This window comes from Chiloscyllium plagiosum, unplaced genomic scaffold, assembly GCF_037043375.1.
Source record: "Chiloscyllium plagiosum isolate Xiang-an unplaced genomic scaffold, Cpla_swu_hap1 HiC_scaffold_48, whole genome shotgun sequence".
In the NCBI taxonomy this organism is placed as follows: Eukaryota; Metazoa; Chordata; class Chondrichthyes; order Orectolobiformes; family Hemiscylliidae; genus Chiloscyllium; species Chiloscyllium plagiosum.
In genome coordinates this window covers 25,682,537-25,754,625 of record NW_028270186.1, presented here as the reverse complement: position 1 = coordinate 25,754,625, position 72,089 = coordinate 25,682,537, and the positions used below count along the sequence as shown (strand labels likewise).

Genomic DNA, 72,089 nt, shown 5'->3' with positions numbered 1-72,089 from the left:
GAGAAAGAGAGAAAGTGGGAGAGTGAGAGAGGGCAAGAGTGGCAGAGGGGGACGAGAGAGCGAGAGAGGGAGAGAGATCGAGACAGGGCGAGAGAGGGAGAGAGGGCGAAAGTGGGCGAGAGGGCGAAAGAGGGAGAAATGGCAGGAGCGGGAGAGCGGGAGAGAGGGAGAGAGAACGAAAGTGGGAGAGAGGGTGAGAGAGAGTGACAGAGGGCAAGAGAGGGAGAGAGGGTGAGAGAGGGCGGAGGGCGAGAGAGAGAGGGCGAAAGAGAGGGAGAGAGGGCGAGAGAGGGAGTGAGGGTGAGAGAGGGCGAGAGAGGCAGAGAGGGCGAGAGAGGGAGAGTGGGAAAGAGAGGGCGAGAGACGGCGAGAGAGGATGAGAGGGCGAGAGAGGGAGAGAGGGCGAGAGAGTGATAGTGAGTGCGATAGGGCGAGAGAGGGCAAGAGGGCGAGAGAGGTAGAGAGGGCGAGAGAGGAAGAGAGGGCGAGAAGGAGAGAGAACGAGAGAGAGTTAAAGAGGGTGAGAGAGATAGAGAGAAGGTGAGAGAGGGCGTGAGGGTGAGAGATAGCGAGAGGGCGAGGGTGGTTGAGACGGCGAGAAAGTCAGTGAGAGGTCGAGAGGGAGAGAGGGGGAGAGAGCGAGAGTGGGAGAAAGTGCGAGAGAGGGCGAGAGAGGAAGAGAGAGCGAAAAGGCGAGACAGGGCAAGAGAGAGAGAGAAAGTGGGGGAGAGAGAGGGCAAGAGAGGCAGAGGGGGCGAGAGAGAGAGAGAGGGCGAGAAGGAGAGAGGAAGAGAGAGAGAGTTAATGAGGGTGAGAGAGAGAGAGAGAAAAGGCGAGAGAGGGAGAGGGTGTAAGAGAAAACAAGATGGCGAGGGTGGTTGAGACGGCGAGAGAGGCAGTGAGAGGGCGAGAGGGAGAGAGGGCGAGAGAGCGAGAGTGGGCGAGCGTACGAGAGAGGGCGAGAGAGGGAGAGAGCGCGAAAAGGCGAGACAGGGCAAGAGAGAGAGAGAGAGAAAGTGGGGGAAAGAGAGAGGGCAAGAGAGGCAGAGGGGGTGAGAGAGGGCAAGAGGGCGAGAGAGGTAGAGAGTGCAAATGAGGAAGAGAGGGCAAGAAGGAGAGAGGACGAGAGAGAGTTAAAGAGGGCGAGAGAGATAGAGAGAAGGTGAGAGAGGGCGTGAGGGTGAGAGATAGCGAGAGGGCGAGGGTGGTTGAGACGGCGAGAGAGTCAGTGAGAGGGCGAGAGGGAGAGAGGGAGAGCGAGCGAGAATGGGCGAGAGTGCGAGAGACGGCGAGAGAGGGAGAGAGGGCGAGACAGGGCGAGAGAGGGAGAGAGGGCGAGACAGGGCGAGAGAGGGAGAGAGGGCGAAAGTGGGTGAGAGGGCGAAAGAGAGAGAGAGTGTGAGAGCGGACGAGAGAGGAAGAGAGGGCGAGAGGGCGAGAGAAGGAGAGAGGGCGAGAGAGGAAGAGAAGGCGAGAGAGGGAGAGAGGGCTAAAGAGAGGGAAAGAGGGCGAGAGAGGGAGTGAGGGTGAGAGAGGGCGAGAGATGCAGAGAGGGCGAGAGAGATAGAGAGAAGGTGAGAGAGGGCGTGAGGGTGAGAGATAGCGAGAGGGCGAAGATGGTTTAGACGGCGAGAGAGTCAGTGAGAGGGCGAGAGGGAGAGAGGGCGAGAGAGGGAGAGAGGGCGAAAGGGCGAGACAGGGCGAGAGAGAGAAAGAGAGATTCGTACCAGTCGCCCAAGGGAGCGGACCAAACCAGGGCACGAGACCGCTCCTCAATGGGGAACGGGATGCGTCTTCCCAGTGACCAAGGCCAGCCACTCCCACCGGCAATGGAAGAAAATTCCGGACAGCCCCCAATTGTGAGAAACATAGCTCACTCACTTCAATAATTTCAGTCCGAGACAAAATCTGAATCAGTAGTGTCATTTATTTCACACTTGCAAGTGGGTGTGATGTCCAGTGCCTTTCAGGCAGAGGACATACACAACCCAAATTCAATTCATACAAAATAATATATAATTTGGTTTCTTTTGTTTTTCATTGCTCTTCCCCTGTTTACATCCTCCACTTCCCTAAGACTGGCCCCATTACTCCTGTTTATCTCTTGCCTTATCCGGTCTTATCTGTGACAAAATGCTTTCTTCTGGCCTCACAAGGCTGTTTGACCCCATCCCGCTCTAGGTCATTGTTAGGCATATTCTTTCTTCATCATTATCTACTCCCTCCATTTGTACCTTTCCCTGATCCTTATGACCCTTTTAATTGGGATTTGTTCCTGTGTCTCTGTAAAAGTGGGAAACATATGTTTATACCTACTGTTTGTACAGGCGTATCTAGCTTAACTTCATCCCCTTACAACATCTTATCTATTTGCCCGTAATATCTACCATTGTTTTGCTGTCACGTTTCATTCTGGCATACACTTTTAGCAAATACAAAAACAATTATATATTTCCTCCACATCGTTTCCTTTCTTGTTGACTCAGCTCTTAGCTAAAACAATTACACATTGGTGTGAGTTCATTTACCTTGTATCAGAAATTATAATTGCAGAATTGTAGAAGTAACATTAATTTACCTATATCACACAGACACTCAGTCGCAGCAGTATGCACCATAGACAAGATGCACTGGAGAAATTCCCCAAGGAAAAGAGTTATATGGATATTTGTAATACTTAGGAACTCTGACTGTTTTCAGGCTGAAGTTTATCCTTGTATAGATTTTACACATTAATCCTCCCTCCCCACCACGAACAGCCTGATTTCAGTGCTGTAAAACTCTACAGTAACATGGCTCCCTGAGTGCACAGACAACCCCTCTCCATCCATTTCATTCACAATAAGGTCAATAACAGGACGGATTCAAACACAATACAAACTGTGATGAACGCTGCATGTAGGGAGGCATGTTACTGTAGAGTGTTTACAGCACGGAGATCAGGCTGTTCGGCCCATCATTCACACACCAGTCTAACCGTCTGGACTCCCTCTCTAAACCTCTCCAATTACCCAGATCCCACATCCCTGTCTGATTGAAAGTTCTCTGTGTGGAGTTTGCACATTCTCCCCGGGTCTGTGTGGGTTTCCTCTGGGTGCTCCGGTTTCCTCCCACAGTCCTGAGATGTGCAGGTTTGGGTGGGTTGGCCATGCTAAATTATCCATAGTGTCCAGGGATGTGTTGGTGAGGTGGATTAGCCATGGGTTATAGCGATAGGGTAGCGGGGGTGAGTCTTGGTGACACTGTAGGGAGTCTATGATTCCATGCTCCTTCCCATCTGTCTCTATGGATGAGGGAGACTATCACCTGACCCAATATCCCCTTCGGTGGCTCAACATTTGCTTTGTTTCCAACAAAGAACTGCAGATGCTACAGATCTGAGAGACAGCACAGAAATTGCTGGGGAAACTCAGCAGGTCTGGCAGCATCTGTGGGGAGGGAATCTTTCAGATCCAGTGATTGTTCTTCAGAACTGAAGGCTTCTGATTCTGGTGCTGTCAGACCTGCTGAGCTTCCCCAGCAATTTCTTGTTTGGATTTCAGCCCCAATCCAGTTGGTGATGATCACGGCCTTGTCAAGTGTGTTTGGGAATGGGGAGGGAGTTGCTAGCAGGGTGATGGTGGGATAGTGGGGAGCATAGCTGCCTTCCCAGCAGTTAACCCAGGTTCGATTCCCGGCCAACGCAGTGTTGTGGGTTCGTTTTGTGTTAAACTGGATCTGTCAGATTGCTCCTTGCTTTTCCTAGCGATGGTTTCTGTGAATTGCAGTGTGGAACCGGGCAGCATTGCTCGACATCTCGGAAGCTTTCCCCTCTGCTGCTTCCCATTTCTTATTGAAATATTGGTTGCAGCACAAGGATGGGTTTAGTTTGTTTGAAAAGTGAGAGACTGCTCCCGTCAGGAACCTGAAATAATTACAGAATCCGCTGGAAACACTGAACAGTTCCAACAGCTTCTGTAGTGGTGGGGAGGGAGGATTAATGTGTCAAATCTATACAAGGATAAAATAAACTCCAGCTTAAAAACAGTCAGGGTTCCTAAGTTTTACAAACATCCGTATAACATTTTTCTGAGCCATCAATTCACCTTAAACCCTTCCAATGTGGAATAGCATCTTTCTGATTCTCACTTTGAGAGATGTCCCTCAGTGAGCTCCTCCACCATTCTTTCCATTTCACTGGGGACCCACTATCCGCAGTCTCCAATCAAATGACCTGAACTCCGACACACAGAGATCTTAAAGAGTGACACAATGCAGATAGGAAGTTGATTTCATTTCTGTTTCTGAGTCCAATCTTCACTCAGTGAGACAGAGTCAGGTATTCAAGGCTCCAACAAGAGCTGGATTCTGCTTCTGGTGATTGTCTTCATTCAGTGAGAAGGAGGGCCGTGGGCCGGAAGGAGCTCATCATTGTGCTTCGGGTTGGCTGCTCAGTCTGCAGCATTGCAGGCCGTGGGAGCAGGGCAGTGGGAAAGGTACCTCGTGTGGACTGCAATAGGACTTTCCACACATTGTTCCAGGCCAGTTACAGAGCTCCAGGAATTCTGAATGAGGATCTGAAAAATGCATTGATTGAAGGAGGAGCATCAGGAAAACAAGATAAAGCTGATGAGATCAGCAGGATTTCTCGGTCTAACTCTGTACCAGTCATTATGATCTGCTTCAAAAATATACAATCTGGAACTCAACCCACTCAGAGCAATATAAGCTCAGAAACAAATTATTCAGTCCAACACATCCATGCCAAACTGATTTTTTTTTATTTCAAAAATATACTTTATTCATAAATATTTTGATCTATACAACTGGACATGTCATACATATGTACACATTCCATTTCTTTGCGTGTCGAAACAGAGTAATCATTCTTATTTACAGGTTGGTGCGATTACATTGAGCTGAGGCGTCAACAGAGCCCAAATGACTGCGTGGGCTCCCTGTTCTTCTTAGGCAGGCAGATGTTACACAGTGGTCTTTCCCCACTGCGCCTTGGCGGCACCTGCCCCAAGCTTCAGCGCATCCCTCAACACGTCGTCCTGGACCTTGGAATGTGCCAGTCTGCAACACTCAGTCGGGGTCAACTCCTTCAGCTGGAAGATCAGCAGGTTTCGGACCACACAGAGAGCGTCCTTCACCGAGTTGATTATCCTCCAGGCACAGTTGATGGTCGTCTCGGTGTGCGTCCCGGGGAACAGACCGTAGAGCACGGAGTCCCGCATCACGGTGCTGCTCGGGACGAACCTCGACAAACACCACTGCATTCCTCTCCAGACTTCCTCTGCATAGGCACATTCCTGAAGGAGGTGTGTGACAGTCTCGTCCCCCCCGCAGCCGCTTCGAGGGCAGCGTGCGGTGAGGCTGAGAGTCCGGGCGTGCATAAAGGATCTCACAGGCAGAGCCCTTCTCACCACCAGCCAAGCCATGTCTTGGTGCTTGTTGGAAAGTTCTGGCGATGAGGCATTCTGCCAAATGACTTTGACAGTCTGCTCAGGGAACCACTCGATAGGATCCGCCCTCTCTTTTTCCCGAAGGGTCTCAAGGACACTACGTGCTGACCTCTTCCTGATGGACTTGTGGTCAAAGGTGTTTTTATTTATAAACTTCTCCACGAAGGACAGGTGATATGGAACGGTCCAACTACTCGGAGCGTTCCGCGGCAGCGAGGCCAGGCCCATCCTTCGCAACACCGGGGACAGGTAGAACCTCAGTACGCAGTGACACTTGGTGTTTGCGTACCAGGGATCCACGCACAGCTTGATGCAGCCACACACAAAGGTGGCCATCAGGGTGAGAGTGGCATTGGGTGTATTTTTCCCCCGTTGCCCAGATCTTTGTACAGCCAGTCCCTTTGGACCCGGTCCATCTTTGACCTCTATATAAACTGGAAGATGGCCCGGGTGACTACAGCGGCACAGGTTCTGGGAATAGGCCAGACCTGTGCCACATATAACAGCAATGACAGTGCCTCACACCTGATGACCAGGTTTTTTACCGCGATGGAGAGCGACCATAGTGTCCATCTGCCCAGTTTCTGCCTCACTTTGCTGATACGCTCCTCCCAAGACTTGGCGCACGCCCCAGGCCCCCCCCCCCGAACCAAATACCCAGCACCTTCAGGTGGTCGGTCCTGACGGTGAAGGGGATCGAGGATTGGTCGGCCCAGTTCCCGAAGAGCATGGCCTCGCTCTTGCCTCGGTTTACCTTGGCCCCCAAGGCCCGTTCGAACTGGTCACATATGCGCATGGGTCTGCGCACGGACAGCGGATCCGAGCAGAAAACGGCGACATCATCCATGTACAGGGAGGCCTTAACCTGCAGGCCCCCACTGCCAGGAACAGTCACCCCTCTCAGGCTCGCATCCTTCCTGATGGACTCGCCAAATGGCTCCATGCAGCACATAAACAAGGCAAGAGAGAGAGGGCAGCCCTGCCTGACTCCAGATCTGACTGGGAAGCTATCTGATTCCCACCCATTGATTGAGACTGCACTGACAATGTTGGTGTAGAGCAGTCTGATCCAATTGCAGATTCCCTCCCCAAAGCCCATTTGGGAGAGAACATCTCTCATATACCTGTGTGATATCCTGTCAAAGGCTTTCTCCTGGTCCTGGCTGATCAGGCAGGTGTCCAACCCTCTGTCCTGCACGTAGGCGATTGTATCCCTGAGGAGTGAGAGACTCTCAGCGATCTTCCTGCCCGGCACAGCACAGGTTTGGTCAGGGTGAATCACCGACCCCAGAGCAGACCTGACCCGGTTGGCGATTACCTTTGACAGAATATTTTAATCCGCATTCAACAGTGAGATTGGTCTCCAATTTTTGAGTTCCTCCCTCTCCCCCTTCCGCTTGTAGATGAGGGTGATGATGCCTTTCCTCGTGGATTCACTCATGGTACCTGCCCGAAGCATACTGACATACACCTCCAGCAGGTCCTGGCCAATCAAGTCCCACAGAGCAGAATACAGCTCGACCGGTAAGCCATCACTTCCGGGAGTTTTATTCTTTTCGAAGGACTCGGGGGCCTTGGTCAGCTCGTCCAGAGATAGCGGCTGGTCCAGCCTCTCCCGTGTTCTGTCGTCTAAGACCTCCGTGATAGAGGACAGGAACGACTGGGAGGCCGCGCTGTCGGTCGGCTTCGCGTCATACAGACTGGCATAGAAGGATTTACTGATCCTCATGATGTCAGCCTGAGATGAAGTTACCGAGCCATCTTCTTCCTTCAGGCTGCTGAGCACGGAGCTCTCTTTGTGCACCTTCTGGAAGAAGAAACGTGAGCACGTCTCGTCCTGCTCCACCGAGCGGACCCTGGACCGGAAGATTATCTTGGAGGCCTCCAAAGCAAAGAGCGAGGCTTGCTGGGCCTTCACCTCCTTGAGGTCCTCTGTGACATCGACCCCCATCGTCTGCAGCAGGAGCAGGTTCTGCATACTTTCCTGGAGCTGGGACAGTTTTCCCCGCCTCTTTCTCGCCTCCTGAACACCTTTGAGGATGAAGAACCTCTTGATGTTCCCTTTTACTGTTTCCCACCAGTCCGCTGGGGACTCAAAGAGGGGCTTCACGGTTCTCCAACCTGTGTAGTCCCTCTTGCGCTCCTCAATGTTTCCCGGGTCAACAGCTTTGTGTTCAGTTTCCACACTGCCTGACCAGCCCGCTGGTCGTCCTGTAGGTGATAGTCGGCCAGCAGGAGGCAGTGGTCAGAGAAGAACACTGGCTTGACGTCGGTGGATCTGACCGAGAGCGTTCGGGACACAAACAGGTAATCTATCCTTGAGCGGATAGACCCGTCTGCCCGTGACCAGGTGTATCTACGCTGCGCTCCGTCTGCAGGGGCGCTGAAGACGTCATGCAGCTTGGCATCTTTTACCGTGTCCATCAGGGCTCTGGACGTGGTGTCCAGTTTACTGTTTCCCCCCGCCGGATCGTCCATCTGCATCAATGATACAGTTGAAGTCTCCGGCCAGAATGACCGGCCTGGACGTAGCCAGCAACAGTGGAAGCGTGCTGCAGGACGGCCAACCGTTCCCTCTTACCCACTGGGGCGTACACATTAATCAGTCTCAGGGGAGCATTCCTCTACATGACGTCGGCGATGAGGAGGCGCCCGCCCACCACCTCCTTAACCTCGGAGATGGTGAAGTTGCCTCCTCTCAACAGGATACCCAGGCCGGAGGCGCGGCTATCGTTGCCCCCCGACAAAACTGACGGCCCATGGGCCCACAAGCTCGACCATCTCCTGTAGCTGCTGAGGTGCGGTATCCCATACTCCTGCAGGAACAGGACGTCGGCTTTAACGTTGGCCAGGAAGGCCATCATAGAAACACATCGTGTAGCCGATTTGATGCTACGCACATTGATGCTGGCAATTTTTAACCTCATTTTAACAGTTTACAAGGTTGACACTGTCCATTTGCTGCTGGTCTTGCCCCTCTGGGGTAGCTGTGTGCATCCCCATGGTGACGGCAAACTGCTGGACCCTCCCAGGGCTGAGGTAGCTGTCCGGCTCCACGCTGGAGCCATTTCCCCGCTCTGGTGTCTTCGGGTCGGGCCCAGGGTCCGTATAGTTCAGTTCTCCATCTGACAGCGGGGCTGTCACAGAACCGCTGCTCCCAGTTACCTGGAGCTGTGGGCCGGTGGGTACCTCTTGGTTCTCATCGGGTGGGGGGAGGGCTTTACCCGTCCCCTTAGAGGGATCGTCTTTTCCTGCTTGGGTGGTGCTGCCCTCCTTTTTCCCCGCGGCGCTCTGTCTCTTCCTCTGGTGACGACCCTCCTTGCGCCCGTCCTCACCGTCGGAAGAGCTGCCTGTATTCTCGCCGTGTAGGTGTCACTTCCCCCCTCGCTGGGTGGCTTTGGGAGGTTTCATCTTCCTGCTTTTCACGGTAATCCAATCCTCTGCCTCCTTTGATCCCTTCCCTTCCATTTCCTCCGTCTGTCCTGAAGGAGCTTGGATCGGCTGTTGCACCTCCCCGCTGTCTGCCGTCTGCTCCGCTACAGCCCGCCCTTCCTTCTGGTTGCCTCCAGACACCGTTCCCGTGCTGTTTTGTGGTACCTTGCTGATCTTTGGCGGTCCACGACTCGTGTTGCCACCTCCGGCCATCTGTGCGTAGGTGGCGGCCCCTCATCTTGGGCAGGCCTTGTACATGTGGCCCGCCTCTCCGCACAGATTACAGTTCTTGGCCTCCTTACATTCCTTGGTCGGGTGGTCTTCCTGCTTGCAGTTTCGGCAGACGGTCACCTTGCAATCCGCTGCCATGTGGCCTGACCTCCCGCAGGTTCGGCACACTTTTGGCTGCCCTGCGTATGTCAGGTAACGTCTGCTTCCTCCGATGGCAAAGCTGGAGGGTGGGTGAAGGATGTTCCCACTGGCATCGACCCTCAGGGTTACCCTGACCTGTCGTTTGCTGGTCCAGATCCCGAAAGGATCGACCACATCGGTACTCTCTCCCTCGACCTGGACGTATCTCCTCAAGAAGATCAGGACATCTGCTGCTGGGACGTGAGGGTTGTACATCTGGATTGTTACAACCCGACTCCTCTGCGCAGGAAGCACACACAATGGGACCACCGACAAGATGGAGAACAGAGGTTCCCCTTCCTTCTCCTTGAAGACCTTCAGGAGCTGCTCGCAATTCTTCACGCTCCTGAAGGTCACATCGAAATAGCCTGCCCCAGGGAAATCCTGCAGGCAGTACACGTCCGCTGCTTCGAACCCGCAGCACGCCAGCAAAATCTTCTTCACAAACACTCTCCGATCGACCGGTGTGTGCTCCTCCACCTTCTTCACAGTCACCCTAACTGTGTTGCGAATGCCCTGGCCAGGGCTGCGAGCGGCTGCTGAGGCCATAGCTCTGAGGTTGGCTGGTACCTGAATTGGCATTAGGCCGAAGCCAGCATAAAGATCCACCAAGAGCAGGTCAGCACAACCAAACGATCCTCCAACGTCCAATCACGATCCAGCGATGGTATCCAGCAGCTCCGACGACTCGCAACACGATCCCCGTGGTTTCTCCCCCGCCAGCACACTTCCGCTGTGTCGAACCGACAGCCCTCGAGCAGAATCTCTTCCTCCGGTCCTCAGGAACTACCCATATTCCGAGCCAAAAGGCCGAGAAGCGAACGTCCACTGCTTCAAACCCACAGCACTCCAGCAAAATCAGTCGCTGGTAGATAGGACAGTGAAGAAGGCATTTGGTATGCTTCCCTTTATTGTTCAGAGCATTGGGTAAAGGAGCTGGACAGGACATTGGTTAGGTCACTTTTGGAATATTGTGTGCAGTTCTGGTCTCCCTCCTATCAGAGGGAGGCACAGAAACTTGAAAGGTTTGAGAATTGATTTTCAAGGGGTTGCAGGACTTGAGTTGCAGGGAGAGGCATAATAGGCTGAGGTCATTTTCCCTGGAGTGTCATAGGCTAAGGTGTGATGTTATAGAGGTTTATAAAATCGTGAGGGACATGGATAGCATAAATAGACAAAGGTTGGTGGAGCCCAGAACTAGAGGATATAGGTTTAGTGTGGGGGGGGGGGGGGGGGGGGGGGGGAGGGGCGGGGGGGCGGGAGGCGGGTGGGAAATTCAAAAAGAGCCTAAAGGGCAACTAAAATTGTAACATTTAAAAGCATTTGAATAGGAAGGGTTCAGAGGGATGTTGGCCATGTGCTGGCAAATGGGAATAGATAAGGTTAGAATATCTGGTTGGCATAGATGGGTTGGACCGAAGATCTGTTTCTGTGCTAGACATCTCAGACTGTGGGATCATAAAAGTGAACATTGCTCTGATTCATCTCTGGGCTCCTTGATGTCCACTTGTTTGTTATCCAGCTTCCTCAGTCTCTCGTGTGTATTTTTGTTCTGTATAGTATTTTACAATTATATTCACAGATCTTTTTGTAAATGAAGTCTTCACTGCTGCCCAGGTCCTGACCATATGCTCCATTATCAAGTTATTTTTTCCACAATATCTTTGACAGCCAAGAATTCTTTTTTCCAGTAAGTGAGTGGATTTTCCTTCCATTTCTGACAGTCAAATTCTGCACCATTTTCATTCCCCCATAAATCATATTGCACTCCCTGAAACATGATGTGTATTTCTCCTTCCACAGATACCAGTGATCAAGGCCAAAGCCTTGTTGCCTGTGGAGAGGGTGATGTTTGACTTCCTTGTACTGCTGCAGTTCGTATGGTGAAGGTGCTCCCACAACGTGGTTGGGTAAGAGACATTACAGATTATGCACTCAGAGATAGTGAAGAGTAGAAGATATCTGTACAAATCAACACGTTTTAATTTCACAAATATATTGAGAACTTTTAACATAAGGCCACAGATGGAGAATATTATGTCCGGTGACCAAAACCTTTGTGAAATAAGCAATTTTTCGGGAATGACTTAAAGGAAGAAAGCAGATCTTAGAGGGTGGGAATTCCAGACCGTGTTGCCTTGGAATCTGTAGAAACAGTCACACAGCTGAACTCAAAAATAAACATATCATTGGGAGTCTAAACTGAAATGAGTTATTGAGATGTGAAAGGGTTATCTGGTGCATGGAGATAGGAATGATTACAGCCAGGAATTAAGTCAAGGGTGTGAAAGTAAATTGTTGTTGCTTATAAATGGGAGCCTTTTGACGGATCAGCAAGTTCTGGAACAAGTGAGCACTTGGGCGGTAGAGTTTTCAATATTCTGGAGATTATAGGGAGGGTGATTGTGGGATGCTGGCCAGGAGTGGGTTTAGATAATGAAATCTAGAGTTAACAAAATGAATGAATGAGAGTTTCAGTAAATGAGCTGAGACTGTGGTGAAGTCAGGTGATATCACTGAAGTCGAAGTAGTGGTCTTGGAGTGGGACTGGGCTATCACCCTCACCTCACCTCTGGAATTCAGCTGTTTGTCAGTTTGTGAATCAAATCTGTAACAAGCTCAGGAGCTGAGTGGCCCTGGCAGAACTCAAACTGGGTGTCACCGAAGGTTATTGCTGAGCAACTGCGTGACAGCACTGTTGATGACACCTTCCATCACTTCACTGCTGAGCGAGTGTCGACTGATGGAGGGAAATTGGCTGGGTTGGCTCTGTCCTGCGTTTTTGTGTTGAACATCCCTGGGAAATATTCCACAATGTCAGTAGGTGCCAGTACTGGACTTGTCTTGGTGGGCAGCAAGTTCTGGAGCACAGCCATCAGTATTATTGCCACAATGTTGGTAGGGCTGACAGCCTTTACACTACTTCTCCATTTCTTGATCTGATTTGAAATAAGTTTTCAACCAATTCGATTCACATCTGTGATGTGAGGGACCAATGGAGAAGGCTCATCCACTTGGCACTGCTAGCTGAAGATTGCTGCAAATGCTGTTGTCTTGTCTGTTGCATGGATGTGTGAGACCCCTCCATCAGTAAGGGTGGGGATATCTGTGATGCTTCCTCCAGTGAGTTGTTTAATTGCCCATCACCATTCCTGACTAGGTGTGGCAGAACTGCAGAGCTCAGATCTGATCCATTGGTTGATGGATCACATAGTTCTATTTGGTGTTGCTTGCGCTGTTTCGCTTCACCAGGTTGGCACCACATTTTTAGGTATGCCTGGTATTGCTCCTGGCATGCGCTGTGGAACTCTCCATTGAACTAGGGTTGATCTCCTGGCTTGATGTTAATGGCTGAATGGGGGATATACCAGGCCATGAGATTTCAGATTGGGCTGGAGTACAGTTAGAACATAGAACAGTACAGTACAGAACAGGCCATTCAGCCCACGATGTTGTGCCAACCATTGATCCTCATGTATGCACCCTTAACTTTCTGTGACCATATGCATGTCCAGGAGTCTCTTAAATGTCCCCAATGACCCTGGCTCCACAACTGCTGCTGGCAACGCATTCCATGCTCTCACAACTCTCTGTGTAAAGAACCCACCCCTGACATTCCCTCTATACTTTCCTCCAACCAGCTTAAAACTATGACCCCTCATGTTAGTCATTACTGCCCTGGGAAATAGGCTCTGCCTGTCGACTCTATCTATGCCTCTCATTATCTTGTATACCTCAATTAGGTCCCCTCTTCACCTCCTTTTCTCCAATGAAAACAGTCCGAGCTCAGTCAACCTCTCCTCATAAGATAAGCCCTCCAGTCCAGGCAGCATCCTGGTAAACCTCCTCTGAACCCTCTCCAAAGCATCCACATCTTTCTTATAATAGGGCGACCAGAACTGGACGCAATATTCCAAGTGCGGTCTAACCAAAGTTTTATAGAGCTGCAACAAGGTCTCACGTCTCTTAAACTCAATACCCCTGTAAATGAAAGCCAAAACACCATAAGCTTTCTTAACAACCCTGGCCACTTGGGTGGCCATTTTAAGCGATCTATGTACCTGCACACCAAGATTCCTTTGTTCCTCCACACTGCCAAGAATCCTATCCTTAATCCTGTACTCAGCTTTCAAATTCAACCTTCCAAAATGCATCACCTCGCATTTATCCAGGTTGAACTCCATAAACAGCAGTTCTGCTGCTGTTGTTGGCCCACAGTGAGGCAGAAGTTGCAGGGTCAAGAGGGCTGATTGTGTTGTTGTATTTTCTGGTGCATTGGTAGATGTAATGTGGTTCATCCAGTTTCATTCCTTTGTTGAGACTGTGCAATGATTAATACAATGAGTGATTGGGTGTGCCACTGTCAGGAATGCAACTTTTTAAAAAGGATTTTGTGATTTACTCATGACAGAAATGAAACTATCATGGTATACGAACATGAAAGGTGAAAGACTCAACAGACAATCAATGGATATTTCAATGGATAATTTCAGTTACATCACACTGTAAATTTTTGCTATAAATTCTGTGCCTCAGAATTGTGCCCTCCACAATCACCTGATGAACGAATGGCGCTCTGAAAGCTAGTGTGCTTCCAATTAAACCTGTTGGACTATAACCTGGTGTTGTGTGATTCTTAACTTAGAATATTACAGCACTAACACCAGGGCTGCATGTAAACAGGCTCAGTGCAGTTAATCAATACATTCGGAAGGATTTCCTCCAAGTTTGATGACGCAATATTAGTCAAAACCGTCACCTTCAACCTGCAATATAGTTCTTAACAAAAACTTCAGGCTGACACAAAGCTCCCCACCCAACTGCAATGTGGTAACTGGGCCCGGCCCAGGAATTGGAACTGGGACATTTGTGGACTGTGATCTCAAAGGAAGTAAGCAAACAGAATTCTGACAGATTAGTTCTCAAAGATGAGTAGCAAGTTTGAGACAAGGCAGGTGGTATGCCGCCTTGCACTTAGCTTAATTACATTTCTTATTTACAGTCGTGTTTTGCAAAGTATAACGAACCGGTGTGTTTTCCGTGGTTGGGGAGTTTTATCCCAGTTGATCACAGTTGCTGCCTCTCGCTCCCCAAGTCAAATCATAGGATCGATAACAAAACAATAAACTGCAGGTGCTGGAGATCTGAACCCCAGAAACAAAGTGCTGGAGAAACTCAGCAGTTCTGAGGGCATCGGTGAAGAGAAAAACATGTTACACTTCAATTTCAGTGACTCTTCGTCTGAACGGACAAAAGGTCACTGGACTTGGAACTTACAATGTGTTATTCCCCACAGAGATGCTGCTGGACCTGCGGTTCTCCAGCACTGTGCTTTCTATATTGAGCTTTATTTACAAAACACATTGGAAAATTACTGATCTTCACATGTGAAAGGTTCAATGCAAACACGAGCATAGTTTCCAAACTTGAGTTACACAAGCACGCCTCAGTTTAAAAACAAGATTTAACTCAAAGTGACATTCCATCTCAAAATTAGCCAAGTTACACCAGTTATAAAGCTCCTCCACCCAATGAGGCACTTCAGCACAACATCCTGCAGTGTTGCACACAGCCACCTTTATCAAAGAATGATCACATGTCACAAAATTGAAGGCCAAGAGCATGTCTCTTTAAAGGAGCTGAAATCAAACTCTCAGTTTTTGAAGGATTTTTATTAAACCTGATTGAACATTTAAACCTCAGAGCATAATCTTTGCTTTTTTAAACAAAATGTGTGGGAAACATCCCACATCTTGCTAAAGGTTCAGTTTAGTCTGATACATAGAGCCAAAGGTCAAGCAAACATCACACTTTCCATTCACCCCTACAAAGGGCTGACATCACATTTCTTCAGGATTTAAAGTATTTTATAAATTGTTTGTAAAATCATTGTCACTTTAAAGAACTGGACATTAAATGTCATTGTATACAATAAGAGTGAAGCCTGTGACAGCAGATTTAGCTTTGGAGGGCAGTGTGTGCGCTTCCTAAATTCTGGGAGCATTTTGGGAGACTGCTCCCAGATGGTGATAGTGAGCATATCTGGAATGCACTGTTTAGATTTTGGAATTCTTGGGAGACTATCTGTGGTTTCAATAGTACTTGGCTAACGTTGTTGGTGTACAGTAAGCAATTCAAAAGATTATTTATGCATTGTTTTTGACGACCTGAATGGTATTCAAATCTGCCAGGTTGCCTCAATAGTGTAAATGCATCTATTGTAAATATTTGGAATATTCCAGAACTGCCCAGTGCTTGGAAAATTCAGGGGGGAAAAAAATCACATTGAGTAATTCGAAATTAAGAATGCACGAGGACTTAAGTACTTCAGTGATTAATTCAAATAGTTAAATGGAGTGCTCAGATTTAAAATATCTCTTATCCATAGGAATGGATGGACCGACAAAACAGGAACCAAATTCCTAGCTGGGGAGTGTGAAATGTGTTTTGATAATGTCACCTGCATTTAGCAACAATAATTTGGCAAGTTTGGAAATTTAACAAAGAATACTAACTTCGGTGATGCTCTCGTCAGGTCCCAAGCTCTATGAAAAAAATAACAATGTTCAGGTTTATTGCATACACTCTGAAACACGTGTTTCTTCTACAGATCCTGCAAGTTTCCCCAATGAGCACAGTCCATCCAAATGATGTTGCTAACTTTGGCCAACTCATTTCTTTCCTAGCCTCTATAGCCTGAAGAGTGACCAGAAGCAATTACTCCACATATGTGGGAACATTACTGACGAGAATTTTTTTCCTTTAGAATTGACTTCCATATATTCAGTGCTCAGAAAAAATAAAAAGCTTGTCACCTTTTATAGAGCAATGATTCAGTGGGAGTAAATCACTAACCTATTCTTGCTTAATAATCAAACTGCTTAAATTTTAAACATGAACACTTCTTAATAGTTCACTAGATCGTAACGAAATATTTTGTACGAAATAAATCACATGATACATAGTTATTCAGATAACAAAACATGTTTGGTCATTGAAGAATCAAGAGGAAAAAGTAATGAAACAATGTGAGTTTGATATACCTCAATCATCATTTCAGGTGCATTTTATACATAAATCCTTTTCCTCCTCGAAGTATTAAACTTCTTGAATAATTGAGAGAATGAAGTCACAATTGTACAACACACAATCAGACCCTTCAGTCCAACTTGCCCATGCTGACCAGATATCCTAAATTAATCTAGTCCCATTTGCCAGCATTTGTTCCATATCCATCTTAACCCCTTTCTACTGAGTATCAGTTTATTTTACTTTATTAGCACTTGAAACACTGACGTTTTTCTCCCAACATTGGTTAAAGAAATCGTAAGTTCATTCATCCATGTTAATTTTGTAATCTTTCACAAAGAAACAAGTGAGAACAACAAATAGCTGAGTGCAAAATAAAATACTGCAGCTGTGCGATATCTGGAAACACTCTAAAGGTCAGGGAGTATTAATCTTTCTGGTCAATGACCTTATACTCGCTAAGTACAACATACAGGCAAAGCAGAAGGAAAGTAGAATTTGGAAGGGTGTATAATGACCCAATTGGCACTGCCCCATGGCACAGCTTTATGTAACCTAACAATAGTTGAATGGCATTACATGCAGTTTGAAAAGAACAACAAATCAACAGGAGGAGATGGGGAAGGTGGGTGCAAAAATGACTATTTCAGCGATCTGCATAATACAGGGTTACTGAATCACTGATACTGCACGAGTTTGTCAGTATGGTTTCGATTATTGATAATAATTTGGTAATGTCTTAGCCTTCACATAATTAGGGTAAATGTGCAATATCTGAATTTCATGAATTGGTTCCTATTGCACTTTGATCAATAAAAATTTTTCTTGGTTTAATCTACACAAAGGAGAAAGTGACGGCGCAGAAGCTGGATTTCAGTGTCGAAAAGTGTCATACTGGAAAAGCACAGCAAGTCAAGGCAGCATCTGAAAAGCAGGTGAGTCGATGTTTTGGGCATAAGCCCTTCATCAGGAATCATAGGCTTCAGAAAAATAACTGGCATAGACTTATGCCAATATATTACCTAAAAGGGTCAGAGCATGTTACTATCAGATTAGAGACTAATCTCAGATTTGGTACCATTCGGTGCAACATTTCAGTATGGTAATTACATATGTACCTAAAAGAGAAGTTGTCAAAAATTACAAGCTCGAGAATGATTTTAGCATTAAACCTGGATATAAAGTTGTTGAGCAAGAATGGCAAAGTGAAGTCCCAACAGTATCGCCTTGGGCAGTGGCAAGGTAAAAATTTGAGAGCAGAGTTGCAACTTTAGTGTAATCTTCAGTCTGGCCAAATTGCAGCAAACATCTGTTCAATTTTAACTGCAAATTACTGAATGCAAAATCCTCCTTACACAATAATGAGGGAGCATTTTGGGATGTCATTTTTAAAATATATTATTTTCAAAGTTATTCACAATTCAGAGTGATCACTTAGTGCTGTCTGTATAACATAGTATGAAAAGGAATTAATGGAAAAAAAAACATAACCCAAAATCAGAGTCCCGAATTAATTGATATTGCATGGGTCCAGCATTTACAAGTAATTGATTTTTAAAAATATATACAGATACATTTACTAACTATATTGGAGTACAGTCAAGTTTCTTACTGAACAATGACAGGATTGGACAGAGTTCGCATGGATTTAAGAGAGGGGAATCATACTTAGCAAATCTACTAAAAGAATCTACAGAGTCGAATATTAAAGTAAGAAATTGCAGACCATTTGGAAAAACTTATCATTAAACATGGTAGACTGAGTTTTGTGAAAGAGAAACTATATTTGACAAATTTGCGACAATTCATTGAGGAGATAACAAGCAGGGTTGATAAAGGGCAACCAATGATGTTCTGTATTTGGATTTTTAAAATGCAAATGATTAGATGCTACGTAAAAGTTAATTGCACAATATCGGAGCTCACAGTATCGGGGTAATGTATTAGCATGGACTGAGAATTGGTTAACCACACTGGCTGTTGCTGAGACCTCACTTGGAGTACTGTATACGATGTTAGCTCCCATATTTAATAAAGGATAAATCAACATTTGTGACCATTTAAAAAAGGATTCACTTAGCTGCTTCGATGATGAAATGGTTGACCTACCAAGAATAGATAAGCAGGTTAGGACATTATTCAATAGAATCTTGATAAATAAGGGGTGATCTTATGTAAAAAAGATTGAGGAGCTTGACAGGGTAGATGTTGACTAGATCTTCTCACACCAGTGAAATCTCAAACCAGGGGACATTACATTATAGAATATTTTTTTTTTTTTTAAAATGTAAAGAAGTTTTTTCTCTGTGAATGGCTATAATTTTCTAGCCCAAACAATTGTGAAAGTTAAATGTGGGAGGGGAATGGTTGAGTTACTCTTTGGACGGCCAGTGTGGCTTGTTGGTCTGAAGGGCCTGTTTCCACGCAGTAGGGAATCTATGATTCTATCTCAAATTATTTTAAAAGAGGGCAGATAGATTTTTGAAATATTGAGCAGTTGAGGGCTATGCGGATCAAGCATAAAAGAGGTATTGAGGTCTGGGTTGGCCAAGCCATTATCTTATAGAATGGGGGAACAACTGAAGGCGATGAATCCACTACTCCTGCTCCGCTTCCTTGAGGCTTCATTTCATACTTTTTTGTCTCCAAAGAAGAGCTTGATATATTGTGTAAAGATCTCAGATGTTGTGAAGGAGTAAAAATGGGGTGTTTATGTATCGATTCAGATGGCATTGATTCAACAATCACAACTATGCAGTCATGAGTAGGAAGACAATTCCCTCCATGAGTAAAGGAAATCAACTGCAGAGCTCACACAAAGGGAATCCTTCCCCTCAATAAACTCTCCCATCACATTACCCAACATATCAGCTAACGCAGGACGCAGTGCGCATGCTCTAGCCAACAAAGGGACCCCGGGTGATGTCAGCACCGGGCCAATGAAAGGACGGTGGGCGGAACTGGATGACCTAGCGGGAGGTTGGTCCAACCAATGAAAGTGAATGTAGGGCGGAACTAGACCACGTGATCACCTTCGAGTTCGGCGCAGAGTCACTGTAATGAATGTTCAGGAAGTTATGGAGCGAAAGGATACGGTAAGGAAAGAAATAAACAGAGGAAAACGGGAGAAAAACTGTGTTGCTAAGAGCGGAGAGGTTTTACAAACATGTTGTGCACGTCGGAAAACACAAATTTGAACGTCCCAGTCCCGTGGTTGCAGTAAATGAGGAATGGCCTCGGCGCGGCTGCAGGCCTGAGTGCACGCCGCCATCTTTATTCGGGGCAATGACTCACTGGACACGTGCGTGGCCGCCATCTTTGTAGCGGGCAAGATGCAGCCAAGCGCATGTGCAGCCTTTCTCTGGTACTGAGTCATTGAGCAGGATTTGCTCAGAGCACATTCAAACTCAGAGAAATAGATGTTTATTTCTGGATTTGTTTCGTCATTCATTTAAATGATTTGGTATCGTAAATGAGTTTGCATATCATACAAAATTGGAGATATTGTGGATAGTGAAGAAGGTTACCTCAGATTACAATGAGATATTGATCAGATGGGGTTTAATTTAGATAAATGTGAGGTGTTGCATTTTGGAAAAGCAAATCAGGGCAGGACTTGTACACTGAATGGCAAGGCCCTGGAGATGCTTGTCGATCAAAGAGACCTTGGATTGCAGGTTCATAGTCCTTGCAAGTCAAGTTGCAGGTACATAGGATGATGAAGAAGGTGTTTGGTAAGTTTTCCTTCATTGGTTAGAGCATTGAGTATAGAATGTGGGAGGTCATATCGCTGTACAGGACATTCGTTAGGCCACTTTTGGAATAGTGTGTGCAGTTCTGGCCTGCCTCCTATCGGAAGGGTGCTGTGAAGCTTGAAAGGTTTCAAAAAAGACTTACAAGGATGTTGTTAGGGCTGGAGGATTTGAGCTGTAGGGTGAGGCATAAAAGGCTGGGGCTGTTTTCCCTGGAGTGCCAGAGGCTGAGCAGTGATGTTATGGAGATTTATACAATCATGAGGGGCATGAATAGAGTAAATGAACAAAGGTGTTTTCCCTGGAGTAGGAGTGTTCAGAAGTAGAGGGCATTGCTTTCGGGTGAACGGGGAAAAATTTCAAAGTGACCAAAAGGGCAACTCTTTCATGCAGTGGATGGAATGAGCTGCCAGAGGAAATGGTGGAGGCTAGTACAATTAAATTTTGTTAAAGGCATCTAAATGGACACATGATATGATTAGGAATCTTTTACAGGGAAATGGGTCAAGTGCTGGCAAATGGGAATAGATTAGGTTTGGATACCTGGTTGGCTTGGATGAGTTAGACTGTCGGGTCTGTGTCGGTGCTATACATCTCTATGACTGTGGGATCATAACAACTTATACTGCTCTGTTTCATCTCTGGGCTCCCTCATGACCACTTTGTCAATATCTAGCTTCCTCAGTCTTGAACAATGGGTGTATATTTGGTCTGTTTAGTATTTTACGATTACTTTTACAGACATTTTTGTAAGTTATTATTTTCTCTGCCGATCAGCCCCTGACCATGTGCTGCTTCTTCATTTTTTTTCTGGAAAATCTTTGACAGTCAAGAATTATTTTTTCCAATAAGCAAGTGTATTTTCCTTCCATTTCTGACTTTCAAATTCTACACCATTTTCATTACCTGTAATCCGTTTTGCACTCCCTGAAACATCAACTGTGTTTCTCCTTCCACAGATACCAGTGATTAATGCCAAAACCCTGTTGCCTGGGGAGAGGGTGATGTTTGACTTTCTTGTACAGCTGCAGTTTGTGTGGTGAAGGTGCTCCCACAATGTGGTTGGGTACGAGACATTACAGAGTATTCATTACAGCAACAGTGATGATTTGAAGATAATGTCCAAATCAAGAACAGTTTGTGGTTTTATTATCCTGCTTATAATTTCACAAAAATATTAGTGGGAATTTCAGACCTCAGGCCAGAGAAGGATGATATTAGGTCAGGTGACCAAAAGCATTGCCAAATAAGCAGGTTTTGAGGAATGTCTTAAAGGGGGAAAGCAGACCTGAGAGGTTTTGCCTGCGAATTTCAGACCTTGTTGCTTTGGCAACTGTAAAAGCAGCCACAAAGGTGAAGTAATGAATTAACAGATCATTGGGAGTCTCGAAGAGAATGTTGTCGAGGTCTCAAAGGGTGTGTTTTGCAGCGAGCTCGGGATGATCACAACCAGGAATTGAATCCAGGGTGAGAATTTTAAATTGAGGGATGTGGGACTGATGCTGGCAGGTGAGACTAGATTGGGTTGGGATATCTGGTCGGCATGGACGGGTTGGGTTGAAGGGTCTGTTTCCATGCTATACATCTCTGTGGCTCTATGTTGTTGATTATGAATAGGAGCCTTTTGATGGATCAACAAGTTTTGGTACGAGGGAGTACTTGGGTAGCAGAGATTTAGAATTTCTTGAGATTACAGGGAGGTTGAATGTGGTAAGCTGGCCAGGAGTGTGTTTGGATAATGAAGTCTGGAGAAAACACAAGGTGGATGAGAGTATATGAGCTGAGACAAGGGTAGACACAGCTAGAAATAGAGGGTTTGGAGTGGGACTGGGCTGTCACCCTCAACTCACCTCCGGGATTCAACTGGTTGTCAGGTTGTGAATCAGGGCGGTCACACAATCGGGAGCTGAGTGGCTCTGGTGGAGCCTAAAATGAGTGTCACTCAGCTGGCTGTTGCTGAGCAGCTGCTGCTTGGTAGCCCTGTTGATGACATCTTCCATCACTTTACTGCTGATCGAGTGTGGACTGACAGAGGGAAATTGCCTGGGTTGGATTGCCCTGTGTTTTTGTGTTGAACATGCCTGGGCAATGTTTCACATTGTCGGTAGATGCCAGTGCTGGAGTGGTACTCGGCTTGGTGGGTGGCAAGTTCTGGAGCACAAACCATCAGTATTATTGCCAGAATGTTGGCAGGGCCAGTAGCCTTTACACTACTTAACCATTTCCTGATATTATTCAAACTGGCTTAAAACTCACATCTGTGATGTTGGAAATCACTGGAGAAGGCTGAGATGGATCATCCTGCTTTGCACTTCTGGCTGCAGATTCCTGCAAATGCTGTTGTCTTATCTGGTGCATGGATGTGTGAGGCCCCTCCATCAGGAAGGGTGGGGATATCTGTGATGCTTCCTCCAGTGAGTTGTTTAATTGTCCATCACCATTCACAACTAGGTGTGGCAGAACTCCAGAGGACACAGCTGCAGATGGGCGGCACGGTGGCACAGCGGTTAGCACTGCTGCCTCACAGCTGCAGAATCCCAGGTTCTATTCCTGCATCAGGCAACTGTCTGTGTGGAGTTTGCACATTCTCCCATGTCTGCGTGGGTGCTCCGGTTTCCTCCCACAGTTCACAAATGTGCGGGTTAGGTGAATTGGCCACTAAATTGTCGTTGTGTTAGATGTAGGGGAATAGTCTGGGTGGGTTGCTCTTTGGATGGTTTGTCTAAGTAATCTAATCTAAAAAAATCCTCTTAAATATCATTCCTAACCCCCTCTGTACTCCTCAAAGATGTATCTTAAAATTGTTCTCTTTAGTCAACGTTTCCAGCATTCATGAAGCACTTTAGGTGAATTGTCGTGTGAAAGGCTCCATACAATGCAGGAAGTTGTTATTAATGTCTGACATTAGGAGAAACAGGAATTAACCCTCTCTATTATACCTGATGAATAGCAGCAAAAGCAGGAAACACTGAGCATGCTCCAGCCCACAATGGGCATCTGGTGATTGATCTCATTGCAGGACCAATAAGATGATGGGGATGGGTCTAGAAGACTAGCCAGTGCCGGTTGATCCTCCAACCAATCTGAGTGAATGAGGGGCGTGGCTATACTCAACCACGTGATAAGCTTCACTGGCAGCACAGTGTTGTTGGGACCAAGCCATTGGAAATGTGTGAAGGTGCAGGGCACGGTTAAGGAAAGATCTATTGACCAGGAAGGGAAGGAAATTTTAATGGAATGGGCTGAGACGTTTTACAGAACTTAGTGCACGTCGGAAAATACAAATTTGAAAATCCCAGGCCCGTGTTTGTGGCAAACCAGAAAATGGTGAAAGGCGTGAGTGATCACCACCATCCTTATTGGGGGCAGTGATCCACGGGACACGTGTGTGGCTGTCGACTTTGTGAGGGGCAAGCTGCAGGGGGACGCATGCGCAGCCTTCCCTGGCAGGCTGTGATAGGGCAAGATTTACACAGTGTCAGCGTCAGGATGTTTTCAATGTCAAAGAGTGTGATGCTAGAAAATCACAGCCGGTCAGGCAGCAGCCGATCAGTGGGAAGGAAGATAGACATGTAGGACAGGTCAAGAGGACGGTGCTGAGTTGGAAGGCTGGATGTGGGATAAGGTGAGGGGAGTGGAAATGAGGAAACTGGTGAAATCCACATTGATCCCATGTGGTTGGAGGATCCGAACACAGAAGATGAGGCGTTCTTCCTCCAGGCATTAGATGCCTGGGATTTGGCGGTGGCGGTGGCCCAGGACCTGCATGTCCTTGGTGGAGCAGGAAGGGGAGTTAACGTTTTGGGATACAGGGTGTTTGGCTTGTTTAGTGTTTTACTGTTCGTTCACAGACCTTTTGTAAGTTAATTTTCCTCTGCTGCCCAACCACTGGCAATGTGCTGCTCTCTAAATGGACTAAATTTTCCACAGTATCTTTGCCAGTGAATAATTTTTTTCAACAAGAGTGCATTTTCCTTCCATTTCTGACCATTAAATTTTGCAACATTCTCACTTCCTGTAATGCATCCCTGTGTTTCTCTCTCCACAGATACCAGTGATTAATGCTAAAGCCCCATTGCCTGTGGAGAGGGTGATGTTTGACTTCCTTGTACAGCTGCAGTTCGTGTGGTGAAGGTGCTCCCACAATGTAGTTGGGGAAGAGCTGTTACAGATTGTTCACTGCGACAGTGAAGAGTTGACAATGTGTCTGCAAATCAACAACAGTTTGTATTTTTATCATTTTTATAATTTCACAGAAGTTGAGAATTTCTGACATAAGGCCACAGATGGGGATATTAGGTCAGGTGATCAAAAGTATTGCCAAATAAGCAGGTTTTCAGGAATACATTAAAAGAGGAAAGCAGGTCTGAGAGGGTCAGGGTGCGAATTCCAGATTGTGTTGCCTTGACCGTGTCGAAACAGCCAGACCGGTGAAGCAATGAATAAATGCATCTTTGGGAGTCTGAAAGAAAATGAGTTGTCGAGGTCTCACAGGTTGTGTGGTGCAGGGAGACAGGGATGTTCACAGCCAGGAATTACATCAAGGGAGAGAATTTTAAATTGTTGCTTGTAAATAGGAGCCTTTTGATGAATCAGCAAGTTTTGGTACAAGTGAACACTTGGGCAGTAGATATATAGATATTCTTGAGATTATATGTAAGTTGAATGTGGGAGGCTGGCCAGGACTGTGTTTGGATAACGAAGTCTAGAGATAACACAAGTATGGATGAGTATTTCAGTGAATGAGCTGAGACTAGGGTGGAGTTGGGTGATGTCACTGATGTAGAAATAGTAGTTTTGGAGTCTGACTCCTCCTCATCACTCCCCCTCACCAATTCACAAATTATGTTCCTTGTTCTGTCTGTCTTTTCTGGTTATGTCCTTCTCTCCAATTCTGCTCAGAACTAATATTTGACATCAAGGTTGTTGGAAAATCCTGCTCCATCTCCACTCTCCCTTTCCTTTCTGAATTCTTCATATGTGGTGTCCATCCAGGATCTATCTTTGTCCCCTCCTGTATCTCACCTATATACTGCCAGGAGGTGACATCGTATTGGTTTCACATGTACACTGACAATGCCCAGCTCTCTCTCCCCATCATCCCTCTCCATTGCTCCACTGTTACTCATTCATCAAACTGCTCACCACACGCCTACAACTTGATTGGCTGCAATTTCCTCCAATGAAACACTGCAATGATTAAATCCATTGCCTTCAGTTGCTATTACAAATTTCTTTCCCTTACTGCTGGGCCCCTCCCTCTCACTGGGAAATGCCTGAGGCAGAACTACACTCTTCACAATATTGCTCTCATATTATGACCCCAAGGTAATCTTCTGATCAGATGTTTACACAATCGCAAACACCAGGAATTCCAATCTCTAAAATGTTGCTTTTCTCCACCTCACCCCAGCTCCATTGCTACTGAAACCCCTTACCCATGTCTGTGTTGCATTAAAATTGGCAAATCTAAAACAGAACCCTTGATTCTGCAACTGACCCAGAATCTGGTTCTAGGTTCCCTCATGATGGGACACATCCTCTCAGTATATACCCTGTCATACTCCTTAATAAGCCTATATGTTTCAATAAGATCCCCTCTCATTCTCCCCCAAATCCAATGAGTCGAGTCCCAACTTCTTCAGCCTTTTCTTAAAAGATAGTCCCTGCAAACCAGGGATCATCCCACTCAATCTTCTCTGAATGCTTCAGATGAAGTGATGTATTTCCTTAAATAAAGGGACCAAACCTTCTCTCATTACTCCAGATGTGGTCTCACTTGCACTATATAAAGTGGCTCTCAGGTATATACTCCAAACTCTTATACTGCAAATCCCCTGAAATCAGGAACAATATTCCTTTTCCCTTCCTGATGACCTGTTGTAACTGTGTGCTAGCCTTCTTTGTTTCCTGCACAGTTACCCACTGGTCCCTTTTGTGTTGCAGGTTTCTACAGTTTCCACCATTTAAATAGTCCTCTGTTCTTTTATTACCTCCTCCAAAATGAACAACTTCACATTATCCCAAGTTATGCTCCATTTACCAACTTATCCACTTCTCCAACGAATCCCTCCCTGTAAGCAGTTTATAATCCTTTTGGAAGTTTACTGTTCTGCATTTTCTAGGAGATTCCCCCGTCATTCTAAATCTTTCCAGGGAGCACCGGGCAGTGGGAAGCATGCTGAGTTGCTGTCTTTTCAGAGAGACGCTTTGGAGTGACTGGGAGGATCTTGCTGCCCATTGGTTAGAATGGAGACTACTTGCCCATCAAGCTGCATGAACCTTTCACTCCCCATGTCTTATTGATGAGGCACAGCGGCAACACGGAAGGAAAGAAAAGGAAGCAAATCCTACTCTCCGCATCTCACTGACTCTTGGAACATTCTGTACCATGTGTCAAAGATCTGCCCTGTTCAGTCACATGAAGTACCAAGGTGGAAACTCATAGAAACCCACATAGATTTCCCCCTGAACTGACTGATGACCTCAAGGAGTAATGTCTACAGTCGTCCTGGGCCAGGTGGAGGGGATGGTGTGAGTTACTAACCTGACCTGACAGTGACAGATTTTATAAACTTGTATTACAGGATACTACAGGTGGATATTCAGATGGGAATCTCAGTAATTGTAACGCCAAACTCTGACTGAATTACTCCATTCATCAGGACCTGGATATTTGCACTGTGTGTGAGTATTTTGTTCCTGCTCAATTCCATTTACTGCATAAAAATTCTCCTTTGAATCAAACCACCCTGTCAATAGATCTCCCCGAAATCTTCAATATGTGTCCAGTAATCCTTTTATGATGAGTTGATGAGTGTAAGGTTTAACATCCTAATGTATATGTTTTGTAAGCACTTGTTTCTCAGCTCTCTTCGATTTCCTTTGCTACAAGGAGAACAATCTCAGTTTCCCCAAACCCCAGATTCCCCAATGTCTGATTGTTGTCTATAAGGCACACATGGGTTGTTTTGGAACATTCTCCACTTGCCTGCATCAGTGCAGCTCCCAGCAATGTTAAAGAAAGTGAACATCCTCCAAGAAAAAGCACTCTGCCTGAGTGAAGTCCCATCCACCACATTCAGCATTCCCTCTCTCCACCCCCGAGGTACAGTGGCATCACTGCGCAAAAGGTATAGTCAGTATTGTCCTACCAGACCATCGGGCTGCTCTCTCGTTATGGAGAGATGTCTGGTGGTGGTTTAACCTGAAGGTTACCACAGCCCAGGCAAGGGGAGAGGTTGAGAACAAGAGTCCATCTATTATAGATGGATATTCTTGATATGTATTAACAACACCCATGTCCCTGCAACTAAAATCCCCCATTCCTTGAACCATCCTGGTAACTCTCCTGTGCCCCCTCTCAGGGATCCTGCCATCCTTCCCAATGTGTGGGCGACCTCTGGTTTGCACAGACCCAGCTGCTCTGTGTTTCTGCGGGTGATGTCGTCATCGAGCAACAGTTGCACTAAACCTCACTGTCTGTGAGGGTGGGAGACACAGAAATCCCGAAAACATTTGAGATGTATTTAGTGTGCACTTGCGATGCCATGATACATGACACTTTTCCACAAGTAATGGAAAATAGATGAGGATAGTTCGGTGGTAGTTTTTTTTTCTCACAGACCCGATGGACCACCAGACCTTTTTCTGTTCTGTAGACCGCTGAGCTGTTTATTATAGGAATATGACAGGCTCCATTGGACATCAGGTCAGAAAAGGTGATACGAGAATTGATGACACGTGATTGGTAAATGTTTTTGGGAGGAAAGTGAGACGCAGAGGTTTAAGAGGAAATTCAGAAGCTCAGCACAGGAATTGGAAAGGGCCATCATCAAGTGAGAAATAAACATTGGGCATCTTGAAAGCTGGAAATAAAGAAAGGCACATATAGCAGAGCTTTGAGAGACTGGAGGGGATTAGACATGGGGAGGATAATGAAACTGGAGGAGATGCAAATTGGTAAGGATTGTGAGGATGGAGGATATTACAGAGATAGAGATATTTGTGATAGAGATTTTTGGATTTTGAGGCTGGAGAGGAATTATAGAGATGAGGAGGGTTTGTAAGGCTGGGTGAGGTGGCACTGGTAGGGAGAGATCCAAGCATAGAGGAATTTACAGAGGTAATGAGTCATAAAGTTATACAGCATCGACACAGACCCTGTGGTCCAATCGGTCCGTGTCGACCATAAATTCGAACTGAACTAATCGCATCTGCCTCCACTTGGTCCAAGTCCATCCTAGCATTCCCTATTGATATATGGGTCCAAATGTTTTTTTCCTATTAGAATCCCATTCCACTACCCTTTTGCTCTACATTTACCCCTGACTAATTCACTCAACTCAATCATTCCTGAACACTATGGGCAATTGAGCGCAGCCAGTTCACCTTCCCTGTACATCTATGGATTGTGGAAGGAAACGGGAGCACCTGGAGGAACCCACGCTGACATGGGGAGGAATATGCAAACTCCACATGGACAGTGACCCAATACAGGAATTAAGCCTGTGTCCCTGGCGCTGAGAGTTAGCAGTGCGAATCGTTGACCCACTGTGCCACCCTGAAATTGCAATTGTATTCACAGCTGCCATGTCCTCTGCAAGTTTATTCCACATGTGAAACACTCTCTGTGCAAAAACAAAAAATAAAATCCGGAACTTCTTTTTAAAGCCTTCCTTTTCTTACGTTAAAAAGTATGTCCCCAATCTTGAATCGCGCCCCCTCCTGGAAAGGGCACCTGCTGTTCACATTACTGAAACTCTTTAGGATTTTATAAACCTCTAATAAGGTCACCCCTCAGCCTCCTGTGCTCCAGTGAAAAAGGACCCAGCCTATCCAGACTCTGCTTATAATTCAATCCCTCCATTCCCATCACCATCCTGGTAAATCTCTTCTGAAAGTGCTCCGATTTAATAATATCCTTCCTATAACAGCACAACCAGAACTGGGCACAGTATTCCAGAAGAGGCCTCACAACACCCTGTACAACCTCAACATAACGTCCCAACTCCGAGGTTCAAAGATCTGAGCAATGAAGGCAAATGTGCGAAACCCTTTCTCAACCACCGTGTCTGCATGTGACACATACTTCAAAGACCTGAACCCCTCGGTCTCTTTGTTCCATATCACTATCCGAGGCCCAACTTTTAATCAGTGTAAGTCCTGCCCTCGTTTGTTTTACCAAGATGTAATATTTTGCATTTATTCCAATCCAAAAAATCACAAACATCCTTCGAGTATAAAGGCAAGAATAGTATACTTAAGAGTAAAATCAGTAAGGCAAAAAAGGGGACAGGACTCCGCTTTGGCGAATAGGATAAGGAATAGGGAAAGGGTTTTTAGAAATGCATTAAGAGCAAATGGGTCACTAGAGAGAGAATAGGCCACTTCAAAGATCAACAAGGCAGCCTTTGTGTGGAGACGCAGGAGATGGGGTTGTTGGGGGGGATACTAAACAAGAGGCATCAGTGTTTACTGTGGAGAAGGACAGATTTGTGGGGGTTGTCAAGATTTGAGATCGTGAGGGTGATGAGATGGGAGGAGATTGGAGGATGTTACAGAGATTGTTATTTGTGATACCAGAGATAGTGATGGTCCTGAGTCTAGGGAGGATTTCTAGAGATAAGGAAGGGTTTAGTCTGGATGAGGTGAAAGTGATCTGAGGAGTTGTGAGGACCGAGGAATTCACAGTGATAGCGAGAGTTAGTCATAATGTTATACAGCAAAGTAACAGACCCTGTGATTAAACCAGTCCATGCTGACCATAATTCCCAACTAATCTAATCGCACCTGCCTCCGCTTGGTCCACATTTATCCAAATATTTCCTATTTATATACTTGTCTGAATGTATTTTAAACATTCTAATTGTTTGTTCCATATCACGACTCAAAGCCTTACTTTTAATTAGTGTAAGTCCTGCCCTCATTTGTTTTATCAAGATGTAATATTTTGCATCAGTATTTACTGTGGAGAAGGACACCGGAAATGTAGAATGTGGGGAAATAAATGGTGACATCTTGAAAAATGTCCATACTACAGAGTACTGGATGTCTTGAAACGCATAAAGGTGGACCTATCCCCAAGCTTTGTTCAGGTGTACCCTAAAATTCTGTAGGAAGCGTGGGATGTGATTTCTGGGCTTCTTGCTGAGATTTTTGTATTATTGATAGTTACAGCTGAGGTGCCAGAAGACTGCGGGTTAGTTAATATGGCGCCACTATTTAACGGAGGCGGTTTGGACAAGCCCGGGAACTACAGACGCTGTGCTAGACTAGGTGTTGGAGGGAGCCCTGAGCGACAGGATTTGCGTGTATTTGGAAAAGCACGGACTGATTAGGGATAGTCAGCATAACGTTCTGCATGGGAAATCATGTGTCACGTACTTGATCTGGTTTTTAAGAAGTAACAAACAGGATTGATGAGAGCAGAGCAGTAGATGTGATCTATATGGACTTCAGTAAGGCGTTCGACAAGGTTTCCCATGGGAGACTGGTTAGAAAGGTTAGATCTCACGGAAGTAGCCATTTGGATATAGAACTGGCTCAAAGGCAGAAGACAGAGGGTGGTGGTGATGGATGATTATTTTTCAGACTGGAGGCCTGTGACTAGTGGAGTGCCACAAGGATCGGTGCTGGGTCCACTACTTCTCATCAATTATATAAATGAATTGGATGTGAACACAGGAGGTATAATTAGTAGGTTTGTAGATGGCACCAAAATTGGAGGTGTAGTGGACAGTGAAGAATGTTACCTCAGATTTCAATGGGATTTTGATCAGATGGGCAAATAGGCTTAGGAGTGGCAGATGGAGTTCAATTCAGATAAGTGCGAGGTGCTGCATTTTGGAAAAGCAAAGCTTAGCAGGACTGATACCCATCATGGTCAGGTCCTGGGGAGTGTTGCTGAACAAAGAGACCTTGCTGTGCAGGTTCATAGCTCCTTGAAAGTAGAGGCGCAGGTAGATAGGATAGTGAAGGTGTTTGGTATGATTTCCTTCATTGGTCAGAGTATTGAGTAAGAGAGTTGGGAGATCATGTTGCGGCTGTTCAGGTCATTGGTTTGGCCACTCTTGCAATATTGTGTGCAATTCTGTTCTCCACCTATCAGAAGGATGTTGTGTAACTTGAAAGGTTCACATAAGATTTATAAGGATATTGCCAGGGTTGGAGGGTTTGAGATATAGGGAGAGGCTGTATAGGCTGGGGCTGTTTTCCCTGAAGTGTCAGAGGCTGAGGCGTGATCTCAGATTAGATTAGATTAGATTACTTTACAGTGTGGAAACAGGCCCTTCGGCCCAACAAGTCCACACCGACCCGCCGAAGTGTAAACCACCCATACCCCTACATTTACCCCTTACCTAACACTACGGACAATTTAGCATGGCCAATTCACCTGACCTGCACATCTTTGGATTGTGGGAGGAAACCGGAGCACCCGGAGGAAACCCACGCAGACACGGGGAGAATGTGCAAACTCCACACAGTCAGTCGCCTGAGGCGGGAATTGAACCCGGGTCTCTGGCGCTGTGAGGCAGCAGTGCTAACCACTGTGCCACCGTGCCGCCCAGAGATTTATAAAATCATGAGCATGGATCGGATAGATAGACAAGGTACTTTCACTGGAGTGAGGGAGTCTAGAACCAGAGGGCATCGATTTAGCACGAGAGGGGAAAGATATAAAAGGGACCTAAGGGGCAACTTTTTCATGCGACGGTGGTGCGTTTATGGAATGAGCTGCCAAAGGGAGTTGTGAAGGCTGCTACAATTGCAACATTTATTAGGCATCTGGATGGGTATATGAATAGCAAGGGTTTACAGGGATATCGACCAAGTGCTGGCAAATGGGAAGGGATTAGTTTCTGATATCTGGTCGGCAGGGACGAGTTTGACTGAAGGGTCTGTTTCCGTGCTGTATGTCTGTGACCCACAGCCGGGGATCAGCTCAGTGGGTTTCAGTCTCTTAAAAGGTAAATCTTACTCTGTTTTACATTTTAAAATCTGCAACATTCAGTAGAGTGAGTGTTTATTAGTTTAAATGCTTCTATTATGATCTTTTGGTTGAACGTTTTAAATATAAAATACAGGTACTACTGTATTCGAGTAGTCTTTTGTAAAGCTGTAAGACTGCCTTTTTCTGGGTCTACCGATTAAAATGCAGAGATGGCCATTCATACAGTGATGTGCACTTCCTGGAGGAGAGTAGGGAGAGGTTGAATGATCCTGATGATAGCGTGCAGGAAGTGAAGCAATACCTCTTGTATCACATGCATCTGATGGAACGGTGCTTAATGGTAATGAAGAATTTACAAGAGTCAGGTGTGTGATAGTTGGCAGTTTCAGGCCGGAAAACTGCAGATACAGTTAGGTAGATAGGTTACCTCTCGGTAAGGTAGGAGAGGGAGATAGGTAGAGCAGGAGTCTCCTGTGGCTATCCCCATCTGAAACAAGTATACTATTTTGGATAATGTAGGTGGTCATAGACTCTCAGGGGAATGTTGCACTGACAGCCAAGTTACTGCTACTGAGACTGGCTCTGCTATAATAAGAGGTATATCAGATTCCAAACACTCAATGATGATAAGGGACTCTGTAGTCGGGCACAGACTGCTGTTTCTGCAGCTGACAGTGAGACATCAGAATGGGATGGCATCTCCCTGGTGCCAGGATCAAGGATGTTTCGGACAGGTAGCAGAATATTCTCAAAGGGAAGAACGACCAGTGGGAGGTCATTGTACATTGGTACCAATGACATAGGAAGGGGAAAAGATGAAGTCCTGATGAGAGAATATAGCAAATTAACCTGGAATATAAAAAAGTAGGTCCTCGGTCATAATATCTGCATTACTCCCGGTGTTACACGCTAGTGAGAGTAGGAATAGCAGGATGGAGGAGATGAATGATTAGTTAAGTAGCTGGTGTAGGGCAGAAGGATTCACATCTTTTGATCATTGTAATCTCCTCTGGAGTAGAGTGGACCTGCATAAGAAGGATGGATTGTACCTGAATTGGAAAGTGTCTAATATCCAGGCAGGGAGATTTGCTAGTGTTACTCAGGAGGCATTAATCCAGTGATGGTAAACCCAAAGAGATAGTGAGAAAAGAGTTATGTCTGAGACTGGTACAGTTCAGAAGTCAAACAGTTAAGGCAGGCAAGGGCAAGGCACTGAACCAGGTAGAACTGACAAGTTACACTGCAGTTACTTCAATGCAAGAGGCCTGACAGGGAAGGCAGATGGGCTCAGGGTATGGTTTTGAACATGGGACTATGATATCAAGAGTATGACAGAATCGTTGCTCAGGGATGAGTGGGACTGGCAGCTTAATGTTCCAGGGTGTCGATGCAAGAGGAAGGATAGAAAGGGGGACATGAGAGGAGGCGGAGTGGCCTTTTTGTTTCGGGATAGCATTATAGTTGTGCTTAGGGAGGATATTCCTGGGAGTACGTCCAGTGACGTTATTTTGGTGGAACTGGGAAATAAGAAAGGAATGATTACCTTGTTGTTATTATCTGCGTGGGCTTTGTCTGTTTGCTCTGGTTTCCTCCCACTATCTAAAGATATGCAGGTTGTGTGGATATTCTGGGCTGAATTGCCCATATTGTTCAGGGATGTGCAGGTTAGGTGGATTGGCCGTGTGAAATTGCCCATAGTGTTCAGGGATGTGCACGCTAGGTGGATTAGCCATGGGAAATGCAGCGTTACAGTGGTAAGGTAGGAGTCTCTGAGGGTCGGTGTGGTTGTGATGGGCTGAATGGCCAACTTCCACGCTGTCCGGATTCTCTGATAATTCTTCTAGTTTTAAAATAGTTACAGAAAATAATAGACCAGATATAAACGGTGTTCTAAATTGGACAAAGGTGAATTTTGACAGCACAAGGCCGAGAAATTTCAATATTCCTTTGCTATTCCCAGGGAAAGGGACGGCTGGAAAGTGGGAACATAAGAACATAAGAAAGAGGAGCTGCAGCAGGCTACCTGGCCCCTCAAGCCTGCTCCGCCATTCAGTAAGATCAGGGCTAATCTTTTCATGTCCTCAGATACACATTCCTGATCTCTCACCATAATCCTTAATTCCTTTCCTGTTCACAAATCTACCTTTTGACCTAAAGATAGTCAAGTTGATAATCTAAACTGCTGCACTCAGCAGCAAATTCCACAGATTCACAGATTTAGCTGAAGAAGTCCATCCTGAACTCAGTCCAAAATCTGATATCCCCTTATTTTGATGCTCTGCTTCCTAGTTTGACCCACCCCCAGCGGAAATCACCTCCTTGCTTATATCTTATCTACTCCGTTCATAATTTCCTATCCAACCTCCCATACTTCGAGATTCCAATGAGCATACTACCAGTTTCCTCAATCTCTCCGCATACGCTAACCCTCTGAAATCCTGACTAAAACTAGTGAGCCTCCTTGTGGTGTAAAATTATGTCCCAATACATGTGTGAATCATAATGTAACACATGTATTGGGCCAAGCAGTGGAATGTGGTGAAACGGTTAAAAATTATGTCCCAATACATGTGTGAATCTAACCGGAATGGAGGTGTTGCTTAGTCCCGTGTGAATCTTATTACACACCTCCCCGTGTGAATCTTCTTATCTGTATGTAACCAGAATGGAATGTGTTTTTTAGCCTTGCTCTGCTGTTCACATGAATGTTTATATCTGGAAAAGAGTATATCAGCTGGAAAAGTCTCCAGTTCGGTGAGTCTGCTCCGGGGTTACGTTTAACCGCCGAGCGTGGGTTGTTGGCAACCGCTCTACGAGAACTGACGGCTCCCAGTTCCGGTAACATGTAGAGTGAGTATAAGCCAGACCCGTTGTATGAGACCTGGTTGTGGCGACGCTGCGGGGAATAAAATGCCCATATTCTAGCAGACTCGCCTCTTGGTCGTTTGTTCTGTGTCAGACTACTCTCCTACGAACCTGACCTTGAGAATTTTTTAAAACACTCCTCTACACTTCCTCCAGTGTCAGTACATCCTTCCTGAAGTAAGGGCACCAAACCTGTACACAGTATTCCAGGTGTGACCTCACCAGCACCCTGTACAGCTGCAGCATAACCCTCCCTCTAGGAATGAAGGACAATATTCCCTTCACTGCCTTAATTACTTGCTGTATCTGCAAACCAACTTCCTGTGATTCATGCACAAGGACACCCAACTCCCTCTGTACAGCAGCATGCTGCAAGTTTTCACCATTTCATCATCAGTTTGCTGTTGGTCCGACCAAAATGTATGACCTCACCTTTCCCAACATTGAACTCCATCTGCCAAATTCTTACCCACTCACGTAACCTACCTGTATCCCTGTGCAGACTTACAGTGGCCTTGGCACACACTACCACTCATCTTAGTGAAGTTTACCTTTCATGAATCGATGCTGTGTCTGGTTGATGAGACAGTTTCTATCCACATAGCTCACTATTTCTTCCTTAAGAGATCGGGCATCTTCCCCACTAAGGACGTTATGCTAACGGGTCCATTTTAAAATATTCGCATCACATTTGCAACTTGCCAATCTGTCAGAACTGTCCCAGAGTCCAGCAAATTTTAGTGAATTATCACGAGTGCATTTGCTATTTACACTTTACCATCTGTTAACGTCCCCTGGGATGCATTCCATCACGGCCAGGCGACCCATCTATCTTTAGGCTGTTATCTTTCCCAACACGACCTCTTTACTGAGAATCATTGCTTCTCTGTCCTCATCTGCCATTGCGTCCATAGGCCTGCGACAACGAGAGTACACAGACAGTATGATCCTGTTAAGGCCTTAGCAGGTAGTGTGGGAAATGCTGCCCGTTGAGAAAAATTGAGGGTCTGGTCAAGAAAATGAAGGAGGGATATGGCAGGTGCAGACATCTGTGTTTGTGTGAATTCCTGGAGGAGTATAGGGGAAGTAGGAGTATACTCGAGGGAAACCAGGAGAGCAAAACGGGACATGAGAGAGCTTTGGGAAATAGGTTCCCGGAGAATCCAGAGATTCCAGAAATACACTAAGGATAAACGAGTAACCAGGCAGAGAATAGGAACCCTCAAAGATCAAGGAAAAGCTCCTGTTTGTCCTAGATAAGTATATACCTGTCAGGCAGGGAGGAAGCTGTAGAGTGCGGGAGCTGTGGTTTACAAAGGAAATGGAATCTCTCTTCAAAAGGAAGAAGGCGGCTTATGTTAGGATGAGATGTGAAGGCTCAGTTAGGGCGCTTGAGGGTTACAAGATAGCCAGGGGAGTCCTAAAGAAAGAGCTCAGAAGTGCCAGGAGGAGACATGAGAAATTGTTGGCGGATAGGATCAGGGTAAACCCTAAGGCTTTCTATAGGTATTTAAGGAATAAAAGAATGACGAATAAGATTGGGCCAATCAAGGATAGTAGTGGGAAGTTGGATGTGGAGTCAGAGGAGATAGGGGAAGCACTAAATGAATATTTTTCAACTGTATTCACTTTAGAAAACGAAAATGTTGTCGAGATTACTGAGATACAGGCTACTCGACTAGGTGGGATTGAGGTTCATAAGGAAGAGCTATTAGAAATCCTGCAGAGTGTGAAAATAGATAAAACCCATCCGGCCCAGTGGCCTTATCCTCGGATCCTCTGGGAAGCCAGGGAGGAGATTGCCGAGCCTGTGGCATTGATCTTTAAATCGTCATTGTCTACAGGAATAGTGCCAGAAGACTGGAGGATGGCACATGTGGTTCCCCTGTTCAAGAAGGGGAGTAGAGGACAACCCTGGTAATTCTCGACCAGTGAGCCTTACTTCAGTTGTTAGTAAAGTGTTGGAAAAGGTTATAAGAGATAGGATTTATAATCAGCTAGGAAAGAGTAAATTGATTAGGGATAGTCAGCACGGTTTTGTGAAGGGTAGGTCGTGTCTCACAAACCTTTATTGAGTTCTTTGAGAAGGTGATCAAACAGGTAGATGAGAGTAAACCGGTTGATGTGGTGTATATGGATTTCAGCAAGGCGTTCGGTAAGGTTCCCCACAATAGGCTATTGTACAAAATGCAGAAGGACGGGATTGTGGGAGATAAAGCAGTTTGGATCAGTGATTAGCTTGCTGAAAGCAGACAGAGTGGTGGTTGATGGGAAATGTTCATCCTGGAGTCCAGTTACCAGGGGTGTACCGCAAGGGTCAGTGTTGTGTCCACTGCTGTTCGTCATTTTCATAAACGACCAGGATGAGGGCGTAGAAGGGTGTGTTAGTAAATTTGCAGACAACACTAAGGTCGGTGGAGTTGTGGATAGTGATGAAGGATGCTCTACGTTACAGAGAGACTTGGATAAGCTGCAGAGCTGGGCTGAGAGCTGGCAAATGGAGATTAATGCAGACAAGTGTGAGGTGATTCACTTTGGTCAGAGTAACTGGAATGCAAAGTACTGGGCTAATGGTATGATTCTTGGTAGTGTAGATGAGCAGAGAGATCTGAGTGTCCAAATACACAGATCCTTGAAAGTTGCCACGCAGGTTGACGGGGTTGTTTAGAAGGCATACAGTGTTTTAGCTTTTCTTAATAGAGGGATCGAGTTCCGGAACCATGAGGTCATCTCTATGTGGAGAGTTAGGAGAAGGTCGGATAATTCTCCTTGGAGCTCGGAAGGTTAAGCAGTGATTTCATCCAGGAGCAGATTTCTTTCCAAGATATTTAATTTAAAGAGAGACAGATGGAGAAATTATTAACGTCATAATTTTTAGTAACTGCTTTAAAGTAATTGGCAAATAATGCAGGTTAAAAATGTGAACATTATTTTATTCCGTAAGTTCTAAGCATGTGGATCAGTTTGAACGACAGCTGGATGCAGATTCAGTAATTATTGTCAAAATAAATTTGCAATTTAGCTTCTTTTAAGGAAGGATTTGGAGGAATACAGGCAAATGGGAGGTGAGTTGGGACAGACTGGCACCATCTCCAGAGGGAGAGAGGACAGCCCCAATGGGATGAATAGCCCCCAGTCCCTCTACTGTGATACTGCCCTCTTTCACTGAATGTTGAAGCTCATTCTAGTGCAGAGCCATAGAGATGTACAGCATGAAAACAACCCCTTTGGTCAAACTAGTCCATGCTGACCAGATGTCCTAACCTAATCTCGTCCCATTTGCCAACACGTGGCACACATCCCACTACATCCTTCCAATACATATACCCATCCAGATGCTAAATGGTCTAATTGTAGCAACCTCCACCCCTTCCCCTGACAGAAGATTCCATACACGCACCACCTGCTGTGAAAAAAGTTAACCCTCTGATCCCTTTTAAATCTTTCCCCTCTCACATTAAACCTATGCCCTCTCGTTCTGGACTCCCCCACCCCAGGGAAAAGACATTGTCTATTTATCCTACCCGTGCCCCTCATGATTTTATAAACCTCAGTAAGGTCACCCTTCAGCCTCCAATAATCCTGGGAGGAGCGCATAACTCGTGTCACAATGGGGTCCGGGTGATTGATGGCAGCTTCAGACCAATAGGAGAGTTGGTGTGATCCTCCAGACAATGGGAGTGAATGAGGGGTGGGTCCAGTGGGCCAACACCTGACCATGAACTGTGCAGGTGCAGTGTCACTGTGGTGGGGGTGCACTCAGTGAGTGTGAAGGGAGTGAGAGAGACAGCAGAGACTGGGAGAGAAATTGTGTTTGTGTGGACTGGGAGTGTTTATAAACACGGTTTTAGGCGGCTAGATCTGAATTAGAAATTCCTGGTAAATTAGAACCAAAAGAACTGCGGATGCTGTAAATCTCACACAACAACCAAAAGGTACTGGTAAAGCTCAGCAGGTCTGGCAGTATTTGTGAAGAGAAATCAGAGTTAACATTTTGGATCCGCTGACCCTTCCTCAGAACTGATGCGACTGAAAAGAAATGTCAGTTTATATGCAGAAGGTTGGAGTTAAGGAGTAAATGATAGGTGGTGATAGAGTCCAAAGAAAGAGATGGGAGCGTTGGAGGGGGAGGGTAAATAGCTGTTTATGGGGACTGTTAGTGGCTAAGCATAGGTAGTGTGTAATGGCAGGCTATATGATAACAAGGACTGGTGTGTGGGTTAAGAGGCTAGGGCGCTAGGACATTGAAGAGTTCAGGACCTAAAATTATTGAATTTGATACTGGGGATAGAGGTGTGCAGGGTCCCCAAGTGGAAGATGACGTGTTGTTCTTCCAGCTTGCGTTAAAGTGTGGCGCTGGAAAAGCATAGCAGGTCAGGTAGCATCCCAGGAGCAAGAGTTTAGGGCATAAGCCTTTCATCAGGAATGCTGGGATTGGAGGGGGAGGGGTGTAGTAAGAGGGCTGAGAGATAAATAAGAGGGATGTGTGGGGTTGGTGGGAAGGGAGCTAGGAAGGCAATAGGTAGATGTAGGTGGAGGGTAATGGAGAGAGGGTGGAGTGAATAATTGGAAAGGAAGTTGAACAGGTGGGACAGCTCAAGAGGGTGGTGTCGAGTTGGAGGGTTGGATCTGGGATAAGGCAGGGGCGGGGAGATGAGGAAACCTTGATTCTGTGGTTAAAGGGTCCCAATGTGGAAGATGAGGTTTTCTTCCTCCAGGCTTCGGGTGGCTGGGATTTGGTGGTGGAGGCAGCCCAGGACTTGCATGTCCTTGGCGGAGTGGGTGGGGAAGTTGAAGTGGTCGGCCACAGGATGGTTGGGTTGGTTGGTGGATGTGTCCCAGAAATGTTCCCTGAAACATTCCGCAAGTTGGTGTCCTGACTCCACAGTGGAGAGGAGACCACACCGAAATCAAAGGCCGTAATAGGTGAGGTGTTTGGATGTGCTGGAAAATCTCTGCTGGATGTGGAAGGGTCCTTTGGGGGTGAGGGGGAGGTGTGGGCACAGGTTTTACACCTCTTGCATTGGCAAGTGAAGGGGCTGGGAGTGGAGGGTGGATGGATCTGACTGGGAATTCACAGGGAATCGTCTCTGTGGAATGCTGAAAGGAATGGAGAGGAAAATATATCTGGTGGGATCTGATTGTAGGTGGTGGAATTGCGGAGGATGATGCGTTGTATCTGGGTGGAAGGGGAGGACTAGGGGGTTCTATCCTTGTTGCAGTTGGAGAGGTGTGGTTCAATGTCAGAGGTGTGGGAAGTGGTGGAGATACACTGGAGAGTATTGTTGACCACATGGGAGGGGAAATTGCAGTCCTTGAAATACGGGGTGTTTTGGTATGTTCTGGAGTGTTCTGCCAGCTTGCACCAAGCTTCACTGGAACACTGCAGTAAGCATGAGACAGATGTTGGCCAGGGAACAGACTCGTGTGTTAAAGTAGCAGGCAGCTGGAAGTTTAGGGTCTTTTTTGTAGCAGAACGTAGATCATCAGCTGCCATTTCCAGCACCTCCACTGAGATGCTGCCAGACACAGGTTCCTGTGCCCTTCATTAACAGCCAAGCACCCTCCCACTAGATTGTTATCCACTCCTTTGTCTTTCCAAATGTTACTGTTTCTTTTGGGCACTGACCTCACCTATTATCTACTCTTTATACCCCTATTTCCTGCAGTCCAAAGGTATGCAGGTTAGGTGAATTGGCCAAGCAGAATTTCTCGTAGTGTTCAGGTATGTATAGGTTAGGTGCATTAGTCAGGGGAAGTGTAGAATAATAGGGTCGGGGGATGGGCTTGGTTGAGAAACTCTTCAGAGGGTGGGTGTGGACTTGTTGGGCCGAATGGCCTGTTTCCACACTGTAGGTATTCTACTTTTCCCAGCTGCCATCGGTTCTGAGGAAGGGTCACTGGACCTAGAATGACCCTTGGTGTGTGCAGGAAGAGGAAACGGGAAAGGGGAGTTGGATCCAGTTTAGACTGGGAGGGTTTAATTACACTCTGTACAGGTAGTTAGGCCTGAATTAGAAACTCTTGGTCCCACGTTTACAGCAAATGGGAAAATGGCTGTGGCCCTCAGGCGGTGATAGGTCCTGAGTTATGGCCGCCATCTTTATTGGGGGCAAGGTACAGCGAGGCACATGGACATGTCCTCTTCCTGGGTGGGGGCGGGGTGATTGAAAGAGGAGCATTTACACATCAAACACATAACAAGAGAAATATTTGTCTTTACTGTTCAGCCTGCACTGACTGAGTTTTGTTTTGTCAATTCATTTTATAGGATATTAATTGAGAATAATTGAGACAGGGATCTCAAAAGCATTTTTCTATCATCAGCAGGGTCATCAGGATCTGAATACCATTGACATTTAACTGTGGAAGGAGAAAGGTGTGTCTGTTCTGTCTGTGGGCAAGTATCTGGTTTTTATTTCAAACAAAAAGCAGAAAGATGTTCAAATTAGTGGTTGGATCACCCTTGGGGTTTGTGTTCAATTCTGGGCCCTGCAGCTGTGGAAGGAGGTATTGGCCTGAGAGGGAGCACAGATTTATCCAAATTACACCTCGTCTCTTTATAGGAACTGTCAGATTTAGACCCAATCACCCACTTCATGATGTTAATCTGTAAACTCCTTATTTTCAATTCCTGCAAACTTCTCATTAAAATTCCTTATGGACTCAATTTCCAGCACCATTTCAGGTGGAATGTTCCAGGTTCTGACAACTGTCTATTCATTCAGAAACTGCTGAAGTCCTTGTTGACTCTGGGATTACAAAGGGCTGAATTGAGAGATGAGATGCTGTTCCTGAGCTCCCATTGAGATGCATTGGAGGTTGGGGCAGTGTAGGTGGGAGTAGACAATGAAAATGATAGGGCTGCACTGTGGGTGCTGCTTGGCTCAATGAGAGTGTTTTGGAGTTGCTGGTAAACCGAGCGAGGGGAGACAGGGAGAATGTGAACCCACAGCTTCAGTTTTAGTGCAGGCCATTCATAACTTCACATGATCTCAATGGGAACAGCCAAGTTGTAAGATACCTGCTGAGTTTTTTTTTTAAAAACAGTTTTTAAAGTATAAAATGTCAGCTTAAGTAAAGATAGGGGCTTTTGATTATAATGGAAATGTTTGAAGAGAAGGAAGGTTGCTAGCTCATTTAAATTCTCCTAATGGGAGTAACTAACTGAAACGAGAGAGACATTGTGATCGGAGACCTCAGACCAGTGGTGTGCTCCTCTTGCGCAATGTGGGAAATAAGGGACACTTCCTGTGTCCGTGACGGCAATGTGTGCAGGAAGACTGCCCATCTGCAACTACTGGGAAACTGCTTTTCAGAGCTGGAGCTGAGAGTGAACTCACTGTGGAGCAATACTGAGAATGTTATGGACAGCAGGTTCAGTGAGTTACTCACACTGCAGGTGAGGGTTACTTAGGCAGAAAGGGAATGGGTGACCATCAGATCAAGTCAAAGGCTCAGGAAGGAAGTGCAGGACTCCCCAGTCATCATTCCCCTTCTCAAACAGATATTGTGCACCGTTTGGGATTCTATAAGGCGGGGGGGGGTGGTGGGGGGAACAGGTGGGGTGGACTCTCAGGGGAAATCAGCAACAGCCAGGTTCATGACACCACAGATAGCTCCGCTGCACAGAACGGGAGGAAGGAGAATGGCAGAGCTGTAGTCAGGGTCAGAGACAGGCGCCTCTGTGGCCACAGACATGAATCCAGGACAGTGGAATCGAACCCAGGTCCATTTATTGATAAGTGCACAGACCCTTAAAGGTCAGCGTCCCAAATGCAACCTTCAGCACTTGATCACCCTGAAGCTCTACTTTCCAGGGACTGTGCACTTGTTCTGAGCCCTTCAGAGAGATTGAAGGGGTTAGGGAGAAAACAGGAACAGGGTTGTGTTGTAGCTCTACAAAATAACGGTCACCCTTCCCTCTCAGTCTCCCTCCTCTGTCTCCCACCTCCCATCGTGCCTCCTCCCCACCGCAGGGAAAATACCTTGTGTATTTACCCTATCCATGCCCCTACTGATTTTATAAACCTCTCTAAGGTCACCCATCAGCATCTGACGCTCCAGGGAAAACAGTGTATTTATCCTCTCCCTGTAGCTCAAATCCTCCAACCCTGACAACATGCTTGTAATACTATTCTGGCCACTTTCAACTTTCACAATATTGTTTTGATAGGAAGGAGACCAGAATTGCACGCAATATTCCAAGCGTGACCTAACCAATGTCCTGTACAGCCGCAATATGACCTCCCAACTGCGATACTCAGTGCTCTGACCAATAAAGGAAAGCATACTAAACACCTTCTTCACTATCCTATCTACCTGTGATTCTGCTTTCAAGGAGCTATGAACCTGCACTCCAAGGTCTCTTTGTTCAGCAGCACTCCCGAGGACCTTACCATTAAGTGTATACTTCCTGCTAAGATTTGCTTTCCCAAAATGCAGCACCTCACATTTATCTAAATTAAACTCCATCTGCCAGTCCTCAGCACATTCAACCATCTGATCAAGATCCCGTTGTAATCTGAGGTAATCCTCTTCACTGTCCACTACACCTCAAATTTTGGTGTCATCTTACTAACAATACTTCCTATATTCGCATCCAAATCATTTATATAAATTATGAAAATTAGTGGATCCAGCACTGATACTTTGTGACACCCCACTGGTCACAGGTCTCCAATCTGAAAAGCAACCTTCCACCACCACCCTCTGTCTTCTACCTTTGAGCCAGTTTTGTATCCAAATGGCTAGTTCTCTCTGTATTCCATGAGATCAACCTTGCTAACCAGTCTGCCATGGGGAACCTTGTTGAACGCCTTACTGAAGTCCATGTAGATCATTTCCACTGCTTTGCCCTCATCAATCCTCTTTGTTACTTCAAAAAAATTGACTCAAGTTCATGAGACGTGATTTCTCACACACAAAGCCATTATTAATATCCAGGACTTAACTCTGTACATTGGGATCTGTGTCACCCAGTTATGGGTGTTAATATTCTGGATAAAGTTCAAGTACACCAGCTTTATGTTAGTGACTGTGTTGAGTCTTGTTAATATCACCCACACAGGTAAGTTCCATTTGAAAGGCAGTCCCTATATCCCTAACCCCGCTCTCATCCCCACCATAGACAGTAAGTGGGAGGAGCTCATGGAGTTTCCATGTGAGAGAGATTGAGAAAACCTTCCCTTCTTTCTACTAGCCCACCAGGAAATGGTGGTAGTGTCCTTACCTCTGAACCAGAAGGATCGGGCTCAGAGTTGAGTAACAGCATCTTTGAAAAGGCTGATTGGAAAACATGCCCAAGCCGCCAGGCCATATTGTCTCCCAGCTGTCCCTACCTGAGACTCTAAACAGAACCTTCCGGTAGTTTCTCTCCTGTCAGACTCTCTCTCCCATTGCTCACTTTGTCCAGGGTCCCCTCCTACTGCTGCACTGATCCTGTCCCTCTCTGACCTGTCCATCCCCCAGTCCCCTCCACATTCATTCATTGTTTACAATCTCCAGCCCTGCCCCCTCCACCCTATTGGGCAGCAGCTGCTGTCAATCATCCAGCTTCGTGTGTGATCTGGAGCATGTGCTGTAGGAGGGGAGACAGTGCACGTGCGCAGTGCTGGCCAATTGTTGGTGTATGTGCAGGGCGGGTCAGTGCCAGGAGGGAGGCTGTGCGTGTATGGGATTAATCTGTCATTCGCAGTTTCCTCCCTCTGGGAACAGGACCCAGGGAAATGGCCCCTGCCCTGATATCATGACAAGTGGCACAGTGGTTAGCACTGCTGCCTCACAGCGCCAAAGACCCGGGTTCAATTCCCGCCTCAGGTGACTGACTGTGTGGAGTTTGCATATTCTCCCCGTGTCTGCGTAGGTTTCCTGCGGGTGCTCTAGTTTGCTCCCACAGTCCAAAGATGTGCAGGTCAGGTGAATTGGCCATGCTAAATTGCCCGTTAGTGTCAGGTAAGTGGTAAATGTAGGGGCATGGGTGGGTTGCGCTTCGGCGGGTCGGTGTGGACTTGTTGGGCCGAAGGGCCTGTTTCCACACTGTAATGTAATCTGTAATGTGTAAGTGGTCGGCTATCAGTGGGGGAAGCATTTTGCAGAAAGTTATCAGAACTCGTGTGAAGATTCAGGAATGTTATGGAAAGGAACACAGATGGGCCTGCAATGAAAGTTCTAATTTGGTTCATCTTAGTTCAATCAGATATGACTTGGCCAGTGTGTGCAGGATGGTTCTCATCAGAGGGTCCGTGTGGGGGAAATAAATAAAATGTTCCAGACTGGGGAAAAGAAATATCAGTTTGGTTCTGACCAGGAAGGAAACCTGGGAGGTGGGGGAAGGATTCACCAACATCCAGGAGGCTCCGAGTCAGACTCATTGATTTGATTTGATTAGATTTCCTACAGTGTGGAAACAGGCCTTCGGCCCAACCAGTCCACACCAACCTTCAGAAGAGTTACCCACCCAGACCCATTTCCCTCTGACTAATGCATCTAACACTGTGGGCAATTTAGCATGGCCGATTCACCTGACCTGCGCATATTTGGATTGTGGGAGGAAACCTTTTTTTGGTTCTTAGTCTGCAGGCAGGAGCTAGGAAGCTGATTTCAAAGAGAAGAGAGAGTGTCTGAGAACTGGGTGTGGAGGAAAAATGGTGAGGAGATTGGTTTGGATTTCAGTTCACAGAAGAGAGCAATTGTGAGACTGAGATTTAAAGCTTTGGGGGAGCAAAGAAACTACAATTTAATACTATCACTGTCTTATGAATTTCCATCCTGTGTTAACGGTGGTGACCTGTTTTCTCTGTTGTAGGGTTCTGAAAGGGCGGATTTGTGGATGAGAAATTCAAATTGAACTTCCTGTTCAGTTTTGATAGTTACTTGATCCGTGCCGATCTGAATATCATTTGGCCTTTTCATGTGGAAGGAAAGGTGTGTATTCTGTCCATGGGCGAATATTTCAAATGTCAGTGTGTCTGGAAAAAGTACTGAGACACAGCCAAGTCCATGTTAGCGTGGTGACTGTGGAGAAAGAGTTCATTTGTTGTTAAAAGTCTGAAAAAACATGGCACATTTCCCAGGAACGATTAAGCTACAGATTTGTTTTGTATGAGGACAAAGTTTTAATTAATCATGCAACCAGAAAGACACAAGGATGCCTGCAGTATGGAAAATGCTATGAAAACGGGATTGTTGTAAAGGAGTTGATTATCGATCGTGGCTTGTAATCCATTGGCGTTGTCACGTCAGTTCCAGCGCCGTGGGGAAACACTGGAAATGTGATGAGTGCAGTGTAGGTTTCAGTTATTAAACTGGAAAAAGTGCAGAAGAAATTTACAAGAATTTTTGCCAGGGCTCAGGGGTCTGAGTTAAAGGGAGAGGTTGGACAAGCGAGGATTTTTTTTTTTGTTTAGAGCAGAGGAAACAGAGGGGGAATGTTTTCTGGAAGTGTATAAGACCATGAGAGGCCTGGGTAAGGTGAATGCATTCAATCTTTTTCCCAGGGAATCAAGGAGTGGAGGGCATCAGTTTAAGGTTAGAGGAGAAATTATGAAAGGGAACCTGAGGGGCACATGTTTTACACAGAGGGTGGTATGTATATGGACTGAGCTGCCAGTGGAAGTGCTTGAGGTGGGTACATTAACAACATGTAAAAGACATTTGGACAAATACATGGATAGGAAAGGGTCAGAAGCAGATGGGTCAAGTGCAGGGAAATGGGGTTAGCGTGGATGGACATTCTAGTCAGTATTGGCCAGTTTGGGCCAAAGGCCTGTCTCTGCTGTAGGACTCTGACTCTAAGTATATTTACTATTTCTCCCGCTATCTCTGGTAGCAACCTGGGATGTATTCCATCTGAGCGACGAGTCTTGTCTACCTTTAGCTCCATTAACTTGCCCAGCTCTAACACTTTCGTGATAATGGTTGTTTCTTGTTCCTCACCTTCCTCAGTTTCCTTATCATTTACTGGCATGTTCTTCGTGTTCTCCACTGTGAAGACTGACTGCTGTGAAGACTTCCTGAACCCTGCTGGATAGGAATAACTGGGCACAGAACTCTGAGAGGTCTTCTTTGAGTCTTTATTAATGAGACATGGCAGTTACCTGGATAGTGTACATGCAGAACACCTCCAGGCAGCATCAGGTAACTCCCCGCCTGTCCGATGTGCCACTCCCATTCTTATACCTTTGTGGTTTGTGGTTTTGAATGGACGCTGTCTCTCAGTATTATCTCCATGGCAATGGCAGTTTAAAAGTTGAGTTCAGCCCAGCACTGATTGGTTAAACCACAAAACCCCTCCCCCACGCCCCTATGGCTCAGTCAGGTATCTGACAGGCACTTCAGTTTCAGTGGGGCTGTCTGTCAGGATTCTGATGTGAAAGAGCCGGTGTTGGAACGGGGTGGACAAAGTTAAAAACCACACATCACCAGGTTATAGTCCAACAGGTTTATTTAGAAGTACAAGCTTTTGGAGTGTGCTGTGATTTTTAACTTGATCAGGATTATCTCTATGGTAACGGTTAAGTGCTTCAACAATTACAGAGGCCATATGTTCCCCACACAATAGGTTCCCCTCTCGCAGTGTAAACTGCTATTCTGTCCCTGGGGATAGCTACTCATCACTTTTCTCCCCCAATCCCATCTAGCTTTCTGTTGATCTTTAAAGTTTTTCTCATCTCCTAGTTTCTCCTTGGTCTTTGCCAATTTGTATGCTTTCTATTTCAATTTCATAGACTCCCTTATTTCCTTAGCCATCAATGGCAGATTACTCCTTTTCCTACAGTCCTTCCTTTTCACTAATATATACTTTTGCTGAGCAGTTTGAAAAAATTCTTTGATATTCCTCCACTGTCCGTCAACTGTCCCACCGTAAAGTCTTTGCTACCAGTCTACATTAGCCAACTCCTGTCTCATCTTATTGTAGTCTCCTTTGTTTAAGCACAGAATCTGTATTGGATTTAATCTTCCCGCTTTCCAACTGTATTCTAAATTTGACCATATTTATCACAAGTCTTTTATCAGATTACGAGGTGAGACGATGTTACCTGGGTGTTTTGGTTTTCATTGTCAGAGACCTTGGCTTTGTAATAAAGTACAGGATAGATATTCACAACAGAGTATTCTGGACGGTGTGAATTTACTACACAATCAAAAACCATAAATCACTGTCTCCCCTCAGTTTAAAATTGCAAAATCATTATCTCCTACACGCTTCCTCATCTTCTAAGTTTGAAATGCTAATCCCCCTGACTATCCTACTTTTCCCGAAAATCTCCTTTGGCGAAGGTGGTGATTTTTGGATTCAGCTTTCCAGTTATTAACGTAAGAAGATAAGCACTGGGCACAGGAGAGGGAATGCAGCCCTTTGAACCAGCTCCACCATTTAATACCATGATGACTGAGCTCACCTCGGTCTCAGCTGGATTTTCCCGCCTGCTCTATCTCACCCTTCAACTCATTGAAAATTAAAAATCTGTATCTCTTCATTAAATTTGCTCATTGTTCTGGCATCCACCGCATTTTGAATAGGGAATTCCACAGATTCACAACACATTGAGTTAGGTACATTCTCCTTCATGAGAATACAATAGAGTTCTTATAGTGCAGAGTCCACACCAACCCAATGATGAGCCTCCCATTCAGACCCACCCATTCCCTGTAACCCTGCATTTCCCGTGGCTAATTGCCTAAACAGCACATGCATGGAAACTGCGAAATTTAACATGGGCAATCCACCTAATCTGCACATATTTGGGCTATGGGAGGAAACTGGAGCACGGTTGGAAACTCGTACAGACATGGGGGGGAATGTGTAAACTCCACACAGTCGCCTAAGGCTGGAATCAAACCCAGATCGCTAACGCTGTGAGGCAGCAGTGCTAACCACTCAGCTACCTCTGCTTAAACTCTGCTCCTCCTTATTAACCTCTCTATCACCCAATTTGCTGAATCTATATTCCTCACGTCAGAAATCAGGTCGTGGAAACGAATGTCTCAGTGAAACCCAATGACAGCCCATATGTCCTGTGTGTGTGAATGGGGATTTGATAGACAACACCCTCCAGCCCACACTTTTCATTCACTTTCCAGAGACAGGGCTCAAGTAGCCTCCTGGGGGCTACAACTCCCACAATCCCTGAGGCAGGGACCACACGTGAGTGGGGAAACCCGGCACTGTCCATGTACAGAATGTGGGTGGGCTTTGGAGCATGTGCTTTGGGGTACCGAGCGGAAAGTACTTCACACTGTGATTGGCTGGAGGAGTAACATATCAGCTTTTAGTATTGATCTGCCGGGGAATTAAGGTGTCACCACACCCACGTGGGACCAAGTTCCATCCCCAATGCGTCATAATGCTGGGAATCGACCAATGGGAAACCAAGGATGATCTAACCCATTCTCCCAGACTGAAGGTTCCTCTTCTGTCCAGGATCTGCCACCTCCCTGTCTGTTTCCTTTTGTTTCATTCTGCTGTTACATTATTGACTTGCAGCAACTGAAGGGAAAGGAAGTGAACCCAGAAAGGGTGCAGCATCTAACCAGGGACGGGAAGTGGTGGCATGGATCTGTTTATCAGTTACTCCATGAGAATGGGGAGGGTGTACATTAGGGGGTAGCAGAGTCAGAATGGTGGGAGAGAGTAAGTGGGCTGCAGGGTTACAGCTTTAGGGAAAGACTGGGAAAAAGATATTCCAGAGAAACTAAAATTGCCTGTTCTGAATTTCTAACCTGTACATATTCCTTTATATAGGGTGCTAGATTGTGAAGATTCACAGACTGAAATCTCAAAATCATGTGCAGATTGTGATTAAGTTAACCAGCATTTGACGAACCAAAGACTGAGAGTCAATCGGCCAAAATCCTGCAACACTCTCCCTCACAGCATTGTCGGTCTATCTGCGCCAAATGAACTGCAAATGGTTCGAGACAGCAGTTCACTACCATCTTGTCAAGGGTAACTAGAGATGGGGAATAAATGCTGGCTGAGCCAGTGATGCCCATATCCTGGAAATGGTTTCTATCTCTATTTACTGAAACCTGATTGTTACTGCAGGATGATGATGGATGATGAGTGCATGCATCACATTACCCCTGCCTACACCCACACAGTAACACCGCAATGGCACTGGAACAAAAGGCAATGAAGCTAAAGGAGGACTTAGATATAGTTCTTAAAGGTAAAGGCATCAAAGGGGATTGGAGCACAGCAGGAACAGGAGACTGAGCTGGATGGTCAGCTGTTTCCCATTGAATGGTGGCGCAGGATTGAAAAGCCGAAAGCCCCCCTCCTGCCCCTATCTCCCAGGTCTGTATGTAACCATGGAACCCGGGTAGGAAGGAGTAGGCAGGACAGGGACTCTCCAGGAGATTGCACTTCCACATCAGTTTTCAGTGAGGGATGGTTTGATGGACTTTGTTTAACATTTGTCTTTAATGCAAAGTTTGTAAATTTGGTTTTAAAACATGTACGAGTTTATTCCACGATAAATGAAACAAAAAGAAAAGAAACAAAACGCTCTGAATATAACAGTTTTAAAATTTCAACGCCGTATAAAACAAAATCCCGACGACTCCCGGACACCATCACTTTCCAGTTTCTCAAACTCCAGGAGATATTCCCCCCCCCCGTCGGAACCTTTGGTTTGATTTAACTGCTTTTCAGTTCTCGTTGTGTGAGCTGTGGAGTTTTCTTTTTTCCCCATTTCTCCGACCCAGAAATGTTATCACAGCAACCTTCCCACCATCAAAATCATCATTTTGCCATTATAGCAGTAAACCACCTGAATAACCAATTGAATATTTATAAACAAAGCCCATTATGGGCAAAGCAAACCACTACAAGTGGCAGAGTGGGAAAGGACGTAATCAAAGTAGAGTTGGGGGTGAGGGGGCAGCGCTGGAGATAAAGGGGTGCCCACCTCTATCTAAAGGCATCAAGAGCACTGATACACACCACATGCTCCTTCTCCAAGGACACCCTGCTGTGTAGCCTTTATCCTCAATCATAGAGTAGAATCCCTACAGTGTGGAAGGAGAGCATTGGCCCATCAAATCCCACCAACCATCCGAAGAGCATCCCACCCAGAGCAATCCAGAGTAACACTGCATTTCCCATGGCTGATCCACTAGTCTACACAATCCTCGACACTATGGGCAATTTAGCACGACCGATCCACCTAACCTGCACATCTTTAGTCTGTGGGAGGAAACCAGGGCACCGGGAGGGGACCCACACTATCATGGGGAGAATGTGGGAACTCCACACAGGCCGTTGGCCAACGCTGGACTCCGACCTTATACCTGATGTTGTGAAGCAGCAGTGCTACAATCACAATTTAAATCAAATTGGATGGCCCCTTCTCATTGTCACATTGCTGTTTGTGGAGACTCACTGCCCAGATAGACATCTCAAAGTTCAGAAAGTGGCAATATAAATTCAGTCAACTCCAGCCCAGTTAATGTGATTAACAACCACAACATCAATACTCCAACAGTGTCATCATGAACACAGTCCAGTCCTGACTCTGATGGACAGTAACATCAGAATCAGAGTCCTGCAGTGATGTGTGAACTCTACCCCACACGGAGCAGGTGGATGACCACTTCCCTGTGTCCACTCACTGGGCTCTCAGTCGTGTTGAAGACTCAGCAAATCCCTTGTCACGCAGTGACGATCCTACCCAGTGTGAACGCGCTGGGGTCTCAGGGGACAGGATGAATAATTGAATCCTCTCTTCCACACTGAGCATCTGAATGGCCTCTCCCCTGTGTGGGCTCGCTGGGGTCTCAGGGGGTGGGATGAATCACTGAATCCCCTCTCACACACTGATCATCTGAATGGCCTGTCCCGTGTGGGCTCAGTGGTGTCTCGGGGGGTGATGCATTTGAGTGAATCTCTCCCCACACGCTGGGAGCAAGTGAATGGCCTTTCCCCAGAGTGAGCTCTCTGGGGTCACTGCAGGTAGTGCATTTGAGTGAATGTCTCCCCACACTGTGAGAAAGTGAATGGCCTTTCCCCAGAGTGAGCTCGGTGTTTCAGCATTTCAGAGGACCTAGTGTATCCTTTACCACACACTGAGCAGGTGAATGGCCTCTCCCCAGTGGGAATGCACCGATGTCTCTGCAGGTGAGAGATTTGAATGAATTATTTCTCACACATGGAGCAGGTGAAGGGTCGATATCCTCTGTGCCCTCTCTGGTGCCTCAGCAGATTGTAAGATTGAGTAAATCCCTTCCCATACGTGGGGCAGGTGAATGGCCTCTCCCCAGTGTGACTGTGTCAGTGTGTGTCCTGCTGGGAGGGGTAAGCGAATTCCTTCCCACAGTCCCCACATTTACATACCCTAGCCCTGGTCCCGTCCCATTGGTGTCTTCGCAAATCACATGACCGGTTAAATATTCAACTGCATGCAGAGCAGAGGAATTATTTCTCTGGGCTAGGCATGCTGCTTTCCCTTTCCATATTACCGATAAGGATCAGGACCTGCGGAATTGGACGACTCTGCAGTTGATGTGATGTTAAAGCTGAGTTTCCCATGTGGAACTTTCTCTCTGTAAAAAAAAAGTTTCTCCATATCATTAATACAACTCCCAACACCAGCTCTCCCTTCAGTTCTCCTGAATTTCTAATTTTGGACTAATGCAATGACCTCAGTAATGTGCCTTTCTCTCACTTGTTTCTGAAAGTAAATTAGGACCATTTTGAATAACTTTACAAGAAGGACCCACACCTATTCTATCATGTACGAGTTCTAATCCATGGGAAGTTTGTTGCCAGCTCCGATGACAGTCATAATGCTCCGACCACTTCACCGGAGCCAGTGCAAGTCAATTCTAACAATTATCAATAGATTTTATCTAAGCAGGATGCCCCCACAATGGACACTCAATGCCCGTAAGTTGTCATTTTTCTTAAAGCCGCTCATGTGTCCGGCAATCTGGCAATACAATTGAAGATATTTTATACAGTAACCTTACAGTCTCAATTGCCAGTTCCAGTCCATGAAGCAGCCAGTAACATGCCGCAGTGAATTGAATTCTAACAACAGCATTGCCCTGGCAGGAGAGATTGCAGAGCATGAAACTGTCTTCTCTGGAGTATCTAAAATGAAACACTTGAAATGAACAAAATTCTTCAGGAGCTCGATGGGATAAATACAGCAAGGATGTGCTCCCTGGCTGGTGTGTCTGGAATGAAATAAGCGCTAACGGTGTTATCTTTACCCAGCACCCCCTTCAGCTGCATAAATGTTTAGGATTTAGTTGCTGCTCTTATTCCATGCTCTTGATCACCCCTGTTTGTAACTGCTGTAATGTTGGTGGCTGTGCAAATTGATAACATTTGATTCAATCCATCCCAAAACCTTTCTGTATCTGTGTCTCACTTTTGTTCACCAAGACCCTCATTCAATCTGACCTCTTTGCAAACCCTGCCCTGATATTTCCTTAGAGGGCTCAGAATTAATTGTTCACAGAATTATTACTGTGCAAAAGGAGGCTGATTGGCTTATCAGTTCTCCAAAGGATCACCTCACTGAATGCTATTCTTCTGCCTTTACCCCATAAACCTTCCCATTCATCCTCTTCCAATGACTGTTCAATTCTATCCTCTTCATTGTACCTGACTCCACCACACTCTTTGGTAGTGCATTCCTGACCATAAACTTTCTCTGCATGAAAACATTTTGTCTCATGTCCCATGTGCTTCTTTTGTCAATCCCTTTACAGCGGTGCCTCCTCATTATTGATTCTTTCATGCATGTGAACAGTTTGTCTTGATCTACTCTCACTAGATCCCTTTTGGAGATATCTTTACCCACCATACCCTGGGATAGTGTCTACATCTCTCCCGGTCACAGGAGAGCAGTGCGAGACCATTCAGGTGCTCTCATTCTGGGATTGGGTTCAGGACATTATTCAGCCTCACTGTACTCCAGTGAATACACAACAGGGAGAGGCCATTCACCTGCTCTCAGTGTGGGAAGAAATTCACTCAGATATCCAGCTTGATGAAACACCGGCGAGTTCACAGGTAACCACAGTGATCGGATTTATTTTGTTTGTTCATGGGATCATGGCATCACTTCCTGGGGCAGCATTTGTCATCCATTCTAACTGCACAGAAGATGGTTCAGAGGCAACCCCATTATTCAGGGTCTGGATTCACATGCCGGCTGGACCAGGTCAGAAGTAACAGTTTCCTAGACTCAGTGACATTAAGAGTTGATTTATGATCTATTATCCTATTTTGGAAATGGTAATGAATAATGTTTGCAGTTGAATTAAAAGTGCAAGACCAAAATGGGTTTTAGCGCTGAAAATGTGTTGCTGGAAAAGCGCAGCAGGTCAGGCAGCATCCAAGGAACAGGAGAATCGACGTTTCGGGCATGAGCCCTTCTTCAGGAATGAAGAAGGGCTCATGCCCGAAACGTCGATTCTCCTGCTCCTTGGATGCTGCCTGACCTGCTGTGCTTTTCCAGCAACACTTTTTCAGCTCTGATCTCCAGCATTTGCAGTCCTCACTTTTTCCAAAATGGGTTTTATTCTAATTGAGCATGCCCTCCTGTTTGCTCAGTTGTTATTGACAATCTCATCCCCCTCTCACAGACAACCTGTTCCAGATAGTGTTACAGAAAAGGAAGAATGGTCAGCTGCAGCTGGTCACCTGACCCCAAAGGTTCACTCTCCACAGATGCTACCAAATCTGCTGAATTTCTCCAGCAATTTCTGTTTTTGTGTCTGATTTACCAGCATTTGCAGATCGTTAGTTTTTCAATGTTGATCTTGTCTGTTGCAGAGGAGTTTATTGATGAGTTTGGAGAGTTTTGAACATTGCAAGTTAGGCCAGAAATCAGCCATGATCTATTGAATGGCAGAGCAGGGTTGAGGGGTTGAATAGCCTCCTCCTGTTCCAATGAAATTTGCCCATCTGCAGCTTTCGGCAACATTTCCCCTCACTGCTCACTTCACTTCCATGTCTAACACACTGTTACTGACTGAACAAACCTGTGTTTGAGCTAAACCTGCTAATGTTCAGTGGCTCCCTCTCCTGCCATCCGGGTTTAACTCTCATCATGGAATGTTGTCTCGTATTACTGCGGGAATGCCCACAAAGGACCCAACCTGGAGTCTGTATCCCCTGGGATCCACAAACCCGGTTTATTTCCTTCTTCCTATTTCATTCTGGCTATTGAACTCTCGGTTTCAATCCAATCTCCTGTCATGCTCTTCAACATGCCCATGTGGGTGGGCTATAGGCAGCTGGGATTTAATGATGGGAAATGGGGATTAGGCAGAAGCACGAGAAGAGGCGACAGCAAAGACAGTTCTCATTGTAACGGCAGAGTTTCTCCATGACCCAGTGAGTGGTGAGGCACCTGAGATTGTGGGGGAGGAAGATTCAATCAGGGATTTGGGAAAACACTCAGATACTGACCTGTCCACCTGATTGTTAACTCAGATAGATAGACAGAAAGAAAGATGCACATTTAGGTAGCAACTTTGATGACCTGGGGCATTGAACCATGCTCCAGACCCAATGATCCCCACATCAAATCTCTGAACACAAAAACACAAAGCTTCCTACTTGTAAAAGGCTGTCTCTCAGCCTCCTCTTTTCTTGAGAAAAGAGTTTTGAGCTGTTCAGCATTTCCTGGTGTTTATAATCTCTATGCTCCTGTAAGTTTCGTGACTGAACTTTTATTTTCCTGTTCCTGTGAGTGACGGCAGCAGCAGAAACAGGTCCTGACCTGTGAGTGGTTTTGGTTGGAATATTTGTATTTACAAATTCATTCTCAGCCTCACCTACAGTGAGAAATTGATGTAAACAGAAGGAAAGGAGTGAGTGAGCACCCACAGAAACACAAAGGCAGCATGTGTACCTGAGCTGAATGAACCGGGCATCAGGAAAATGTGATGACAATCACAACTCGTTCGAATCCCTGAGGTGCAGAAAGAGGCTACTCAGCTCATCGAGTCTGCAATGACCTGCTCTCCCACCCTATCCCTATTACCCCACATTTACCATGGCTAACCCAACCCACCTAACCTGCACACTCCAGACCATGTTAGCACAGCCAATAGAGCAAAACTGCACATCTGTGGGAGAGTCACAAATTACATCAAAATGCTTGGAATTGTGGATGAATTCTCACAAATACTTGACTGATGCAAATACTGTGTTTTCGAAAATAAATTCTGGGGGAAACTGCAGCCAGAAAGATTTCTGATTATCTCTGGAGGAAGAGAATTCGTGCCATTGACCCAGGGGACACAGTGAAGTCACAGAGACTTGGGAACCATCAGAAATGTAACAGGTTGTGAGGAAGGTGGAGGTGAGACAAAGACAAAAAGACAGTCTGTCACACGGGAGAAGGCAGGAGAGATTAAACAGCAGAAATGGTATTGCCTCAAGGCCACGGGGAATGGAGTTAGGGCTGGGAAACAAATAAGGAAACAAGGTATGCAGCTGTCAATGAAAACAAAAACAGAAAAAAAAGGCCGAATTCAGAGTCTGAAATTATTGCTCATTGGTGAGTACAGAATACTGTAAAGCCTGGGTATTACAGCCATCACAGGCAAGGACTGATTTGGGATAGACAACATGGCATTGTGCATGGGAAATCTTGTCTCACAAACTGGATTGAGTTTTTTGAAGAAGTAACAAAGAGGATTGATGAGAGCAGAGCAATAGATGTGATCTATATGGACTTCAGTAAGGCATTCGATAAGGTTGCCCATGGGAGACTAATTAGCAAGGTTAGATTTCATGGAATACAGGGAGAACTAACCATTTGGATATAGAACTGGCTCAAAGGTAGAAGACAGAGGGTGGTGGTGGAGGGTTGATTTTCAGACTGGAGGCCTCTGACCAGTGGAGTGCCACAGGAATCGGTGTTGATTCCTCTACTTTTTGTTATTTACATAAATGATTTGGGTGCGAGCATAAGAGGTACAATTAGTAAGTTTGCAGATAAGAGCAACATTGGAGGTGTAGTGGAGAGCGAAGAGGGTTACCTCAGATTACAGCAGGATATGGACCAGATGGGCCAATGGGCTGAGAAGTAGTGATGGAGTCAGATAAATGCGAGGTGCTGCATTTTGGGAAAGCAATTCTGAGCAGGACTTATTCACTTAATGATAAGGTCCTAGGGAGTGTTGCTGAACAAAGAGACCTTGGAGTGCAGGTTAATAGCTCCTTGAAAGTGGAGTCGCAGGTAGATAGGATAGTGAAGAAGACTTTTGGTATGCTTTCCTTTCTTGGTCAGAGTATTGAGTACAGGAGTTAGGAGGTCATATTGTGGCTGTACAGGACATTGGTTAGACCACTGTTAGAATATTGTGTGCAATTCTGGTTGCCTTCCTATCGGAAAGATGTTGTGAAACTTGAAAGGGTTCAGAAAAGATTTACAAGGATGTTGCCAGGGTTGGAGGATTTTAGCTATAGGGAGAGGCTGAACAGGCTGGGTCTGTATTCCATGGAGTGTCGGAGGCTGAGGGTTGACCTTCCAGGTGTTTACAAAATTATGAGGGGCATGGATAGGATAAATAGACAAAGTCTTTTCCCTGGGGTTGGGGAGTCCAGAACGAGAGGGCATAGGTTTAGGGTGAGAGGGGAAAGATATAAAAGAGACCTAAGGGGCAACTTTTTTATGCAGAGGGTGGTATGTGCATGGAATGAGCTGCCAGAGGAAGTGTTAGAAGCTGGTACAATTGCAACACTTAAATGCATTTGGATGGGTATATGAATAGGAAAGGTTTGGTGGGACTCGATTGGGTTGGGTTATCTGGTCAGCACAGACGAGTTGGACCCAAGGGTCTGTTTCCATGCTGGACATCTCTATGTCTCTATGACTGTATGTATAGAGAGAGGGCCGGCATTGGGTGGGATGACCCACCGCCCTGTAAAGTCCAGAAGGCCGTGTCTATGGCACCGCCTGGCATCAAAACTCAAACTTGGACAGACAGGAGGGGGCAACAAAGGGAACTGACAGAAACTAAACCTGAACTGTTTACCTGGCTGAATGACAGATGTTGGTGAATGAACACCCAGCCTGATAGAGAAATGGTAATAATGGGTCTTATTGGGAGAATATGGATGAATTAATTGAAGTACACAATCTCACTGATGAGGATGTCAGGCTAAAACCTTTCAGGCCAAGATGCCCTGACGTGTACAGCAGAATCTGTCCCTGCAATGAGAGGGTGGGGGTGTGAGCCGGTTCCCTTCAGTGCACAGCCGATCAGTGGCTCCAGGCATTTACAGATATTACAGGGACACACTGGGGAGGGGACAGGCTGAATGGGCTAAAATAACCTTAGTGACTCAGGGCCGCAAGGGTAATATCAACGATCGTACAGAGAGGAAGCTTGAGGTGTATAAGGACCACGGGGGATTACCAAACCTCAACCTGTGGTGATGAAATTTGTTTGATGTATTTAAAAGATGACATGGGACCCCATGTAACTGTAATTATAAACATGGGACTCCCAGTGGGAGATAATTCTAAACAAATTCTGAATTGGGCCATGAGAGCTGAGGCAAACTCAGAAACACAAGGGAATAGCTGCAGTACAGGGAGGGGAACCAGACTCGCAATGTTGCAAGGGAAGCAGAAAAGGGCATATAGACAAGGAACGTAGGCAGAGAGAGGGAGATAGGTGTTCACATTGTGTGTGGCCTGTGTTCACGTGTGCACATGCATAGCCCATAAATATTTATTGACACGCTGTTAGGGCTCCAGCAACACATGATGTTAACACAGGCGCATCTATATCAGTTACTGATATGGATTTACCCCTCACCCTTTCAATTACTAAAATGAGAGCAGTCGGAGTGGGAACTGAGGAAGCTGGAGGAAGCTATCCTGATGTAGATCAGGAATATGACAAAATGCATTCAGATATGGGAGTGTGAAACTGAGGAAAAGACCATTCTGGGAGTTGCCATTTTAGAACAATTCGGAGCAACTATTGATGTAGAGACCTGGACTATAACATAGGGATGCTCCAGCCAGTAATAGGACAGGAAGAAAATAAGAGGCGACATCACCAAAGTAGCTGAATCGCTGGGAGAGTGGGACTGTCAGGGAATCTTGGGAGTTACAGCTAGGACCCACTCAGCGGTGTGGGTAACCCAAACAGGAATGTGGGTTATTATCTGTAGATCCTGTAAAGATTGAGGGCCCTCTTACTCCCCACACAAACAGGATCCCATTAAAGCTGGGGATGGGGAGGCAGTAATTGTGACAGTAACAGATTGAGAGAAGTAGAGAATCATCAGACTGACAGTATCCCTTACTAATTGACAGAAGCCGGATAGCTGTCTGAGGAAACAGTGCACCTTGATCCAGTTACCTCAGGGATCCCACAATATTCCAGTATATCCCACCGGTATATGGCTGATGGAGTTAGTCAAATTGATCTTACCAACACCTTATCACCTCAGTCGGTGAGATAGAACATCTCTGGATATTAAACAGAGTATTGGGTCAGGTCATCCAGGCTGGGCTTAAAATTAACTCACAGAGAGTGCAACTGGGAAGGTAGGGATATCATGCTGGGGAGATCAAATCATGAAGCGTGAGGGGACAGTCCCAGCAGAACCAAAAACTATGATATTAAAACTGACCACCCGCACACCGTGAAGGGCATAAGGCAAACCTTAGGATTGTTTTACTACTGTGGGAATTTTGTACGTAATATTCAGAATTGGCAGAGCCATCGAAAGCCCTGAAAGAAGCACTGGCGTTAGCCAGGGTCAGGGAGGAAACATGTACACAGCATGCCTTTGACATTGTTCATGACCATGTGTTGGCCTGGGCTCGGTGAGGGTTCATCACCCTCTGGGGGCCACATAGAGCATGAGGAACAGGTCAGAGACTTAGTGGAAACAGCTAAATTTCCCAGTGAAGCAACAATGATGAAGATTAGAGCTCACAAAAGTAGAAACTCCATGCCAACAGAGCAGTGAGTATGTGGGTAAGGCAGGTAAAATACTGACTGAAACAGTGCAGACATTTGGGGAGTGACAGTGACAGTAGCTACAGAAGCAAGAAAGGAAAGTTTAAAGACATTCTTAGACACAGTCACACAACTGGAGAAACAGGAACAGGAAAAGGGTGGGGCAATAATAGGACACGGCAGAGTCTGGATGATCCAGCAGTGCCACTACACTGTTTCAGACAAACATTATTAAAAACATATCATGGGCTGAACCATATTGGGCAGGATACATGCAATATCAGATGACCCACTACCGTGGTGACCTGGAACAGGGAGAGGTTTTGTCGAAGGTGTGTAGTCTGTACACTGTGTGAGCCAGAGAAAGCAATCAGGGTAAAGTGGATCGAGCAGCTGAGACCCAGAATGACATGGGAATAATTAAGATGGATTTTACATACACCTCCATCCCAAGCCCAGGGAAGGAAATCCTGCTGGATCTTAATAAATAGGTTTACGCAGTGGGTGAAAGCATTCCCCTGCAGATTCTGACCAAGGGACACATAGTTAAACACATCTGTGCCCTGTTTGATACTGAACAGAAATCCCATCTCCCACACCACTCCCAGTGCTCAGGTACAGCAGAAGGAATGAAGCAGACACTGACAGCTAGTCTGACTAAGGCCCTGACAGAGACAGGCAGGGATGGGTTAGAGTACTCCCCATCATCCCAATGAAACTGAGGGCAACCCCAGCAAAGGAAACAGGACTGTTTACCTTTGAATTAGTGACTGAATGGACTATGCAGCTACCAGAGGGCGTGGCAGTGGGAGGGCTCGAGATGTGCAATGGTAAGGATAGGGTTAAACAATTTGTGAAAGAACTGGATAAGCAACTGCATGAGCTGAGAGGGGAAGTTGCAGAACGGTAGAGAATCAGAAACTGGAAAAGGGAGCAGAGAAACCTCCAAGCTGACATCCCAAACCCAGGAGATTGGGTCAGGGGGGATATATTACCGGGACGTATGAAGGAAATGCAGCAGAATGCTGGATTTGGTTGGGGGAGCCAGAGAGGGAACTCTCCCATCATGCGTTAGTAAGCTCTGAATAAACATTGGTCATGCTGCACAGCACAGAACTGAAGGCTCCTCTTTGATATTTCTCCCAACAACAGTTGTGCTGGGGCAAGTTGCCGGCTGGAGGTCTGTGGCTAGTGCTGTTCCACAAGGATCAGAACTGGGACATCAGTTGTTTGTAATGTATATAAATGATTAGTTTGAAAATGTAAACGATTTAATTTGCAAGTTTGTCGATGGTACATGGTACATGAAGAATGTTGTCAAAGGATACAGCAAGGAAGAGGGCAGGTGGAAGGTTATGTGTAGAAATTGCAGACAGATTTTAATTCAGATAAGTGTGAGGTGATACATTTTGGGAGGCTCATTGTAAGAGGAATGTACACACTAAACGGAAGGGCCCTGAGCAGCATTGGGATACAGAGGGATCTTCAGGTGTTAGTTCACAGCTCCCTGAATGTGGTGAAGAAGGTGGATGGCAGGCTTGCCTTCTGCTGGATTAGTGGTGCTGGAAGAGCACAGCAGTTCAGGCAGCATCCGAGGAACACGAAAATCAACGTTTTGGGCAAGAGCCCTTCATCAGGAATAAAGCTTTCTTCTGTCAGGGGAGTGAATATAAAACTGTCATTAGGCCACCTTTGGAGGATTTTGTGCTGTTTGGATCACCACGTTATAATGAGGATGTGGAGGCTTTGGAGAGAGTGGAAACAGGTTTACCAGGATGTTGCCTGGATTGGGAGAGGTTGGAAAATCTTGAATTGCTGCCTTTGGAAAGTCAGTGGCTGCGGAATAATCCGAGAGGCACAGACAGAGTGAATAATCTGAATCTTTTTCCATGGTGGAAATGATAAATTCTAGAGGCCATAGATTTAAGGGGAGAGGGGGAAGTTCAAAGGAAATGAAAACCGAAAGAACAGCAGATGCTGTAAACCAGAAGTTTCTGGAAAAAAACTCAGCAGTTCTATCAGCACCTGTGAAGAGAAATCAGAGTTAACGTTTCTGTTGAAGTGTGACCAGAACCAAAACATTAACTGAGTTTTCTTCACAGATGCTGCATGACCTGGTGAGCATTTCCAACAACATCTTTGCAAGTTTAAAGGAAGCTGTGTCAGACAAGTTTCTTGAGCAGAAGGTGGTGAGTGACTAGAATGTACTCTCCTGGGAGTCGGTAAAAGCAGAAACAATCACAACTTTCAAGAGGCATTTGGACAGGCACATAAGCGGGCATGGGTTGTCAGGGATATGGATCATATACAGGGAGATTGAATTAGTTTGGAATAGCATCATGATCCGCACAGACATAGTGGGCTGATTATTCCGGTGCTGTGCTGTTCTGTTTTCCAGGCGGTAGAATGTATGGAGTGACAGTTAATATTTTGAATGGAATATGTCTCTTCTTTAGAACATACAGTAAGTTGATGCATTTTGAGAGAAGCAATGTAGAAAGGGAATATATAATTTGAATGGCACAGAAACAGAGAGCGTGACAGCAGGAATGGGGAACAAAGTGTACAAATCATTAAGGGAGAGAGAACATAAATTGTTTTGAGGAAAACATATGGGATGCTCCGCTTCATTAATGGGGGAATGATAACAAACTCATGGAAAAAATGTGGTTTGGAGATGCCGGTGTTGGACTGGGGTGTACAAATTTAAAATTCACACAACACCAGGTTATAGTCCAACATAAACCTGATGAAGGAGCGTCGCACCGAAAGCTAGTGTGCTTCCAATTAAACCTGTTGGACTATAACCTGGTGTTATGTGATTTTTAACTTTATACACGGAAAAGATGCTAACCCTTGACAAAGCTCTAGTTAGGTCACAGACAATCATTGCATCCAATTCTGGTCAACAGATTTCTGATCAGAATGAGGAAGTTAAAATACCACAGAGGGGCCAGTTCCATAATTTGCTTCTCTTTCAGGACATGTGGATTCCACCATAACCCCAGACAGACAAATTTGCCCTTGCCAGACAAGACTGAGAGTCCTGGGCACAACCCTGTTAAACTGCCACCCGCTCCATTGTCTTACATCCCCTCCATATGAGCATAGGTAAGTGAATGCCCCATTAACTGAAGGAAGAACCTTTCTGCCTTAATCTCTTCCCATCAACACATAAACATGAACAATACGATAATCAGTTTCTGTAATCCATCATACATTATCACAGGACATCGCCATTCATCAAGCTTTGTAAGGTCATAATTACCTACTTTAAACTATGTAATGACAACTGCCCATGTGACTAGTATGCCTTTTTTCTAATTCCTTTTAAATATACTGTCTCTGTGGGTAAGGCAGAGATTCAGGAAGAACAGCCTCTGCAAGTAGACACTCAGCTACTTTAGAGATGCTTTGAAGCCTCTCGCCGGCTGTCCAATAATAAAGCTACTGCTGTTGTGCAGAAAACTTGTGTCATCTGGATTTGTGGAACAAAATAGACATCAACAATGAAGGATATGAGTGATCTTCAGAGTATAGAGTACAGACTTACTGGAGAGGTTCACTGATGAAGAAAATGCTGTCACTGGATTGATTTGAAGAAATTGCTATTTTCTTTGAAGTGAAGAAATAGAATAAATTTTTGATAGAGCGGTATAAGATTATAACAGACCTAGACATAGCAGACAAAAATATCTGTATTCGATAGGTGATGGCATAAGAATTAAGATCAGATGTAAGGTTTTGAGACAGCAGGAGTTGAAAAATGTGGTGCTGGAAAAACACAGCAGGCCAGGCAGCATCCGAGGAGCAGGAGAATCGACGTTTTGGGCATAAGCCCTTCTGCACGAATGATACTAGTGCGCCAATCGGGCCGCGATAAAAGGTAGGGGGGAGGGAATTTGGGGGAGGGGTGCTGGGAATACAATTGGTGGAAGGAGGTGAGGGTGACGGTGATAGGCCGGAGAGTGGGTGGGGGCGGAGAGGTCGGAAAGAAGATTGCAGGTCAAGAAGGCGGTGCTGAATCCGAGGGTTGGGACTGAGATAAGGTGGGGGGAGGGGAAATGAGGAAGCTGGAGAAATCTACATGCATCCCTCGTGGTTGGTGGATGCCTAGGCGGCAGATGAGGTGCTCCTCCTCCAGCCGTCATGTGTCCAGGGGCTGGCGATGGAGGAGGCCAAGGACCTGCATGTCATTGGTGGAGTGGGAGGGGGAGTTAAAGTGTTCCGCCATGGGGCGGTTGGGTTGGTTGGTGTGGGTGTCCCAGAGGTGTTCCCTGAAACGTTCTGCAAGTAGGCGGCCTGTCTCCCCAATGTAGAGGAGACCACATCAGGTGCGGCGGATACAGTAAATGGTGCGTATGGAGGTGCAGGTGAATTTGCGACGGATATGGAAGGATCCATTGGGACCTTGGAGGGAGGTGAGGGGGGAGGTGGGGGCGCAAGTGTTGCACTTTTTGTGGTTGCAGGGGAAGGTGCCGGGAGTGGAGGTTGGGTTGCTGGGGTGTGTGGATCTGACGAGGGAGTCGCGGAGGGAGTGGTCTCTCCTGAATGCTGATAGGAGTGGAGAGGGAAATATATCCCTGGTGGTGGGGTCTGTCTGGAGGTGGCAGAAATGACGAAGAATGATACGATGTATCCAGAGGTTGGTGGGATGGAAGGTGAGGACCAGTGGGGTTCTGTCCTGGTGGCGATTGGAGGGGTGGGGTTAAAGGGCAGAGGTGCGGGAAGTTGAGGAGATGTGATGGAGAGCATCGTCGACCACATCGGAGGGGAAATTGCGGTCTTTGAAGAAGGAGGCAATTTGAGTTGTTCGGTATTCGAATTGGTCCTCCTGGGAGCAGATGCGGCGGAGACGAAGGAATTGGGAATATGTGATGGCGTTTTTAAAGGGGATAGGGTGGGAGGGGGTGTAATCTAGGTGGCTGTGGGAGTCGGTCGGTTTATAGTAAATGTTCATGTTGAGTCAGTCGCCCAAGATAGAAATGGAGTGGTCTTGGAAGGGGAGGGAGGAGTCTGAGATAGTCCAGGTGAATTTGAGGTCGGGGTGGAAGGTGTTAGTAAAGTGGATGAACTGTTCAACCTCCTCGTGGGAGCACCAATACAATCATCGATGTAGCAGAGGAAAAGGTGGGGAGTGGTGCCAGTGTAGCTGCAGAAGATGGACTGTTCCACATATCTGATGAAGAGGCAGGCATAGCCGGGGCCAATGCGGGTGCCCATGGCTACTCCTTTGGTTTGGAGGAAGTGGGAGGATTGAAAGGAGAAGTTGTTAAGAGTGAGGACCAGTTCAGTCAGTCCAAGGAGGGTATCAGTGGAAGGGTACTGGTTGGGTCAGCGGGAAAGGAAGAAGTGGAGAGCTTGAAGGCCTTCGTGATGGGGGATGGAGGTGTATAGCAACTGGATGTCCATGGTGAAGATAAGGCGTTGGGGGCCGGGAAAGCGAAAATCATGGAGGAGGTAGAGGGCTTGGGTGGTGTCCCGAATGTAGGTGGGGAGTTCTTGGACTAAGGGGGACAGGACCGTGTCGAGGTATGCAGAGATGAGTTCAGTAGGGCAGGAGCAGGCTGAGACAATGGGTCGGCCGGAGCAGTCACGTTTGTGGATTTTGGGCAGGAGGTAGAAACGGGCGGTGCGGGGTTGTGGGACTATGAGGTTGGAGACGGTGGATGGGAGATCTCCTGAGGTGATGAGGTTATGGATGGTCTGGGAGATGATGGTTTGGTGGTGGGGTCATGGTCAAGGGGGCAGTAGGAGGAGGTGTTCGTGAGCTGGCGTTTAGCCTCAGCGGTGTAAAGATCAGTGCGCCAAACTACCAGTGCGCCTCCCCATCTCACCATCAAACCAACAAAAACCTCCACCCCCATCCGCTCTAACACCAAACTCACCATCAAACTGGCAAAAACGCCACCCCCACTTTGAGACAGTGGGAGATAAGCCAGTGTTTCTGCTGCCTGTATTGGCTGGAAATATGCAGAACATACTGCCTATTATGGTGGTGCAGGCAGAGGAGAAGATGAATAATTGATAAAAACAATTATATCAGATCTGAGGGAAGTAAACTTGCAGAGTTTGGGGGAAGTATAGGGAGCGAGAATATGGGATTCTGCTACAGAGAGCCAGCTTGGATTTGATGGGCCTCTCTCTGTGCTATAATGCATTTTATTTGGACTTGCTTAACTTGCTCTGGTCACCGATTAAATTGTCATTGAGGTAAATCTGCTCAGTGTTCCTCTTCAGACTAATACAGTCTGTCCTTCCACAGCAAGAGATAATGTTTACTATTTTATACTGGGTTCGGGGGTGGGGGAAGGGAGGGGGGTGTAACGGTGTGTATAACAGTCTGCCAGCATTTGTCTGAAATGGCAAAACACCAGTGCAGCCAAACTAGGGACTGACTCTGGAAATGTGGGGAATGCCAGAAGGGAATTCTTTACCCATCCCACCTGGAAACTGGCCAAACCAGTCAGACTGGGGAGAAGCTGTTCACCTGCTCTCTCTGTGTGTGGGTGTGTGTGTGTGTGTGTGTGTGGTGGGTGGGTGGGAAGGGATTCACTCAGGCATCCATCCTGCTGAGACACCAGTCAATTTACTCATAACCACAAGTTGAAGGATTTTTTTTCTCTTGTTCACACCAAGTAATGAACAATGGTTTTGGCAGTTCATAAAGTTTTGTATATAGAGAACTTAGTTTTGGAAATGTTCACAACATCATTGAACATGCAGATTCACACTGGGTAGAGACTTTCATTTTCCTTTATTCATTGCAAGAGTTAGATGTTGATGAGCTATTGACATCCAGCTCTGAACCATGTATTCTGGGATTTGTTTCTGATGCCTTGTTATCTATTGGGGATAAAAACAGTTTCAATTAGCTTTCTGTTAAATGCATGGCAATCAAGTCAATCCCATAACTCTCAGGCAGATTAGTTTCTTTTGAAGGACTCTCCATCTCCCCAACCTCCTCCATCCTCACCCCCAACAATACAATAATCTCACCGAGTCTCTTTGTGACTCTGAATGAGACAATCTGATCAGCTGCTTCTTTCCATACTCCTATGTCGGGTTGGATCTTAAACTCCCCTTGCTGCAGTTGTGATCCTGCATCATTGTACAGAGTTGCTCGTATTTCATGTCTTGGCCTTTCAGTGTTCATGATACTGCATGTAGCTTCTTGTGTATGGGGCCGACAGTGTAAGATTTTAGCTCTTTCCTTCCACCAACAGCAGTAAAATTATACTCCAACAAAACTTACAGTAAAAGCAGCATGAATACCTAAAAATGAGGTGTTAACCTGATGAAGTTACCAAAGAGGACTACTTGTGTTCCAAACAGCATAAGCGGCAAGTGATAGACAGGCGAAGAAATCTGGGAAACAACAGAACAGATCTAAGATCTGCAGTCCAGCCATGGACTGTTGTGAATGAAGTCAGAACACAGCTGGAGTTCTGAGGACAGTTCTCTTCAAGATATTAACCAACAAGAATGTCAGACTGGATTAATTATCATAAAACTCAAGTCCTTTTGTTATTCATATATTTACAATCAATGTTCAGTTCACCAAATGTAGCTGAATGTAAAGATAATCTTCAAGTCATTGTAACAGTGGAGACATCTGAACACTTGTTCAGCACATTAAAGCCTGTTGTGTTTACATAGTAATAATTTTAAAGATATTTTTAAAAAAGGTGACTTGAATATAATGGAAGAAGTTGATTGGTGGGTAGCCGATAATCTTGTTTTAATCTGAAGCTAATTTAGGATTAGTTAACAAATAAACACATGGTAGGGAATTCCAGCCCCATGAAGTGCACATCCAGTTCCATGTGGGAAATCCAGGACACTTCTTGTCTGAGCGACAACCACAAGAACACGGAGGTGACACGGGAAATGTCAGGATCACTCGTTTGACCACAGTTAAAGTACTGCACACATTTCTGATCCCCACATTCCAGGGTTGATGTGATCACACCAGAGAGGATACACAGGAGACTGATCAGAATGTTTCTCCGATTGGAAATTTCTGCTCTGAGGAAAAGTTGGATAGGCTGGGGATGATTTCCGAGGAGGGTGAGCTCAGATTTAATTGAAGTGATAAAATGCTGAGGAATCCAGATCGAGTGGATAGGAAGGAGCTATTCATTAACTGAGAGGTCAGAAACTGAAGGTTTTAGATTGAAACTAATTCTCAGAAAGAAGGGGAGGGGAGAATTCATTTCACTCGGAGATGGTGGGGAGCAGGAACTCACTGATGGGGTGGCAGGGGCAGTAACCAGCATCACATTAGGACAAAAGGTTATGGATGTAACTGAGATGCTGGAACATGCAGGGCTGCGGACTAAAGTCTGCAGAATGGGATCAATGTGATTTATTTGACATTTCTCCAGCATATTCAACTCAAGTCGAATTTGAGAATTTATGAGCATCATCAGACTTGATATCCAAATGTCGGAATAAATTTATCAGAAAGTTAGAGCACAGATCGCGGCCACTTGGCCCATCCTGTATGTGTTGGTTGTAATAGAACTATCCAGGCTTTACAGCATTCTGTACTCACCATTGACAGCAACAATTTCAGACTGTGAACTCTGCCCTCTATGTTCTTATTATCTGTTTTACAACGTATTTCTTTGACAGCTGCACACCTTGTTTCCTAGTTTCAATCCCAGCCTGAACTCTATTCCCTGTGGCCTTGAGGGACTACCATTTCTGCTGTTTAATCTCTCCTGCCTTCCCCTGTGTGACAGACTGTCTTTTTGTCCTTGTCTCACCCCCACCTTGCTCACAACCTGTTACATTTCTGATGGTTCCCAGACCTCTGTGACTTCACTGTGTTCCCTGGGTCAATGGCACGAGTTTTGAATTCTCTTCCTCCAGAGATAATTGGAAATCTTTCTGGTTGCAGTTTCTCCCAGATTTTAATTTTAAAAACAGAGCATTTGTATCAGAGTCAAATATTCGTGAGACATCATCCACAATTCCGCGCATTTGGATGTAATCTGTGACCCTCCCACAGATGAGCAGGTTTGCTCTATTGGCTGTGTTAACATGGCCTGTAGTGTGCAGGTTTAGCGGGTTGGGTTAGCCATGGTAAATGAGAGGTTATGGAGGTAGGGTGGGAGAGCAGGTCATTGTAGGCTTGATGGACCTAATAGCCTCTTTCTGCACCTACGAGATTCTGTGATTCTAACTAGTTGTGATTGTCGTCACGTTTTCCTCATGCCAGGTTCATTCAGCTCAGGTACACACGCTGCCTTTGTGTTTCTGTGGGTTCTCACTCAATCCTTTCCTTCTGTTTTACAGCAATTTCACACTGTACGTGAGGGTGAGAATGAATTTGTAAATACAAAAACTCCAATCAAAACCCGCACAGGTCAGGAGCTGTTTCTGCTGCTGGCATCACTCACAAGGAACAATAAAATAAAGGTTCAGTCACAAATCTTACAGGAACACAGAGGTTATAATCACCAGGAAAGGCTAAACAGCTTAAAACTCTTTTCTCAAGAGGAGGCTGAAAGACAACCTGGTACAAGTAGGAAGCTTTGTGCCTGTGTTTTCAGAGATTTGTGGTTGAAATCATTGGGTTGGAAGCATGTTTTATTGCCCCAGGTCATCAAAGGTGCTATCTAAATGTGCATCTTTCTTTCTGTCTTTCTGTCTGAGTTAACAATCAGATGGGTTGGTCAGTGTCTGAGTGTTTTCCCAAATCCCTGATTGAATCTGTCTCCCCCCACAATCTCAGGTGCCTCACCACTCCCTGGGTCATGGAGAAGCTCTGCCGTTACAATGAGAACTGTCTTTGCTGTCACCGCTCCTTGTGCTTCCGCCTAATCCCCACTTCCCTTCATTAAATCCCAGCTTCCTCGAGCCCATCCACATGGGCATGTTGAAGAGCATGACAGGAGATTGGATTGAAACCGAGAGTTCAATAGCCAGAATGAAATAGGAAGAAGGAAATAAACGGGGTTTGTGGATCCCAGGGAATACAGACTCCAGGCTGAGTCCTTTGTGGGCATTCCCGCAGTAATACGAGACAGCATTCCATGATGAGAGTTAAACCCGGGTGGCAGGAGAGGGAGCCACTGAACATTAGCAGGTTTAACTCAAACACAGGAGGTTTGCTCAGTCAGTAACAGTGTGTTAGACATGGATGTGAAGTGAGCAGCGAGGGGAAATGTTGACACAAGCTGCAGATGGACAACTTTCACTGGAAGAGGAGGTGGACATTCAGCCCCTCAACCCTGCTACGCCATTCAAAACTCTCCAAACTCATCAATAAACTCCTCTGCAATAGACAAGATGAATATTGAAAAACTAACCATCTGCAAATGCTGGGAAATCAGAAATAAAAAAAGAAATTTTCAGCAGGTCTGGCAGCATCTGTGGAGAGTGAACCTTTCGGGTCCAGTGACCGGTCAGGTGACCAGCTGCAGCTGACCATTCTGCCTTTTCTGTAACACTCTCTGGAACAGGTTCTGGTGCGAGGGGAATGAGACTATCAATAACAACTGAGAAAACAGGAGGATGTGCTCAATCAGAATAAAACACATTTTGGTCTTTCACTTTTAATTCAACTGCAAAAATTATTCATTATCATTACATAAATAATAGGCCAGAAATCAACTCTTCATGTCACTGGGTCTCAGAAACTGTGTTAATTCTGACCTTGACCAGCCTACATGTGAATCCAGACCCTGAATAATGGGGTTGACCCTGAACCATCTTCTTGGCAGTCAGAATGAATGTGATTTGGGAAGACACCAATGTGATAGGACCAGGGCGAGGTTGTATAAACGTGGGGACTGTGGGAAGGAATTCACTTACCCCTCCCAGCGGGACACTCACTGTCAGAGTCACACTGGGAAGAGCCTGGTCACCTGCCTCATGGATGGGAAGGGATTTACTAAATCTTACAATCTGCTGAGGCACCAAAGAGGGCACAGAGGATTTAGACTCTTCACCTGCTCCATGTGTTAGAAAGGATTCATTCAGATCTCTCTCCTGCAGAGACATCAGTGCGTTCCCACCGGGGAGAGGCCATTCACCTGCTCCATGTGTGGGAAAGGATTCACCCAGTCTTCTGATCTGCTGAGACCCCAGTGAGCCCACTCTGGGGAAAGGCCATTCAGATGCTCAGTGTGTGAAAAGGGTATCAGTGATTCATCCCTCCTGCTGATACACCAGAGGGTTCACACTGGGTAGGAGTTGTTTACCTCTCAGTGTGACAAGGGATTTGCTGCATCTTCAACATGATTGAGAGACCAGTGAGTGCACACAGGGAAGTGGTCATCCCCCTGCTCCGTGTGGGGTAGAGTTCACACATCACTGCAGCACTCTCATTCTGCAGTTACTGTTAATCAGAGTCAGGAGTGGATCTTGTACATGATGACACTGTTGGAGTATTGATGTTGTTGTTGGGGTTAACCACATTAACTGGGCTGGAGTTGACTGAATTTATATTGCCACTTTCTGAACTTCAGGATGTCTCTCTGAGCACAAGGCGACACAAACAGCAATGTGACAATGAGGATGGATCATCTGTTTTGATTTATATTGGGATTGAAGCACCTCTGCTTCAAAGCACCAGATACAAGGTCAGAGGCCAGCCTTGGTCAACGGCCATTGTGGAGTTTCCACATTCTCCCACAATAGTGTGGGTCTTCTGGTTTCCTCCCACAGTCAAAAGATGTGCAGGTTATGTGGATCAGTCGTGCAACATTGTCCATGGTGTCCAGGAATGTGCAGACTAGGTGGATCAGCCATGCGAAATGCAGTGTTACAGGGATGGAGTGCAGTGGGTGGGATGTTCTTCAGATGGTCGGTGGGATTTGATGGGCCAATGCTCTCCTTCCACACTGTAGGGATTTTATTCTATGATTGAGGATAAACGCTACACAGCAGGGTGTCCCTGGAGAAGGAGCATGTGGTGTATCAATGCTCTCAATGACTTTAGACAGAGGTGGGCACCGCAGGGGATACGTGCTTTATCTCTGTCGCTGCCCCCTCCCTACAACTCTACCTTGATTTAGTCCCTTCTCACTTTGTCACTTGTAATGGTTTGCTTTGCCTGTAAGGGGTCTTGTTTGGAAATATTCAATTGGTTACACGGGTGGCTTACTGCTGGTAACAAAAAGCAAAATGGCGTAATGATGATGTTGATGGTGGGAAGGTTGCACAGCTCTGTGTGAGATAACATTTCTGGGTCGGAGAAATGGGGGTAAAAAGAACGCTTCACAGCTCACA

The 72,089-nt window shown here is 46.0% G+C and overlaps 1 long non-coding RNA gene across 3 annotated transcripts; it reads left to right on the top strand.

The window, feature by feature from the left end:
• The first annotated feature begins 21,029 nt into the window (after positions 1 to 21,029).
• On the top strand, positions 21,030 to 50,377 carry LOC148135761 (uncharacterized). 3 transcript variants are annotated; one of them, XR_015754939.1, is made up of 7 exons: positions 21,030 to 21,137; positions 24,120 to 24,294; positions 26,659 to 26,758; positions 41,220 to 41,289; positions 45,697 to 45,815; positions 46,836 to 47,027; positions 49,636 to 50,377. It is a non-coding gene; the product is annotated as an uncharacterized LOC148135761 (long non-coding RNA). The 3 variants fall into 3 exon arrangements; XR_015754938.1 differs by having other exon boundaries at positions 41,217 to 41,289; XR_015754940.1 differs by having other exon boundaries at positions 41,161 to 41,289.
• Positions 50,378 to 72,089: the final 21,712 nt, after the last annotated feature.